This window comes from Herpailurus yagouaroundi, unplaced genomic scaffold (genome assembly GCF_014898765.1).
Source record: "Herpailurus yagouaroundi ecotype Mexico unplaced genomic scaffold, PumYag 159, whole genome shotgun sequence".
Classification (NCBI taxonomy): Eukaryota; Metazoa; Chordata; class Mammalia; order Carnivora; family Felidae; genus Herpailurus; species Herpailurus yagouaroundi.
In genome coordinates, this window is record NW_024412400.1 from 81702973 (window position 1) to 81774690 (window position 71718).

Below are 71718 nucleotides of genomic sequence, written 5' to 3' on the forward strand. Positions count from 1 at the left end.
ACAACATTTACGATACAGGACATTACTGAAACCTAATTTATTATCATTATTTTTTAAAGAGTGTAATTTTACAAATTGCAGATGGTCTCACTCTGGGCTAACTTTCTAATATTATGATGCATTTATTTATTCAAGTTAAAACAAACTTGTTGGATAGAAGCCTTTTGGAACTTTCTTATAACATAGTAAGTATGATGTGTAATCAAGTTCTCAATTTTCTGAATATAATTGTGTACCCGTAAAGTGATAGAATTTGGTAATTGAAGTGTTTTAAGTACTCCTCTCCATCTTGTTTGTACTGAAATTTGTCTTATCTCTGCAAAAAAATTTGCTGAATGAAGATTATAAAAATTTTTGCTCCTGAACAAACAGATCTAACATTTCAATTAAATTCAAACTTCACTCACTTTGCATGAAGGACTTCTAAATTTGATTCCCTCCCTCTACTTATTCAGTATTATTAACCATAAGTTCTTTCCACATACTCTTGAGCTCTGATGCGATATAAGTTCTTAGTAAATTCCAGCTGGATTAAATGAATAGATCCAGTGCAATTTTATTATAACCCTATATTTGATTCTAACCAGTGAAAGGGTAGAACCCTCCATTTTTTATAGGCTTCTTTCTCTAGATTATAATAAACTATATGTTCCCTTAAATGTATTGCTTCTTGAAAATCTTTTAAATATCAGCATTTGTCCAAGGACAAAGAGGATATAGTGATATTTTCTTTTTTAATTGAAAAAATTTCCCAGTTTTATTGACAAATAATTGATATATATCATTGTATATAAGGTGTACAATATGATGGTGTGATTTACATATATTGTGAAATTATTATGTTTTAAAAAACTCAAGTTAGTTAACATACAGTGTTGCCATGGCTTCAGGAGTACAACCCAGTGATTCATCACTTACATATAACTCCCAGTGCTCACCCCAACAAGTGCCCTCCTTCATGCCCATCACCCATTTAGTCCATCCCCCCCACCTCCCCTCCAGTAACCCTCAGTTTGTTCTCTATGTTTAAGAGTCTCTTACGATTTGCCTCCCTCTGTGCTTATATCTTATTTTTCCTTCCCTTCCCCTATGTTCCTCTGTTGTGTTTCTCAAATTCCACATATGAGTGGAATCACATATCTGCCTTTCTCTATCTGACTTATTTTGCTTAGCATAATACCCTCTAGTTCTATCCATGATGTTGCAAATGGCAAGATGTGTGTGTGTGTGTATATATATATATATATATATATAACATCTTTATCCACTCATCAGTCAATGGACATTTGGGCTCTTCATAATTTAGCTATTGTTGGTAGTGCTGCTATAAATATTGGGGTGCATGTGTCCTTTTGAATCAGTATTATTTGTATCCTTCGGATAAATACCTAGTAGTGCTATTGCTGGATTGTAGGGTAGCTCTATTTTCAACTTTTTGAGGAACATTCATATTGTTCTCCAGACTGGCTGCACCAGTTTGTATTCCCACCAACAGTGCAGAAATGTTCCCCTTTCTCTGTATCCTTGCCAACATATGTTGTTTCCTGAGTTGTTCATTTTAGCCCTTCTGACAGGTTTAGCCGTTGTTATGGTCTTGTTTTGTATTTCTCTGATGATGAATGATGTTGACCATCTTTTCATATGTCTGTTAGCTACGTGGATGTCTTCTTTGGAAAAGTGTCTTTTCATATCTTCTGCCCACTGGATCATTTGTTATTGGGTATTGAGTTGGTAAGTTCTTTATAGATTTATCCAATATGTGATTTGCAAATATCTTCTCCCATTCCGTTGGTTGCCTTTGAGTTTTTTTTTATTCTTTCCTTCACTGTGCAGAAGCTTTTTATCTTGATAAGGTCCCAATAGTTCATTTTTGCTTTTGTTTCTCTTGCCTCCTGAGGCATGTCAAGTAAGAAGTTGCTGCAGCTGAGGTCAAAGAGGTCACTGCCTGTTTTCTCCTGTAGGATTCTGATGGTTTCCTGTCTCACATTTAAGTTTTTCATCCATTTTGAATTTATTTTTGTGTATGGTGTAAGAAAGTGCTCCAGTTTCATTATAACCACAATAGGTTAAGCTAACATCTGTCTTCTCATATGGATAAAAAAAAAAAAAAAAAAAAGGAAAAAAAATGTTCTCCTTGCAATGAGAACTCTTAGGATTTATTCTCTTAACAATTTTCCTGTGTAATCAAAGAGCATTGTTAGCTGTAGTCATTATGTTGTATATTGTATCCTTAGTACTTGTTTATCTTATAACTGCAAGTCTGTACCTTTTAACCACCTTCCTCCAGCTCTCTCTTCCCCTGCCCTCTGCTTCCGTTAACCACAAGACTGACCCCTTTTTCTATGAGATTGTTTTGTTAGATTCCACATATAAATGAGATCATATAGTATTTATCTTTCTCTGACATATTTTATTTAGCATAATGCCTTCAAGGTTCATGCATGTTGTCACAAATGATAGGGTTTACTCATTTTTTGTGGCTGAATAACATTCCATTTTATATATATATATATATATATATATATATATATATATGGCATAACTTCTTTATCCACTCATCCATCAGTGAACACTTAGGTTGTTTCCATGTGTTATTTATTGTAAACAATGTTGCTATGAATATGAGGGTGAAGATACCTTTTAAAATTGATGTTTTTATTTTCTTTGGATGTATTCCTGGAAGTGGAATTGCTTTAGAATATAGTAGTTCTATTTTTAATTTTTTGAGGATCCTCCATACTGTTTTCCATGTTGGCTATACCCATTTACATTCACACCAACAGTATACAAGGGTTTCCTTTTCTCCACATCCATGCAAGAATTTGTTATCTCTTGTCTTTTTGGTGATGGCCATTCTAACAGGCATGAGGAGTTAACTTGTAATAATTTGCACTCCTCTAATGATTGGTCATGTTGAGCGACTTTTCATATATCTGTTGGCCTTTCATTGATCTCCTTTGGAGAAGTGTTTGTTCAAATCCTTCGCCCATTTTTTAGGTGGTCATTTGTTTTTTGCTACTGAGTTGTATGAGTTCCTTATATATTTTGAATATTAACCCCTTATCAGATATGTGACTTGCAGGTATTTTTTTCCCATTTTGTAGATTGTCTTTTCATTTTGTTGGTGGTTTTTTTTGTTGTTCAGAAGCTTTTTAGTTTGATGTTGTCCCACCTGGTTTATTTTATTTTATTTTATTTTATTTTATTTTATTTTATTTTATTTTATTTTGGTTGTGCTTTACATGTTATATCCAAAAAATCATTACCATGACCCATGTCAAAGGGCTTTATTCCTATGTTTTCTTCTAAGAGTTTCATGATTTCAGGTCTTATATTTAGGTCTTTAATCCATTTGGAGTTAATTTTGTTAGTGCTGTAAGATAAAGGTCCAGTTTCATTTTCTTACATGTGAATATCCAATTATTCCAGCACCATTTACTGAAGAGATTTTCTTTCTCCATTTAGTATTCATGACTTCCTTGTCAAACATTAGTTGACCATATGTGGCTGGGTTTATTTTTGATCTCTTGATTCTGTTTTATTGGTCCATCTGCCTGTTTTTATGCCAGTAACATGCTGTTTTGATGACTATGACTTTATAAGATAGCCTGAAATCAGTAATAGTGATACCTCCCACTTTGTTCTTTTTCAAGATTTCTTTGGCTATTCAGGGTCTTTGTGTTTCCATATAAAGTTTAGGAGTGTTTTTTCTACTTCTGTAAAAAGTGAAATTGAGTCTTTATAAGGATTGCATTGAATCTACAGATGACTGTCAAAAATGATTGACATTTTTAACAATATTAATTCTTCCAGTCCACGAACATGGAATGCCTTTCCATTTATTTGTGTCTTCTTCAATTTTTTTTTTCACCAATGTCTTCTAGTTTTCAAAGTAGAGATCTTTCACCTTCATGGTTAAATTTATTCCTGTGTTTTATTGTTATTCATGCTATTTTAAATGGGATTAATTTATTTATTTCTTTTTGAGAAAATTCATTGTTATAGTAAAGAAATGCTACTGATTGGTGTATGTTAATTTTGTATCTGGCAACTTTACTGAGTTCACTGATTAGATTTAGCAAACTTTTGGTTGGATCTTTAGGATTTTCTATATATAAAACCATATCACCTATACACAGAGACAATTTTACTTTTTTGTTTTCTTTTTATAATGTTTTTATATTTGAGAGAGAGAGTGTGTGAGTGAGAGAGGGGCAGAGAGAGATGGGAACAGAGGATCTGAAGCAGACTGTGCTGACAGCAATGAACCTGATGTGGGGCTCAAACTCATGAACCGCGAGATAATGACCTGAGCCAAAGTCAGATGCTCAACTGACTGAGTCACTCAGGTGACTGCATTTCTTTCTTATCAAAGTCTGATACTTTTTACATCTTTTTTCTTGTCTGATTGTTCTTGCTAGGACTTCTAGTACTATGCTGAATAAAAATGAGTGATAGAAGTGGGTACCTTTGTCTTATCTCCGATCTCAAAGTATAAGCTTTCAACCTTTCACCATTGACTACATTAGCTGTGGGCTTGTCATATCTGGTCTTCATTATGTTGAGCTATGTTTCTTCTGATTTATTAAGAGTTTTTATCAGAAATGGATGTTGAATTTTGTCAAATATTTCTCTGCATTTATTGAGATTACTATATGATTCTTTTCTTTCATTCTATTAATGCAATGTTATCACAACTACTGTTTGCATATATTGAACCATCCTTGCATCCCAAGATAAATCCCACTTGATCATGGTGAATTATTTTTTAGTGTGCTGCTGATTTCAGTTAGTTAATATTTTATTGACAATTTGTACACCTGTATTCAACAGGGATATTGGCCTTTAGTTTTCTTTTCTAGTATTATCCTTGGGTTTCGGTATCAGCATAATGCTAGCTTTGTTACACGAGTTTAGGCGTGCTCTCTTGCTGCTTTGCAACCCACAATCTTTGTTATTATTTCCTGGTTGTTTTGTAAATCTGCTGTTTTTTGTTTCTTATCCTGCTGTCTTTTTTGTGTGTATTTTGGTGTCTTTTGGTATCAGTATGCTTTTAATTCTTTACTGTACTCTTTTGTGTAATTACTATATGATTGTGCCTTGAGCTGCTGGGTCACAATGCTTCCAGGGGTTGTCTCCAGACTTTCTCATCAATTAGAGACAAAAGACACTTCACAACTGGTGATAAAACCATATGGGAAAAAATGCTAGTGGGGAATGGAACGTAGGTCAGATTTGTTAAACTATATCAAGGCCACCGTTGAGCACTGGTAGAATTTTACATATATACTGTTTACTGTTTAGGTATATACTGTTTAACACAGTATACTCATAAATATTTACTCATAAATATATACTCATACTTATTTGAGTATACTTATACAGTATACTCATAAATATTTAGAGAAAATTTATACAATCACTTAAACATAATAAATTACTATTGATAAGAATCACAAAATGTCTTACTCTAATACATTGTATTTTATTAACTCACTAATAAAGAATAGAGATATTTTACAGAGTTACAGTTTTTGAAGTGGAACAGACTCTCTCATAACCAGACATGCTGGATGTCAAATAATAGAAGATAACATCTTAAGAATATTACTTCATTCTCCACCAACCATTAAATGTCTCTCTACCCAGGAACCCTAACATTAATTTTTGCCTTTAAGAACCCTCACTTGTTATCCAATGGGGAGTTCAGGACTTTGAGCATTAGGTCCTCATTCTATATGGCACCACACCAATAACTAGCCTATTTTTATTCTTGGCAGAAGCTCAATGTCATTTTTTTTTCATTGGCTTACTGCACATTGGAGAATGTGCAATTAGCTTATTCTCTAAGGAGAATAAGGAAGGATTGCTAAAGCTACTCTCAATTTTCCAAAGAGCCTCTCTGGTTGGGAGGTGTGGGGAGCTACCCTCAGCTTTGGCTATAAATTGACACCCCTACCTGTGCATAGTTGGGAAACACTCCATGCCTGCTACTACTGGCTTTACTCTGGTGACAATCTACTTTTTGCCTGCTTGCCTTTCAGCTTAATCACTGCTGGGCTACACTGATTCCAGTGGTAGCTGATTTGTTGTGGGGCTATGATTCAACTCATTGCTTGGCTGTGGACAAGCAAACCAAACTCTAGGGCCAGCATAACACCTTGTTTGAGGATCCAAATCCGGCAGATCTGCACCTTGCTGAATTTCCTGGTCAGGTGTGCTCCTGACTTGGTTTTGCAAATAAGAGAAACCATTGGTTGGCATTACTTTGGCACTGCAGGTTTGAACTCAGTCTGCCAAGATCTGTGTGCTGGTTGTTGCAAACCCTCCCCACCTGCTCCATCACGGTCTGATTCCCACTGTTTGAGGTCTACAGATTCCCCTGTAGTTCCCCTGATATGAGATCAGAATAGGGGCTCCACTAAGCAACCCCAATGCTACAGCAAAGCTGGTTCTTCACTGAGAGCTCTTTCCTTCCTATTAAAACTAGGGAGACTTAGTGTTTTAGGGCAGGTGTGTGGAACTGACCTATATGAGGGGCAGTGCAACCAAAATGTAGCTACTTCTCTTACCCTTCTAATGCAGTCTGTCTTGATCTCTGAGGTACAGGGGGTGATTGAGCCTCAGACTCACGTTCTAGGATTCTCAGTGGTGTCTTTTTCTTAAATAGATTTTAGTTGTTCTACCTGTGAAGAGAAATAAAATCAGCAGTAACTATGCCACCATCTCAGTAAGACTACTTTCTTCCAATAATAAAATCTTGTTCTTCCCAGATTAACGGTTGGAGCAGGCAGACAGTATTTACAATTCAGTGTGATCTGTGTTGATTCAAAGTAGCGTGGGAACACTGAGAAAGAGGAGACAGGCTAATTCTGCTTGGGAAATATTTCTCCCAGTTTGTGTGAGATTTGGGCCAGATCTTAGAGGATAAGTAAGAGTTCTGAAAGCAGAAAAAAAAAATAGAGTATTTCAGAAAGAAAAATGGGAGTTCATAAAGACATAAACAAATGACAGAGAAAGGCATGTTCAGGAAATTCTGAAATTTGGAGGTAGCTGTAATCTAATATTTCTTAAATATATTTGGTCTTCATCCACAGTTCCTGGATCACAACTTCCAAAACCCCTGGAATTTTTGGAACTGTAGAAGCAATGGGGGCATCTTTTGTTATAATGTTTGGTTTTTTGTCCTCAGTTCCTGATGACCCTTCAGAGCCAAAATGTTGAAATGTTGAAATAATGACTTTCCTTCATAACAAGCTCCTTTCCACAACTATTGGGTTTATGTTAACAAGGTGACATCTGGAGAGCACCTCAGGATGGGGGCTGGTTGCCAGGGGAAACAATGTTGGGGTTGGAATTTACAATCCTACTCCCTGATTTCCAGAGTAGGAGAGGGGCTAGAGTTGAATCAATCTCCAATGCCAATGAATGAATCAATTAATTCATTGATGGCTACATCATGAAGCCTACATAAAAACCCAAAAGGAGTAGGGTCAGAAAGCTTCCAGGTTGGGGAACCAGAACACTTCCATGTGTTACCATTCTAAGCCCCAAAGCCGTGGAACAGAAGCTCCTTTGTTCAGGACCTCGCCCTATGTATCCCTTCATCTGGTTGTTGATTCATAGCCTTTAATATCCTGTGTGATAAATCAGGAATCTAGTGAGTCAACTGGTTTCTTGAGTTCCATGGGGACTTCTGGCAAATTAATAAAACCCAAAGAGGGAATTGTGGGAACTTCTGATTTACAGTCAGTTGGTCAGAAGGACCGGCAATAACCTGGGCTTATGATGGGCATCTATGGTAGAGGGCAGTCTTGTGAGACTGAACCTTTTACCTGTGGAATCTAGGTACGTAGATAGTATGAGAATTCAGTTGAATTGACACCTGCTGGTGTCTGAGAATTGCTTGCTGGTTTGGGGAAGCCTCCACACACACATTTTGGAATTGGGTCCAAGAACCAAAAGAAAACCATATGCTCAAGTTTTGACAGTGCAAAATGTTTGAATGCTCCTGCTGGCCCAGCCAGTGATTCTAACAAAGGCTGGGATTCTTAACTGGGTTGGGCTGGCCTGTGTTGGATTAAGCTGAGCTGGGATTGGGGCTTGGCTGACCTTTGGCCTGTAAATTGTCAAGCAAAGAAGAAACTGACTACAGTATTCAGGACAAAGTAAACAAGAAACAAAGAAATCTTGCAAAGCAAGTACAGATGCCTAAAGAACTAGAGCAGGGAGTCAGAAACCTAGTCCAAGGGAAAGGGTCTGCAAAATTCTTTAACATGGTGTAAGCTATTTCCAGGAGGAAAATAGGGACATTTCCTCAGGTTCCAATATTCAGCTTCAGGCCCTCTTTTATGATAAGAGATCTGTAACCTTACCGGTAGGCAAGAAAGGAACCAGTAAGGCAATAATAAGGATTGCTTGAGCTGAGTTATGCGATATGGTTTGATTTGGGTTTTACAAAGATTTAGCTAGTATTGGTGTGGCATGTGAGGAAATTGAAGCAGGAAGACCATTTAAGAAAGACTTCCCAATCATTAAAATGGAGATGATAAGAAACTGAACTGGTATAATAAGAAAGAGGAAGTGGGGAAGACAGGTAAGGTAAGAACAAGCTAGAATGTTTAGTCCATTTACTAAATTTAATGTAATTACTGATTTGGTTGGAATTCAGCCTACTACCTTGTTTGTTTTTTTTCTTGTTCCCATTCTGTTTTTCATTCCTTTGTTCCACATTGGCTGCTTTTTTTTAGATAAACTTATTTTTTTCCCTTAAAGTTGATTTTAATTTCCTCTATTGCCATTTTGATTATCTCTCCTTTGTTTTAATATTTACTTTTAGTGGTTACTCTAGAGATTAAAATATTCATTCTTAAATTATCATTGCCTATCTTTGAATGATATTATACTGCTTCACTAATAAAACAAGACCTTTACAAAAATATTTAGCCCTCCTCTTCTTTGCACTATTTTCAAGTAACACTGTTATTTTCTTGCTTTAAATAATCAAATGCTTTCTAAATGAATCATTTTAAAGAAATTAAGGAATTATGTTTAGTGTGGGTTTTCTGGGGGAAACTAATTCCCTCAATTTTGTTTATCTGAAATGCCTTTGTTTCACCTTATTATTTTTTTCTAAAGAGCAAACATCTATTATTATAATCACACAGATATGAAACATTTACTTATATGAGACTACTTCATTCTTTTATTCAGCCAATGTTTACTGAGTGCCTACTATGCACGGGTTACTTAATAAGCATGAGAGCTCACAGTCTTTATAGTATTTATGAAATACCTATTATTAATTGAGCACTTAAACATACATCATCTCATTTAGTCCTTATTTTAAGTTCAGTTTAAGTTCAGTTTTGAAGGATATTTTCATTGGATATAGAATTATAAATTGACTTTTTGTTTTGATTTGTTTTCCTTTGTTTTGAGTCTTTAAAGCTTTCTATTGTCTTCTAACTTGCCTTGTTTCTCATGAGAAATCAGCCATTCTCGTATTTCTTTTTTTTTTTTTTTAATTTTTTTTTTCAACGTTTTATTTATTTTTTTGGGACAGAGAGAGACAGAGCATGAACGGGGGAGGGGCAGAGAGAGAGGGAGACACAGAATCGGAAACAGGCTCCAGGCTCTGAGCCATCAGCCCAGAGCCTGACGCAGGGCTCGAACTCATGGACCGTGAGATCGTGACCTGGCTGAAGTCGGACGCTTAACCGACTGCGCCACCCAGGCGCCCCAGCCATTCTCGTATTTCTGATTCCCTATACATTATACATTGCTTTCTCTTTTTGTCTTTATTTTTTTCTTTGCCTCTAGCTTCTTTCAAGATTCCCCTCCCCCCCTTTTATTTTTGGCTTTCATCGAAAAAGTGTCTAAGTGTGCTTTTATTTGTATGTTTCCTGCCTGGATTTATTGAAATTTTTGCATTTGTACATTGAAAAATTAAACAAATTTTTTAAAAAATCAGCAATAATGTTTAAAATGCATTTTTCTCTCCTTTCTTTCTGAAACTTCAGTTACAACAATGTTACATCACTTGATATTAACCCACAGGTCACTAATCCTCACTCTCCAATCCTATTTCTCTCTCTGTTTCAGTTTAGATGCTTTCATTGGCTTATCTTCAGGTTCATTATTTTTCTCTTTTACTACCCAATTTGCTATTGACATCATCCAGTCAATACTGTAATTTCAGATATTGTATTTTTCTGTTATAAGCTTTCTATTTTTTTTCCTTTTAGAGTTTGTATTTCTCTCATTATATCTATCTTTACCTATAAATGCTTTCCCATGTTTATAATTATTATTTTAGAGTCTTTGCTCATTCCAATGATTAGGTCTGGGTCATTTGTGGGACTGCTTCCATAAACTGTGTCTCTTTTTGATTACTGGTTACAAGTATTACTTCACTGACTGTTTTATATTTTAAAATTATTTTTATTTATATTTCAGATGTGAATTAAAAAGACTGTGAAGACCAAAGTATAATCTTTTTGTTTTGTTTCTTTCCTGTCTGTTAATTAAAGTAAGGTGTTAATGAGTTAAATTTCTCTAAAAGTTGACTTGAGTTGGGGCTACATCTGCAAATAAGTTGTACTTACCGTCTGGTTTCAACACTTATTTGGTTGTTTATTGCTTGTTTAGTAGTGGATGCTCTTTGGTGGACATTAGCATGTGATCCAAAGATCACACTTTGTGCTGGCCCCATAGATACACCCATATGTCTCTCCCCTAGACCTCCTTTTCCCAAAGTGAATCTTTCTTCCAGTCTCCTGGCCAATTGTTTGCCTTGAGTTTCTGTATATTGTTGAGTTTTATGTATTCTTCCTAAGAGTTCTTGTTCTTATCACACACAGTGAATGATCAGTTGTACCACCTGAAGTTCTCACTGGTCAGAGGATTTCTCCATACTGCTGTTTTCAGTGTTGCCTTAAGTGAGGTTATATGGTCCATCTTTGGCTTTCACCACCCATTGAGCCAAACTATCTGTAAACCAAGTGTATCTTTTTTTGTTCCTCTTTCATCCAGCCAGATATAAAGAAGCACCCATGTGAACATAATCTTGGCTGATCTTACTAGGATTTAATCATACTTTTAGTAACATTAGGATTTACTTGTCATATGGCTCAGGTGGCAAGGCTTCCTGAGCTATAGCCTAGAATAGCTACAGAACACTTTATTGTTCTGGGACCACTCAAAGTTGGCAGCCTTGCATGTCACTTGGAAAATAAGTCAAAGTATTCTTAAATATGATATTTTAAATATGATGCTTTCAGTGAGGGCTGCCCAGTGTTTGTTTGTTTGTTTGTTTGTGAGGAGTATTAGTATATCACACACCACAGATTCCTTCAGAACCTCACTGATGCAACAGATCTCCAAATATTTTTTAGATTTTTTTCTCCTTTAACCCATGGGTTCTGGTCTTGGAAATTAAGACTTTTATTAGGACAGCTGCCTATCCCCCAGTTCTTCTTTATCCATCTTGGTTTGTTTTCATTGTGTAAATTAGGTAATACTCTTTTTGTCTGTCCATTTATCTTGTGCCTGAGAACACTATGATCTATTAACTATATCCATAGGTATGCACATCTCTCATATCCCTTAGCTGTCATTCAGATCTTCAGATCTTTAGAGCTATTACATGTCCTTGCTTCAGATGGTGAATTGCCATCTGAAACAATCCTTACTTTTTTTTTTTTTTTTTTTAATCTCCATTATTCTGTAACATTCTTTCCTGCCATCAGCTTTGGTCTACTGATAATAGCCATGACTTATCTTTCCAACCATACTGATATACTGATACCACATTCTCCAGTGCATTCTTTGTTGTACTGGTAAATGAAACATCTTTGGGGCTCTTCCATACCAAATAATTGGCTGGTGGGTTTCCAGCCCTAGGTGGTGTAGCCATTCTGACATGCTCACTTCTTCAAGTTTTTTAATACCTCCTGCTACCACCCTCCATGAGAGTTCTAGGATTTCCACTTCATCAAATATGAGCCATCTCTTTCCCTAAGTTCCTAAGAAGCTTATTAATCTTAGAAGCATGTTAATACTGTCTACCAGGATTAAATTATTGAGTATTAAATCTTTTTATCACAGAAGGGTGATCCCTTATCAATCAACTTTTCCTTACATAGATTTGAGTCCTGCCTACCCTCTTTCATTTAGCACTCTTAGGTCCTAGTCCTGTATATGCTCTCCCAGCTCATGCCACTGTATTTTGGCTAGGTCTAGCAATTTCTTAAACATAGTATTCATTTCTTCCTTATCAGGCCCAGTTTTTCCCAGCCAAGCTATATTGTGACTCAGCTCTAATTACTGATCTAGAAGACAAGTGTAGATATATTTAATGGTGGGGAGAATACATGTTACCTTGCAAGACAGGGGCTTCTACATAGTTCTTGAGTAGGGGGAAAGACTAGTCGTTAACTTGGAGGAGTGGGCTACTTTTACAGGCCCAGAGAATTTAGGTTTGGAGTTTGAGGTTTTCAAAGGCATCAACCTAGTTATTCTCATTGCAAGTCTAAGGATACTACTCCTTTCCAATCAGGGTTTTGACCTTGTCGGAACAGACTTTCCAGATAGCAATTCAACACTTTTTATAGAACTCTTGAGTCTTGGGACTGCTCTTATTGGCTCTCCAGCTATGGGGGATAAGAATCTTTTCATATGCTGCCATATCTTAAATTGGTAATTTAAACAGGTAGCTATCACCATAGGCCTCGCATTTTTCCCCCAATATATGACATATTGCACCATCAGAATATTCCATTCCAACATTATTATTTCCAAGTTAATCATCAGTGATTTTTTAAAATAATTTCACTAATAAAGCACACCAATAGCTATGAATACTCCACTGGCAAATTATCTGACTTCTAAAATGCCATTTTAAAATCTGTTTCTCAGGGCGTCTGGGTGGCTCAGTCGGTTAAGTGGCTGACTTTGGCTCAGGTCATGATCTCTCGGTCCGCGGGTTCGAGCCCCCTGTCAGGCTCTGTGCTGACAGCTCAGAACCTGGAGCCTGTTTCGGATTCTGTGTCTCCCTCTCTCTGACCCTCCCCCGTTCATGCTCTGTCTCTCTCTGTCTCAAAAATAAATAAACGTTAAAAAAAAATATGTTTCTCAGGCCCAACTTTGGATACCAAAGGTATTAAGTCAAGTTCCCTGGGAAAAAGACCCTGAGATGAAGACTGAGAAACAGATTTACTCAGAAGGGCTCATTGGAACACATCTGGAAGAGGGTGAAGGGACAAGATTGGACACAAAGAGAAGTTGCACTGTGATGTAGGGACAGCAATGATTTGACCAATCCCACATAGAGCTTTTGATTTAGGATGACCTTTCATAGTTGTCCCAAGTTGGGGAAGGAAGCCATAACTTTGTTTCTTTACATTCTGAGATATGAGTTCCCAGTAGGGGGTGTATGTTTGGATGGGAAGCTCCCTACAACTGAGAGCAATACTTTGAAGAGGGTCTCAGCTGTGATCCACCAGCATCCAACACTCCCAGATGCTTAAGGGAATGAATGACTTATGCTTCAGGGGGATTTGAACAACCTACCACAGCTTCCACTACCTTCAATATAGCGTAAACTGGAGCCTCCAAAAATGAGAATGTCTGAGGGTTGCCAAGGCCTTATAATTGTTCCAGGACAGGATGTGGAAGTGTTCAAGGAAAAAGATAAATAGAAACATTCAAAATTATCATTTGAACTCAAAACTTGAAAGCATGGGTTATTTTTTAAGCTCTTAACTTTAGTGAAGACTATCTTCCATATCTTGATTCCTTTTGAGTGGAAAGATTCATTTGCCATTCTGAAAGAATTTTTTTTTCCTTTTCCTTTTATGATAGAATAATACTTTCTGTCCTCATAACTACTAAAGTTTGTATTTGATGATGGATATAAAAGTGCATGGTGAAATCATAGAGTATGATAGAAAGCAAGATAATATATATCATTATTTCTCCCATAAAACAATATTTCTATCCTGTGACCTTTTGGAAAATTGATGATGCTTAAGACTTGAAATTAGAGTATACATTATCTTCTCTCAGAAATTTACCCACACAGCAGATGAAACCTATCAAAGAGGGAAATTTGACCAGTGAACCAGAGACTCAAATGTACTACTCCAGTGTGAATTTCTCCAGTGGGAACATTTAGTTCATGCTTGTCAACTAACCAAGGAGTCGACATTAGGATTAGAGGAGGATCAAGGTGAAAATGTTCTCCACATGTCCAATTAATATTGGCCGAAGTGTATTCCTCAGAAAACAGGACCTACAAAATGCTTTCTTTTGAAAGGATCTTATTATCCAAAAAGAAACCTGTTAGTTTTGTTTTGTTGCCTGAACTTTACTGGCCACAGAACCCACTTTATTGTGGAACATTTTATAATTCATTAGAATTAGTATTCTGTGGGAACACAACAGGATCTAATTTATGTCGGGTTCTCATATACTGCTCTTGGCTGCAAAGTCGTGAACAGGGCTATGGTAGGAAGCCTCCAAAATAGCCCTCAAAAATCTCTCTCCACCTGGCATTCACACCTTGTGGAGTCTCATCCCACATTTTACTGGCACTGGTCTGTGTGACCAACCGAATTTGGCAGAATTAATGGTATTTTTCAGATTAGGTTATTAAAGAGATTGCAGCTTTTTTTCTTGGAGGCACACACTCTGTCTCTGTGACCACTCAGCGTGTGGGAAGCCAGCTGCCATGTCATGAGGACACTCAGGCAGCTAATAATAATATAGGCCCCTAATATGAAGACAGGAAGTGATCAGCCAATAACCAGTGAGGAACGGGGGCCTGCCAACAACAGTAGAGTGGAAGCACATCCTTCCCAAGCTGTACTGTCACGAGACTTCACTCTGGCCAACATTTGACTTCATGAGAGATCCTGAATCAGAACCACTCAAGCTAAGCTGACCCTCTGTTCCTGACCCATAGAAATAAACATTTGTTGCTTGAAGCTATTAAGTTTTGTTACACAGTGGTAGATACCTAATGCAATAATTTAAACCAAGCCACTCACTGCATTTCACTCTTTTTGCCACAGGAATAGTAGTAGAGTGAGACATTTGACCTGAGTGAGTCCATTCAGAGTCGCTTCAGGATGTTATGGGGAATTTTAGTGTAACAACAGTCTTCTATCTCCTAGATGGTGAAATGTGTGTATGTGAATGTTGGAACCATTCTGTCAGGATGGGGAAAGTCAACTGGAAGACCAAACTACCATTCTTGAAGAGGGTAGAACATAAAGAATTGTGGAGACAGCACCAGAAAACTCTATACCTTTTCACTTATTCATGTCAACCAAACCCTTTTGTTGTTGAAAGTAGCTTGATTTGGGTTTTCTATCACTTGCTATAAAAAAAAAAATTACAGTTTATCTACAGGCAGAAATCATGCCTTTAAACCTTTAATAAGCATTTCAGCTTATATTGTATTATTAGAGCACAAAGAGCAATCTTATAAAATGTCCTTGAGGGGTACCTGGGTGGCTCAGTCTGTTAAGCATTGGACTTCAGCTCAGGTCATGATCTCACAGTGCATGAGTTTGAACCCCGCATCAGGCTGTGTTCTCAGTGCAGAGCCTGTTTTGGATCCTCTGTCTCCTGCCCCTCCCTCGCTAGCATGTTCTCTCTTTCTCTCAAAAATAAATAATAAAATATTATAATAAATAAATAAAAATAACAAATCCTTGATTCTCTAAATCTCAAGCACTTGGTCATAGATCCTGATAACCTGGTTAATTCTCCTTTCCCTTTCTCTGGCTAATACTGTTGTGAGTCTTGCTTCTTAACAGATGAACTCTCTTCTTTGTAACACTGTTGTCTTCATTTAGGTTGTCTCTACTGAATAGCAAATCCTGCTGGCATATGCCACTCATTAATTTAGATCCCCATCCCCAGAGAGTGATTGCCTTTGAAGAGCCAGTCCCCAAGTCAGGCCAATTCTACTGGCCCATTTTACCCAACTATACTTTTGCCTTTCTCTCTGGCGATTACCACTAAGGTCGCAGAGCCAGCATATCTTTCAACTGACTGATTCACGGAGCTATAAATGAGGCTCAAATGAAATTGTGTATAGGTCACAATGCTCAGTAAATGTATGTTGGATACATAAAATTGCTCTTTAACTATAGTTCTAAATGTTCATAAGGAAACAGGAAGCAAAAACTGCTATAATTTGATTATTCGGTCATTTTTATTATACAATGAATATTCATTGTAGAGAAGATAAGCAAACAACTCTCTACTAAAATAATCTAAAATACATTCCTCAGAGGAAACTCTTGACTATTTAAATTTTGATGTAAATTATCCTAGATTTTTTTCTCTAATAAAAACTATGTATATTTACTTTATAAAATAAATCTTTACTATTTATTCATTAGCTTTTTACCATTTAAAGATTTATCATGAATGTCTTCCCCTATTGATAAATATATTAATTTGTTTATCGAGTACTATGACCTAATAATCATTCTGTCATTTCTTTCTTTCTATCTTTAGGGAAAAAGGTGACTTGAGCTCATTATGATAAATAAAATCTTACAAAAGGATGGCTAGAAAAATGACTAAGGCAGCTTTGGCTTTGTTGAGACTTGTTTGCTGGAAGGAAAAGCTAAATGTTATTTTCCTTTGCTCAAATAAAAGTAGGTGTGGGTAGATGAAACTTGTAAAGGTCCTGTGAACTGAGTCAGAATTAGCACAAAGTTTCAAAGCAAATTTTACATTCTGAGAAAAGCAGAGGCTCACAGAGAACACCTCCTTTCACCCCACACAGGTGACATTCCTCTATAGGAAGGCAGGTCAGCGTAGAAGAGATAGACAGAGCTGTAAATGCGCCTTCCTGGAAACCCAGCTTCCAAATATAAGACTGTACTTGTATTTATGTAATTTTTGGAGGGTCTCTTTCCTTTTTAGAACTCTCTTAGAGATATTCTACCTCTGCTATTTTGAAAGTTTTTAAGATTAGATTGAAAGATGTGTGGGTTTTTTTAATGCTTATTTATTATGGAGAGTGAGAGAGCATGAGTAGAGGAGGGGCAGAGAAAGAGGGAGACACAGAAACTGAAGCAGGCTCCAGGCTCTGAGCTGTCAGCACAGAGCTGGATGCAGGGCTTGGACCCACCAATGTGGGATCATGACCTGAGCCAAAATCGGACGTTTAAACCGACTGAGTCCCTGAGGTGCCCCGATGTGTGTTTTTTTTCCTTAAACAAACAAACAAACAAACACCTAGAAAGTCATGTGGAAGTCTTGCATCCTCAGGGATTTTTATTTAATTCAAAAGTTCCTCCTTGAACTAGGAGAAAGAAGAACTGTGAAATTTTCTCAATTTATGCTATATCTTGAGCTCTTTACTTTTGAACATGCTCCTTAATTTAAATGGACTCATTTGACTTAGTTTTTTTGCAAACTAATATTAGTGACTGATTTTAGTGTCAAGTATCTTGGTTAACACCACTAGTCAGTTAATATCAATCGTTACACCCCTTGGTAAAAGGTTAGGGCTGCTAGATATTGCCATTCAAGTTGCACGCTACTATCTACAGGAATGGAATTCACAAAGAATATGGTCTGAATGGTAAACAAGATTTAGGTAATGTGCAGCATACATAATCTGCCTAAATGTCTGCTGTGACCATGCATATTCTCATAGAGACAATCAGATAGGTATGAATAAGCTAGATGTATGTGAGGGTTACATTTGTCCATGATAATTTCCTTAATATAGACTCTAATATCATTAGTGACTCCTCTGCTGTTATACACCTCCAAACTAGACATTTTGTAAGTTCAATGTCACTCCAGGGTTTGAGACCAAGTGTGTCTCCATTCAGCAGAAACCTTGTAAATCATAAACTAATAATTCAGGCAGAGAGAATTGAATCAGACTCTCTGAAGTTCTCAATTTGCCAACTAATATCTGTTCTTGAAATTATGTTCTTGCCTCATTCCTTGGTACCTGAATTACTAGCTGGTTTCCTTCTTCTAATAGAAAATAAGTTCTATGAAGGTAGGAATGTTTGTTTGTCTACTGTGGTCACTGCTATAACCCTAGGCCAGAACAAACCCTCAAATCTAGTAGGTGCAAAAGAAACACAGTAAAACCTTGCATTGCAGGTAACTTGGTCCGCGAGTATTCCATAAGACGAGCAAACATTTCTAGTAAGTTTTAACTTGAGAAACGAGCAATGTCTTGCAATATGAGTAGTACGTGACACTGAACGTCACATGATCAAAACTGAGTCAATGGCTCTTGCAATTTGCTTTAATATATGAGTGCTTTGGATTACAAGCATATTTCCAGAACAGATGATGCCGGCAAACCAAGATTTTACTGTAATTGTTGATTTGTTAATGAATGGATAGAGCACTGTGCTATTCTGTCCAGTTGATCTGGCAGCAGGGATTCTGTCTATTCCTAAACCCTGATTTCAAGTCAGGCACCCAGACGTTCAACCCTCTGCCATTCTCCTTGGTTCTCTAAGTTGCCAGCTTCCAGACTCTCTGACACTGGAGCCCACATGCCTGCTGCCCCAGATGGTTAAACATCCACCTGAATGGGCTGCTGCCTGCCTGTGGTCACCATCATCTTTTCTCTCTGTGTTCTACCTCCTGAGCTGTTTGCCCTAACACCTCAGAGAGCTTACTCTAGTTTTGAGCACTTGCTCTATTATGAAGTGCATCCATTTCATCTCTAGGCCCTAAGCCCTACATCTCAGCCCTCCTCAATTCCCACATAACTTACATCCTGACCATGCTTACTGTACTTGAAGCCTGGTTAATGAAAGATTTTTCTTTTGGACAGCATTCAGAGATTTTCTCCTTTTCAACCCAAAGAATCAAGAAACTGCAAAGAGTTAGAGGGCTCACTGTCAGCAAAAGGGCTCATCAGACCCTTTCAGGATGGACGCCATGCTCCTTCATGTCCCCTAAATCTAGAGCAAATTACTAACACTCTCTGAACCTCAGTTTCCCCAAAAGCAAAGTGGAATTAAAGAGCTAGCTTTTGAGAAGTGCACAATATGGCCCTTGGCACTTAACAATTATCAGCAAATTAGCTTTTCTCCATTACTTTCTTTAAAGAGAAACGTAAGAGCTGGGATTGGCAAAGTTCTCGCTTAGGTGTCAAAGTCTACCTAACGCTGGTAGATTATATCTGATCTGCTTGCCAGGGCCTGCTTCCTGCCTCCTGCTCCATCCTGCCAGATCCTACTTCCTGATTATTAGTTTTAGCCTTCTCACCTCTAGTATTTCTACCTGCATTTCAGATCTCACTGTGCATGTGGATATCTGCCTGAATCTCTAGATGCAACCCTTGGTTTGTTCTACCCTCTCATCCATGACATTACCATCCCAACTCTTTCTATTGCTCAGTGTCCTTTGTTTGACATGGGCAGGGTTTAGGAAATCCAATTTAGAATAAGACTTTTAAGAAGCTGAGAGCCCCGGGGGCACCTGGGTTGGCTAAGCATCTGACTCCTGATTTTGGCTCAGGTCATGATCTCACAGTTCATGGGTTTGAGCCTTGTCTCAGGCTCTGCTCTGGTGGCGGGGAGCCTGCTTGAAATTCTCTCTCTCTCTCTCTCTCTCTCTCTCTCTGCCCCTTCCCTGATCACATTCTCTCACTCTCTCTTTTTCTCTCTCAAAATAAATAAATAAACTTAAAAGAAGAAGAAGAAGAAGAAGAAGAAGCAGCAGCCAAGAGCTCCCTTCCTTTCCTCCTCAGGCTTTGAAGTTGAGACTAAAAGTAGTGAACGGGGCACCTGGGTGGTTCAGTCAGTTGAGCGTCCCACTTAGGCTCAGGTCATGATCTCATGGTTTGTGGGTTTGAGCCCCGCATCCAATTCTGTGCTGACAGGTCAGAGCCTGGACCCTGCTTCGGATTCTGTGTCTCCCTCTCTCTCTGCACCTTCCTTATTTGCGCTCTGTGTGTGTCTCTCTCTCTCTCTTTCAAAAAATAAACATTAAAAAAAAATTTTTAAAGACCAAAAGTAGTGAAATATTTTTTTCCTAAATTAATGACTATGTGTCTGAGTTGGGGCTAAAACTCGGGTCTTTGAGAGTCTTTATTCTTCTTGTTCCTCGTTCCTTGTTCCTCATCCATAATCTACCTCCATCTCCAGAATGTCACTGAGACTATCAGCTAGCAAATTCTTACTTCACACTTAGCAGTAATAGAAATATTTTATGAATGATTCCACAAAGCATCCAGGCTCAGAACATATTACATTTTTAGGAGTGACTTATTTAGGAACAAGAAATGTGGTCCCTGATTCCTAATCTGCTTGACCAGTTTAAGGAGAGAAAGGTTAACTTAATTATGTTTTTTTTTTTCAACGTTTATTTATTTTTGTGACAGAGAGAGACAGAGCATGAACGGGAGAGGGGCAGAGAGAGAGGGAGACACAGAATCGGAAACAGGCTCCAGGCTCTGAGCCATCAGCCCAGAGCCTGACGCGGGGCTCGAACTCCCGGACCGCGAGATCGTGACCTGGCTGAAGTCGGACGCTCAACCGACTGCGCCACCCAGGCGCCCCTTAATTATGTTTTTTAACATTAAGTTCTAAGGGACACTCTCCTTTCTGAACTTAAGCCTGAGTAGTAGACATGCCTTAAATATAGTTGTGATATGTGGCATTTAACTACTTTGCATTGCCCTAAAGCAATTGTGCTGTAGATAGATTGTGAACTCCTAGAGAAAAGACTCTTAGTTATCTTTGATTGTCCAATACCTAGTACAGTGCTCTGGCAACATGTTTTCTTTATGAATAAATTCTTCAGAACCAAGCAGTGATATAGGAAATATATTACTGGTTCTGTAGAACCAATCAGTGACATGGAAAACACATAACAGTCCAAAATGTACCCATACTTTAAACATATAAGACAAGCATAGTTTTTAATTGTCAATCTGGCAAAGGATCTGAGAGATCCTTATATATTTCCCCTGCAATTAGAACCTTACCTTACTTGTTAGGAAATACATGACTCCCCCTTTTCTTTTCTTTTTGTAAAAAGAAGCTTCTCAGGGGCTGTCTCAGATGCTTGTCTTCCCTTATGGGTGATAAAAGTAAGAGTAAGGATTTTAGGCAGCAGCATTACTGCTTGTGAGGGTATAGCTGATAGAATCCTATAATTCAGGCATAGAAAGGTTGTAGAGAGATAAAAAAGAAAGTAAAAAATTCCAGCTACCAAAAATCAAGTCCAGTCTACCATGTGAGGGGTGGGGCCATGAATCACTGGAAGCAGCCCTAGGAAGTTCTTTCTCTGTTTTTCCCTCCAACACTGAAAATAGATTTTTTTCTTTTTATTCTTTTTTGTTATTGTTGGTAGTTTCCACTTTGGCGGGGTTAGAGGTCTTTAATGCGTACAAGGCTAAATGTGTAAATTATCAATAAATCTTAGGAAGTGCTTTAGCTCAGAAAATGTTCACAGCTTATGGAGGATGCCATCTGAAGGAGTGGCAAGTCGACTGTTTACTTTCTTCTCCTCCTGACCTTTCTAACGCCCTCAAACACTCCATTCTTCATCACTCTGCAGGATGGGACTCGTTGTTGGCCATCTGTTTGGAAAACAATCCTCTTGTGGTTGAATCTAATACGTGTAGCACATGGAGTTCAGAATGTGAGATCTGTGAATTCACTCCCACATTCAGATACCAGCTCATCTAGCTAGATCCAGGCACATCGTTTTCAGTCGACACATGTTTTGAAAAATACCAGTTATTAATATAAACAGAAATGTGTCTTTTTTGGCTTAAAGGCAATACCTAAAAGAAAACAAACTTCATTTTACATATACTCTATGCTGAGTTCTACTACTATATTTGCTCTAATTTTAAGTATCATTAATAAGAATATAAGCAAAGATCAATTAGGTCTATCATTGTATTTGACATCTTTAAATTGAAGGTAGCAGGGTAGGGTATAGCTAAATAAATTTCAATGGCATTAGATTTACAGGTCTCTGGACTGTATGTTTGTTGGTTGTTTTTTTTTAATTGTTTTTAACGTTTATTTATTTTTGAGACAGAGAGAGACAGAGCATGAACAGGGGAGGGGCAGAGAGAGAGAGGGAGACACAGAATCCGAAACAGGCTCCAGGCTCTGAGCTGTCAACAAAGAGCCCAACGCGGGGCTCGAACTCACGGACCGCGAGACCATGACCTGAGCTGGAGTCGGACGCTTACCGACCAAGCCACCCAGGTGCCCCTGTATGTTTCTCTTTAAAGAGGTGCATATGCTTACAAAACTTTCAATAATACTTTGTGTGTTTATTGTGAAGTACAGTGTTTCTGTTTCTTTCCTTATCGCACCTGACTCCAGTCACTTTTATATATTCAGAAGGGATGTTCAAACTCTAGCGTGTGAGATGCACTTTAGGATAAATGATAAGCAGCCCTACCTTTTCCTTTCACATACAATTCCTGAAGGTCAAATAAATAGTATTTGCTTAATAACTTACTGACAGCATTTTTGCAAATGTTAACTGACCAAGGGGATTTACGCTGTTTTATTTTGTTTCATAGACTTGGCATTTCATTTTGCTCCAACTCCTGGGCTCTTTGGAATGTCAGAGCTATGAGTGTAGCCTCATTATAGATCAGAGTTGAGTCCTACTAGAAAAAGCTATTGCCCCTTGCAGGCCTCAGCTGAAAGGCCCACATGCCAGGAGTAAAAGGGAATGTTTTAGACATAAAAATATCTCATAAAGCAAAAAACAACAGTTTGTGTGTGAGAGAGAGAGAGAGAGAGAGAGAGCAAGCCCAGTTTTAGTTGAGAGAATTAGACATTTCTGCCCAAAGAGGATGGCAAAGTGTCGATAGAACACAGTATGATGACCTTTCTTGCAATTACGGACATAAACTGATCCGGATATCCTTTCATACATTTGTTCATTCATCATTTATCTATTTGTGCAACATTTACAGTTGATTCTGATTTATTTATTTCAAGAGTCTTCCCTCTACCCAGCAAAGTGTTTGTGGGTCAATCCAAAATGAGTACTCAGCATGTTGACAATTTTTAGATTTAGCTTTCTTAATTATCTTCCTCTGGTCACCAACCTTTTCTAATCCTTCTCGATTTCTTCACCCTTGCCCTGATTTAGCCCTTTCATTTTTTTTTTTTTTTTAAATCCCTGATTAGTTACCCAGCTCTAAATTTTTGTCTTTTTTCCCCCAATATCTGGATTTCAGATTATCACATTGGGAACAATAATTCCAGTAAACACCTCCTTCATTTTGCCAAACATCAGAGCCATTCTCAAGTACTGCTTTTACTGACAGATCCTACTGGAGAGAACTTGGAGCTAAAGGGACATTGGAGTTGAGTGACTGAGACACAATTTGCAAACTAATCTACATCACCGACTTCAGAATATATTTTTCTGAAACTGGTTACAGATTTATCTACTATGAAGAATATTGTGTCCTTGTACTAATTATGTCCTACTCCCACATTCTGAAACCTCATCCCTCTTCCTGTTGGATATATATGAGTGTGGTCCTAAATTTTTGCTTGAGAATCAAAAGCTTTTTTTATATGAGACAAACTCAAGTTAATTGGCTGTATTTCTGTGAAATGTTACACGTTATGTGGGCCTAAAGTGTTTGATTCTGGGAACCCCAGTGATATGAAAGATGAGGAAATTAAAGAAATATAAGTTTTATTTTAATTCAACAAATATGAATGTGGTATGTTCATGACTATTGAAAGAATCACAGAATTGGAAAAAAAAAAAAAAAAGACTTACTCTGACTTCAGAAGCTCAGAACTCAGTGGGAGAGATATCCAAATACATAAATACAAGTCAGACTGTAAAGTGTCGCAAAAGAAAAATAAAAATATCTACCAGGATAACTTACAGTATTATCAACTTTAACCAAGAGGATCTGAAAAGCTTATTAGAAAATGAAGTAAACAGAGGGAACAATTTGAGAAAAGAAGCTGGTGATCTGCCAACTTCATTTATTCACACAACCTTGCTTAATGACCTAATGCTGGCTGGTGTTAGAGAAATGAAAGGTGCGTCTCTGCCAATAAGGAGCGTCTCTGGTTGGGAGGAGAGACGCAATTACAGTCTGATAAGTGATATCATAGTGAAGGGTAGGTTCTGAGCAGTTATCTAAGGCAGTGATTTCCCAGAATCTCCCAAAGCTCTGTTAAGAAATTATGATGCCCGGAAACCACAATCTCTGTGGGTATCTGCTTTTTGATAACAACTCCTCAGATGATTTTGATGATCAAACAGTTTTAAAAGTCAATCACCTACTAAATAATGAAACTTGAGTCTATAAAGGGGCAGAGGAGTTAAGTGGTGAGGAGAGGGGAAGAGCAGAGATCTTCCAGATAGAGGAAAAGGCTTTGTCCAGATGCCAGAGAGCGTTACTGGTTCAAAGGAACTGTGTGCATGTTAAGGAGTCGTAACAGGTGAATCTAGGAAAGCAGATAAGGGTCAGATTGGGAAAGATCTTGCATGCCGAGCTAAATACTTTGTATTTTCTCCTGATAGCAATGGGAACCTTTAAAAGGGTAGTGCAAAGCCAATGTGGTAAAGGAGGTACTGAGGAATTGATGCTAATGCAGCTGACCACCCAGGAAAGTTTTTTTTTTTTTTTTCCACTGTTTGAATTTTTGTGGTTGGAAAATTGTGTTTAAATGGATGGTCACATGATTAGTTTCCTTCTACCATGAGAATTTTCATGCCTAAACCCCATTTTGGGGCTTTATCCCTTGTAGTTCGTTTCATCTCTGTAAATCAGTTTGGCTTAATAGAACTTAGTTGATCAATTTAATCGATCTCTGCCAAAAACAAAACAAAAAAGGTAAAAACAGTGTCTACCAATGTTTTGATTATCTGTTTAAAGTCTCCTTACATATGTAAGAACATTAGTTAGTAGCTTGCATTTGATGTATGTCATTAACAACCATGATATACTCTGATATCTCCACGTGTTCTAATTACTGACCATTGATTACAAAAAAATCCAGTAAAATTTAGTTTTTAAGCACTTTCTATAAGAAGGTGGCCATGCAGGTGATAAGAGGGTGAGGAGGTGCCCTCAATGCCCTGATGAATCTCACAGGCATTGTGGAAAGTGAAAAGTGGAGGGGCTTTGGTCCTATGTATCTCATTCACAGTTGTGTCAGTCACCTTGGATACAATGTTTTCATGGAGTCTCATTGTTTTTCTTCATCTGTAAAATGGGGTGGCTAAACAAGATTACCTCCAAGATAGCCTTCTGGTTTTAACCATGGGTTTCTAGTGATCTAGTAGGAAAAAGTGTGGTGCTAATATAAGGTAGAAGTCTACCTTGTATAGTGGCATTAGTACCATATTCTCTGGAGTCAGTCTGACCCAGGATCCCAACTCCATTATGTGCTACTTGTGAAAACTGGGATAGCATAAAATATCACTACAATCAGGCTCAATCAGTTAAGCATCTGACTCTTGATTTCAGCTCAGAGACAGGGCGACCTGTTGGGCTATGCCCTGACAGCACAGAGCCTGCTTGGGATTCATTCTCTCCCTTTCTTTCTGCCCCACCCCCACTCATCCATGCTCTATCTCTCTGTCTCAAAATAAATAAACATTAAAAAAATATCCATCACTCTAGGGGCACCTGGGTGGCTCAGTCAGTTAAGCGTCCAACTTCAGCTCAGGTCATGATCTCACGGTTTATAGGTTGGGCTCTGTGCTTACAGCTCAGAGCCTGCTTCAAATTCTGGGTCTCCGTCTCTTTCTGCCCCTCCCCAGCTCACACTCCGTCTCTCTCTCTCAAAAATAAATAAAAACTTTAAAAATGTTTTTAAATAATGAAAAAATATATATCACCTGTTTCCTCATCCATAAAATGTGTGTCCATAATAGCAATGACCTCTTCTGATTGTTGGGAGAATGAAAAGAGACGACATTTAAAAAAGAATTAGCTCAGTTTGTGTCATGTAATAAGCCTCAATAAATGTTTGCAACACTAATAATTATTCTTATGTGTAATATATATGTATGTATTATAAGCCAAGAGTTAAAATTAGTTCAAAGGAGAGATTACATACAAACGGGGGTGTCACACTATACTCATAAGAAGATAACATTTGAGAAGTTTCTTGAAGACGGAAGAGGATCCCAATAAGTAGGTTTGGGAGAGAGGGAAGAGGCCAGAATGCCAGAAGGTCTTTCTGATGGAGGGTAAAATTTTACAGTGTTTCTACACGGATATAAAACAGGATACAAAGTATAATAGAGCGCCTTCCACCTTTCCTGAGTGATGTCAATTTCACCGTCTCCCTGAGGGCAGGTTGGTTGAAACTATTTCACTGATAAATTTAGATGAGTGAAGTGACTTGCTTCATAGTTTCAGTACAAAGCTTTTGTAGGACCAAGATGACAATCCGAAGGTCACGAGTGCCAGGCCCTGATTCTATCTTGTTCGGTCTTACGTTGATCTTACACTTGAATCCTGCCTTAGGATCTTATGGAGTCAGGATTTTGGACAGCTACCAGGTAGAGTAGAAGCTTGTCCCTGAACACTTGCCAGGTGTGAGGAGGCCTTGATTTCAGAAGGACTTCCATTTCCCTGACTCATGTACGTTGGCTTTCATAGTTTCTACTGGACACCTGCCTGTGTTCCGCTTTGTCTTGCATCCAAACTCTGATTCTGCCACATTCTTGTTCTGTCACTTTGGTTAAGTCTTTTGACAAACGGTGCTCATTTTCTTCATCTAAAAAATGGTGATATGATGCTTTTCTAATTACGTCTTAAATACAAAATTAAGTAATATAAGTGAAAATGTTCATGAACTCCAGTTAAATATAGCTAACTTGATAAAGAGTTCTTTCCATTACTTCTTTGAAAACTCGTATATAGACCTTTTATTCATTTGAAGCATAGGTATAGAAATTTACTTGAAGTCTTGTTTTGAACCTCTGTTACATAAATTGACTATCTATAATGACCAAATTTACTGGACAATTGTTAAAGCTACTTAATTATCATAAAAGCTAAGAAAATCTAAAGTGTACCTGGGAGTGAACCAAGTATATGGAATTTCAGCTCAGTATTTTCTATTAAAACGTCCTGCCTCTCATACTCTGGTTTCTCTTCAGATCATATAAATCTTTCGCTTTTTACTAAAACATCCTGCCTCTTAAATGTAAAATGTATTTCAGATAAACTATACTATTACAGGACCACTGTAGAGGGACCTATGTCGAATGTGAAAGGTAAACTTATATCTTTATCTGAGAGATAGCAAATATCTATTAAGAGCCTAAATATTATTGAATGCCCTTTCCCCACTGGCATATTTTGTTCTTGATGAGTTTCCAGCATGACACCTAACAAATGGAAATGCAACTCATTTATTAATTTATACATTCACTCAACATATAGTTATTGAACCCTGGAATTCAGTTAAACTAGGCACAGTTTCTATTTCCAGGAAACTTATATTCTTAAACAAACAAATAACCCCAGCCTGTGAGATTCTACAATGATGTAATCACTGTACTTAGTACAGGCCAAATAAATAAATAAATAAATAAATAAATATCCCTGTTTCATTTGCCTAGAGGATGGCTATCACAAACTCATCCCTCAACAATGAGATTGACCCCTGGGCCTTTGTTCCTTTGCCAGCAATACTCTTTTTCCATCTTTTGTGTTCAGTGACGTCTAAGCATTTAAATATCAGATCAACCATCAGCTCCTCCATTAAGTCTTAGCAATAATTGCCTAGAGATATTAATCACTCCATCATTTATGCTCCTAAAACATTTTTCAGAAACACATATTTCAACACAAGATCTATCTATCTATCTATCTATCTATCTGTCTGTCTATCATGTATCTATCTATTTGACTGCAAACTTCTTAAATGGTGTTTTATTGATTTGGGGATAGTAAGCCCATCATATGCCTAACATACACTTTATACTGAAGATTTTTGTTTTGTTAAGCACTATCTGGAGACATCAGACTAACATATAGAAAACTTGAAATAATGACATGCTAAACTATGTGGCTGTGGATTACAAATCCAAACGACAGAGAGGAGAGTGAGCTAACAATATCAAATCAGGGTCCATGAAGTTAATGATGATGAGGATTATAATAAATGGCAAGAAAAATAAAAACCATCTCAGCCAGAAGAAAGAGCATCAACATATGTTCAGAGACAGAAGTTACCACAGATTAAGGGAAAAAATGCATAATAACTAGAATGGGAGCTACATTGAGAAGGACTGAGTAAGAAAGAGAGGGTAATATATCATTGTCTTATGAGAGGTATAGACAGGTTCTACAAAGAAACAGAACTAATAGGATGTGGGAGATATGTGTCTGTCTGTATATATCCTAGTTATCTATATATCTATATCTACATGTATCTATCACTCTACTGTGGTTATGGTGGTGGGCAAGTCAAGTCCCAAGACCTGCAAGATGAATGGTTAAGCTGGAGACCCAGAAGAATTGGTCCACAATCTGCAGGTCTGAGAACCAGGAGAGCCAATTATAGTTCCCATCTGAAGGCTGGCAGTCTGCAGACCAAGGAAGGGCAAATGTTTTAGTTCAAGTCTGAAGAGAAGAGAAAAACTAATGTCCCAGTTTGGAGGCAGTCTGATGGGAAGAATTCTCTCTTACTGGGAGGAAGTTTAGCCTTGTTCTATTCAGGCCTTCAGAGGACTGGATGAGACCCACCCACATTAAGAAGGACAATCTACTTTACTCAGTATACTGCTTTCAATATTAATCTCACCCAAACACCCTCACAGAAACACCCAGAGTACTGTTTGACCAAATATCAGGGTGCTCTGTGACCCACTCAAGTTGATAACATAGTTAGCCATCTCAAGATATACAGAGGAAATGACAGGAAAGATAAATGTTGTCTCATGTTATTAATAACAGGCTTTCTGAAGAAGGCATCTGGAAAGATATATTGGTTTGGGATAAGTGGGTTTGGAGTATTAGTGGAGATCACTCCTAAAGACAAAGCAATATGAACAAAGATATAAGTCAGGAAAGGTCAGAGTGTTTGGGGTTCCAGCAGTAGCTACTTACACGGAACACAGCGTAGGCTATGGAGTAGAAATAGCAAGATGTCCCCACCACACGTTCCTCCCCCCGAGCAGTCACGTCCTTTGCATTTCTGTTCCCTTTTGGCTCCCTACTGCTTTTCCAGCTCAAGACTGACTGTGAAAATAATGCTGGATGTGTAAAGTGTAGACAAGTTATGAAGGTTAAAAAAAATTAGGCTGATGAATTTGCTTCTAAATTAGTACATTTTAGGTCACGTGCCAAAGAACCAGAGGGTCAGTTAAGGACTGGAGTTGCTTCTCCTTGGTGGACAAAAGGAAACAGGTCTTCTTAAACGGACTGACACAAGGGGAGGTCCCAGGGACTAGAGGTGAGCAGGATGGGATGGATGTTAGTCAGACTGGCCAGGAGGGGGAGTACAAGCTGTGTCCTAGGAGCCACCAAAGGTAAAAACTAGACAGTCCAGTCCATTTACAAGTCCAAGTGGTCAGTACCAGGATTTCAATGACTGATAGACTCCAAAGACTCTGAATCCAGGAAGCTATTGGAAGACAGGACACTGGCATGGGGTGATTTGGGGCAAAGAGCAAGGGAACGAGTGAAGGTAATTTCCTAAAGTATAATTCATTGATCAGGCCTTGTTTATATTTGCTTCCCCATACCTGGTTGGTGGAGCTCACTCTGGTTTAAAGGCTAAGGATTAGGACAGAGAGGAATTAAGTTCACAGGGGGCAGAAGAAAAGGATGCTGTCTGGTCCCTCTGCTACTTCATCACTCGTGCTTTCTTGTTGAAAACGTTCATTGATTCACAACAAATATCAAGTTAATCCATGCTCCTCAATCTGGAATTGAAGATCTTCTACAATGTGACCATAACTTGCCACTCCAACTTCATTTTTCTCTACTGTCCCAAAAATATGCTAAACTATGGATACAGCAGAGTACTCACTCTTTCCTCCCAGCTCTAGGCCCTTGCTAACATGATTTTATCACTGATGTCATTTAGCACAAGTGTAGTAAGTGAAATTGGAAGTTAGTAATCCACTGTCTTGATGGGAACTTTCTTTGTGCTATTTTTATCCCAGAGAGCTGAGGTAAGAATACATTAATTGATCTCACTGGATTATAAAGGTGGGCACAGAGGGGCAGTGATAAGGACACAGCCTGAAAGTTTGTGAGAGCATGTCCTACAATCCCCTGATAGTCTTACCCAATATGGATGAAGGATACACTGAACATTCACCATTCACAGAGTCTTTGGGATTTGTTTTTAATGCTTATTATTTATTTTGAGAGAGAGAGAGAAAGAGAGAGAGAGAGAGAGGCAGAGACAGAGACTGAGACAGAATCCAGAGCAGCTTCAGGCTCTGAGCTGTTAGCACAGAGTCCAATGCAGGGCTTGAACTCATGACCTTTGAGATCACGACCTGAGCCAAAGTCAGATGCTTAACTGACTGAGCCACCCAGGTGCCCCAAAGTCTTTGTGATGTAAACAGAAGAGCTGAAACTAACTCCATAAGTGAATGCTTACATATGAGGAGAGAAAATAAGAATGAAGAGCAAAATGATGAGAAAAACTTAGTAATGGCAAATTGAATGTGCATGAATCATTTGAAAAAAGAGTTTCACGTGTGAGAAGCCTGATTCTGACAGACTCACTTAATACCAATTTAATACTGAACATAAGGATGTTGGTAGAGGGGTGTAGGCCATTCAAGAGAAAAGTTTCATGTTAGGATGGCTTTATGAGTTACGTGTTAACTCAAAGGGAGTAAAATGCTAACCTTTGATACCAGGTTTATTCTAGCATATTCACCCAAAGCACCCTTGAAGGCTGAATGGTACCGTAACATGATGAAAGTCTTGTTTTTCCAGGTGAAATAAGTTACAGAATGAGTAATGCTGTAAGCATTGCTGCTGAATTGAGGTGTGATTTTTGATGAATGATTCACTGAGTCATCTCTGAGATTTGGCTTAAGTAGGACTCAAATTCTATGTAAAGTAAGACATAAATTAACAGCATAAAATTTCCAGGACCTCATGCTCTCCCATGTGTTTTCAAATTGGAGAGTCCAAGTATCCCATCATGAACTGATTCATGAACGCTCTACCAGTGGTAAGCCTTCCTCTATGTGAATATCTTCAATGTCAAGAAACCCACCAGACCAGACTGGAAATTGTTGGAAATTTCTCCCTTAACTGAGTACAATTCTGTTTTCCTATGCTCTCAAATATTTTTTTAGTCACATTCACCAAAGCCTCCCAGAAAGATCATCATTTCTTTCCTACATGGCAATTCTCCTATTATTTAAAACCCACTATCATGTTTGTCTCCTTTATTTAGATTCAAATACCCTCTCGATCCCAACTTTCCCAGCCATACCTAATATGAGATGGCTGCCAATCTCCTCATTAACTTCACTACCTGGAAGCTTCTCCTCTAGATGGGTTCCATTTTCATTAACTGGTGGTACTCAGAACTAAGCACAACTAATCTAAGCATGGTCTAGCCAGGATGAACACTAGAGTTCCAGTCTAACATCACATAAGTCTCTGTAATACGTTTTTCATTTGGAAGCATTTAGTCCCAGTTTCAACTGAAGTCACTAGACAAAAAATATCACATTCCACAATGGGATGAGAGACCCCAGGCAGAAATTGCAAAAGAGGTGTCTTAGAACCTGTTTTGCAACTCTTAGTGGCCAGCTATCTCAGCCCTGCACCACCCAGCATCCCGCCCCCATCGCCATATACTGTGAACTGCAACAAAGAAGATAAATATTAGAAGATTTTTTTGGAGACAACTGGTAGTATGTGTTGAGTCTCACTTCCTTGTCATCATGGAGAAAGGAGAGAGTTCTCAAATCTCACTGTAAGTCTAGGGAAAGGGGTTCCAACTCATCTACTCTGAAATCGTAATTCATTGTTTATTATTTTCCAGGCACTGTATTAAGGCTTTTGAAAATGTTACTTACCTTTCATAGCCATCTTAGACAGATTTCATAATTCTCATTTTATTGAGCAAGCAATTAAGTGACCGGCCCAGGAGAGCACATGTGTTAAATGGCTTAGCCTGAACTCAGGTTTGCCTGACTCTGAGGTCCAGGCTTTTAACCACAGATTTATTTTGCTATTAGTTATAGTCAGTATGGGCTCTGACAACAGCAACTGATTTTGTCATGTAAGTTTTTCCAATGAGCACTGGGCAATTAAAAATGAGTGAGAAGAGCATTCATGAGTTGTGGTATAAATCAGCTATTCCTTCTAAGGACGTGTATTCTTATAAAGAATATAGATAGAAGGGACAGTGTGTGACACTAAGAGAAACAACAGTTAACACACACAAAAAAACACCTTACTGTTTTTCTGAAACGAAAGTGCTGAGCTGCTTCCACCTACAGGCCAAAGGGGTAACTGCAGTCTTTCCAGTTGTTCAATGAGCTCCTTCCACAGACCAAGAGCTCAGCTGCCAGGCTGAGGGAGCCACTCACTTCATCACCAGGTGGCTTTAAGGCTTCATCCAGGCCCAGTGTGTGCCCAGGGGAACACAGTGAATATGAATGGACCGAAATTTCTTAGCGACTGTGCAGAACAGAGAGCTCTGGAGCTGCAAAGATGGTAGTGCCACTTCTGCCAGCCTGGGATTGATCCTGGGGGAGCCGGGATGGCTCAGAAAGAGCAAGTGTAACCTTACTTCCTTTTCTATAAAATGTGGGAGCTGTGAGGATTCAATTAAATGCAGCATATATTTGGTAAGACCTACCTCATGCCAGGCGGAATTTTAAGCACTTGGGGTGCACTGAACAAAAAACAAAGCTGTCTTTATGACACTTACATGAGATAATGCATTTGAAAATATTTTGTAAACACTGCTGAGCCACATGCATGGTGACAATTGTCCTTTGTGTTTCTATTACATTGGGAAACTCTGCTTCTTTCTAACTAATATGCCTGGACATTATTCTGGGGAGTGGAACTATAACTTAAGGTTGTATTCAGAGTTACCTAAGTGGAGTTCTTCATTTCACACCATGAGCCTGGCTCTGGGTCATTGACTATAACTTCTCCAAGACAGGGACCACGTCTTCCATCTTCTATTTTTTCTGTGTCCCCAGAACCTCGCATAAAACTGGAGTCAGAGTAGGCTGCCCATAAATGTGGACATGGAACAGAACTAAACTGTGAATGAGTTGATAAAGCTAGTTACCAGAGTCGACAGCACGGGCAGAAAGCAAAAGTGATTGTCTGTATGGACTTGTGAGTGATTTGTTCTCCTTCTACACTCTCCATCTTCACAGCTGCCTACACATTTCAATCTTCCTTAGAAATGCACACACATTCCATCATGAAGTCCTTCCTCCTCTGTTAGTTGGTATGGCTCTCCTTTCCTGGGTCCCCTTTCATATTATGGACTCACCCACAGAAATGAACATTTAAATCTGATTGCCTCGTGTTGTTCTCTAAAAGCACTAAACTTTTGATTCAGGAACAGTTCTATGGTTATAGGAATAGTACCTTCACCTTCAAAGATATGCAATGTTTAGTACCACTTGAGGAATGAAAGTAATTTATAGTCTATACTTTTCTTATAGAAGAATCTCTGATTTCCCAAGATACACGTGTACATGTTTGTGTTTGCATATAGAATGCATTCATGTGCTCAGCGTTTTCTCTTTCTTGATCTTCTCTGTTAAGCTCTTATATCTGGATCTGGGACCTGCTATTGGTTATCAATAGGGAAGTGTTTGTACCAAAGATGCAATTCTGACATCTCCCCTCCTATGGCTTTGCGGTCTATAATATATGACTATGAAAAATAGTATGCTGGTTTTAATTCTGATTTTCTCCTCTTCTTCTCAGTCTCTCAGTGTGGTCATCTGTTTCAGAATCAGAATTTTAAACAAGACATTTGTAAAATCTGAACACGTGCCCTCCACTCCCAATTTCCTGAATTCAAATCTTTGAGGGTGGAGCTCCCACTTCTGCATTTGTAACAAGTGGCTTTGGAAATTCCAGTGTGCACTGAAGTTTTAGAACCATTGCCCTGGGTGCACTGTTAGCGGGAATAGTTCATTGTGAAAGGTCCCTAGGTGGAAAGCTAGCTGCTAAGTCCGGGATTTTTCCTGTAACGGGTTGTGTGCTTTTGGAATGGGTTTCCTCTCCCAGACCAATAGAGCGTGAATGTTTTAGATTTTAGGGCACAGGGAAAGATTCAATTGTGACTCAGCAAAATAGTATGTATGCATTGTGGCTGCCTTACACCATAGATAATTCCATTCTTGAATGAACACTTCAAACAATAAGCATTATTTTTCCCAATTGTTAAGTAAAGTAAGTCAGTAAAATTAGTAAAATTGAAAGCATCTCGAGTGCAACTTACAAACTAACAGTAACTACCTCTAACATATGTATCGTTTATGGTGACAGTTAAGTTTATCTTCCACATATGGTTTTACATAAGCTTATGCATTTACTCTTAACTTGAAATTTACATTTTTATATATTTGAACACAAATGAATTAAAATGAGAAAATAACAAGTTTCAGTTATAAAAAGTTATTATTTTAATATATCCTTGAAGGATAGTGTATCAATACTGATTTTAGCCTTTTACCCTAAATAGTATAACCCAATCATTTTTAAGTTGGAAAAAAAGTAATCCTTCCTTGAGCCATTCCTAAAATAACTTAGTAGCTGAGTCTTCCCAAAGTAATGGCCTATTTGTAATTCTTTTCCTGTTCCTCACCACCCTCTTCTTTTTCCATCTCACGCCTTTTGTATTCTCTCTCTTGGATTAAGAACCACGTAATGTAGTTTTTATTATTACACTTAAGTGTTGTGTTTTAGTGTAGAGAAGTCTATCTGATTATGATAAAATGGGTGTGTATATGCTCTTCTAGGTATTTTAAAAAGACTACTGGTTATGGAATATTTTTACCCAATAAAACTACCCATTCAGATAAAAGTAAAGCTCCAGTTGTATATGCTATATCAAAAACCTTTTAAAAATGTTTTTCCCTGGGGCGCCTGGGTGGCGCAGTCGGTTAAGCGTCCGACTTCAGCCAGGTCACGATCTCGCGGTCCATGAGTTCGAGCCCCGCGTCGGGCTCTGGGCTGATGGCTCAGAGCCTGGAGCCTGTTTCTGATTCTGTGTCTCCCTCTCTCTCTGCCCCTCCCCCGTTCATGCTCTGTCTCTCTCTGTCCCAAAAATAAATAAACGTTGAAAAAAAAATTAAAAAAAAAATAAAAAATAAAAAATAAAAAAATAAAAAAAATGTTTTTCCCTAACATAAACAGATGTTTTTGTTCGTTCGTTTGCTTGTTTTTTGACATGCATTCAGTCAGGAATATATGGGAGAAAAGTAATCATATAAGGACTTCTTGGTCATGTTAATATTTGCCACTTAACTACTTTTGTTGGATACTGTCCTAAATGATATACAGACACAATATCAGACAATTCTGACAAATGTCTCATGAAGACGGTATTAGTACCTCCAGTTTTCCAGAACCCACAGCCCAAGTGCCCTCCGCCTATAAGCTTCAGAGCAAGGATTTACACACAGAACTGACGATGAAACTGCGCACACCTTCCCACTCTGTGGTGCCAGAAGGTTAGGAACTGTGACTCCACCTGGGGCGAGGGTGCTGGAAACCCTTCAAGGAGCTGTTCTGCCCAACACTGTGGAATGCAAACTCCCTTGAGCAAACACTTGTTTAGCATAGTTTCACCAGTGGCCTGTCTGTCCAAGGTAGTCAACGAATATTAAAATAGTCCTCATAATAAAAGAGCACTCAGTCAACCGTGTAGCCTCCTTACTGAGGGGGAGGAGAATAGCTCACTTTCCCTGGAGGGCCTGAGAAAGATCGGTTTACAGGCGTCAGCATGGGGTGTGACCCTTCTTCTCTCCATCTTGGCGCTGGCACGTGCCTCGGGTGACCATCACCTCACATTAGCCCACAGTCTGGCCCGAAAATGTTACCACAGTGCCTTTTCTCCCCCACCCAAAACACACTCAGCCCTTTCACTGACCTGGCTTCTGATTGGAGGCTGGTTGCTTTGGATAATGACCTCCAGGACCCCTCTGTGGGTTACAGCCTGTTCGCGTTACTCTTACCACAACTTAAGACGTCTGCGGTGGGGTGTGAGGAAAAGTAAAAGACCGGTATTTTCACATCCCCAGGTACCAGAAGCTCAGAAGACTGACAACGTTCCAGCCACCTGAGTGGGCTCAGGGCTCGCAGCTGCCCATGTGTCCCTTCCAGACAGGCTGCTTGCTAAAATGAGGGATCTTCTTCAGTACGCCGCCTGCTTCTTTGCCTTTTTCTCTACTGGGTTCTTGGTTGTGGCCACCTGGACAGACTGTTGGATGGTGAATGCTGACGATTCCCTGGAGGTAAGAAGTCAGCACCTTCTTTTTCTGACCCAAGCCCGTCCAAATTTTCTCTCAGCCCCGCTGTCTCAGGATGCTTACTGGGGATAGAAATAATAGCCAACGTGGATGGACTTACTCCTTACTTACTACTTACTGAGTCTTATGTTAGCTCATTTAATCCTCACAGCTGATCTATGAGGTAGGCATTGTTATTATCCCATTATATAGATGAGGTAACTGGATAATCCCTCTTTTTTCTTAAGGATAAATTCGCATAAGTGTAATTACAAAATCCCTGCCACTGAGTCTTCTAGAAACTCACCTCTTCCACTGCTGCTTATACTAAATTAGAATAACATTCCAGTGACAGCCTTTCTCATAACCATTTTCTAATTTGGATGACAGCATTATGACTGGCCTCTCTTAAAGAGTGATAATCTAAGAAGTTGAGTAATCAAGCTCAAGGTGTATAAAAACCTACCCATTTCCTACATAAGAGGAATTGTTATTTTAAGGTGTTTCCAAGTAGGAGCGAGAGGAAGAACAAATCTTTCCAGTGGGTCCCAAAGTACGGGGGACAGATATGGATTTAAGAAACTCTCAAAAATAAGTTGCTCTTGGAAGCCAACTGTTAACACAAATGAGTGAGTGGTTCACATTTGCAGATTTTATTTTTCTTACTGGAGAAGCTCAGAAAGAAACCATTTTGAAATTTACAGTAATTTCCTGCGGCTATAGGAATGTGAGGAAGGTAGAACTGATTAAAAATCAAATCTTCAAAATCAGCTACTGTTCATTAGTGAGGTTTCAGAAAAAGTAGGTAAGAAAAGAAACAATATATCAGGAACTCAATGACTATGCAACAACTCTCTTACTTATATCCTGAGGGGAACAATTTGTTCTAACAAATGCCATAATATCACCTCTGTGAAGTTTAGGAAAGGTACCCAAGAGCTAGTTTATATATTTTTTTCTCCTAATTTTATTTATTAGACTCTCATGTTACAGTTAGAAACAGAAAGTAATGACCTTTCTATTCTGCTGTGTATTATTTTGGCTTGCTTTATTTATTTATTTATTTATTTATTTATTTATATTTAGCTTTTAATTTTCCTCTGACTTCTACATGGCATTTCAAAACCAACAGAGTTATAAATACTTCTTTAGAGCTAGAAAATTATGTGCCTGAAAATTGCGATAGAATTGAAATACTGCAAAGGATGTGTGCTATATGTGAGTCCAGTGATGTATTTTATCTGGCCTCGCATGTAAGTGGTGAATGAAAAAAAGAATGCCTTTTGAACAGTGCTCAGAGAAAAGTGCAGATAAAAATGTCTGCTGCCATTAGCTCCCCAGAATCCAGACTGCCAGTAGTAGGAGATTAATTTAGAAATATATTGGACTCTAGTACACACAAAATTATTTTTGAAAAATATGCAAAATCTCATCTAAAAGCACTGTTAAAATATTTTCTGAAACAATTTGAAAATCTTTCTGCTTAAGCCGACAGAAATACTAACTTCACTTGGCAAGAATGGAAGTTTAGGAAGGGTCAGACCTTGCTGAGGGAGATGGAGAGTCCCGGCATTTAAAGCATTTTCTTGCTTGTATTTCAGTACATCCAACCAATTTGCCATCTGCTCTGTGCAAGAACACTTCTAGTTAAAATGAATGGTATGAGCAGTCCAGGTTATTCACCTCAAGTAAATCCTTGCTAACTTTGGACAAGAGTTAGTATTTCTTAGCTTCTTTCTTAGTTCCCATACTTGAAACATACTATGCAAACATTCTCCAAGACGCTTCCACATTAAAGAAAAACTGTAACAAATGAGGCTTCTGCTCTCCAACAATCTCTATTGGTCAGTATTTTCAATGCGACAGGGACCTCTTGTAATAATTGCTCCTTCAGTTGGCCAATATATGAAGGCATACAATTATCCACAGATTTCAGTGTTCGGATACCCACTGACTCAAGTCTGTTACTCTCGCTCCTTGCTTCCTTCCTTATGTATGTATCATTTTTGGTCCACATGAGCAGCTCACTTTAAACAACTATTGGACAAAAGTTAACACAGTAAAAGTGCTTTAAAAAAACCCACCTGTGCAGTATTTAAGCAAAAAGGAGTATTATGAATTTTTAGCTTTGTTAGCTTTGTTAATCTTCTAGAGTGATGGAGATGGAAAATGGAAAATGGATTCAACAGTTCAATTCAACGTAACAAACATGGAATGTATGACATATAAAAAGTACTGGGCTAATCTTCCTAGGGGAGGCAAAGATAAAGCGGGAATGGGTCATGCCTTCTAGGAGTGGACATTTAGTAGAGAAAAAAGATACACATGGAACTATAATGAAAGGCATAGGCCAGTTCATATTTGAGAAAGAAATGAACAATATACCATTGAAGCAAAGAATATAGAATGATTATTTCCTGTTGAGGACATTGAAGCTGGCCTCAGGGAGGAAAAGGCATTTGAGCAAAGCCTCCAAAAGGGCTTCAAAAGGTAGAAATGGCAGCAGGGGCCTTCTAGACGAGAGGATACATGGCAAAAGTACAGAATGAGTAAAAACTCAAGGCTTGTTAGAGGATTAAGATGAATAACCGGGAGCACAAGGCAGAAAGAGCTCAAATACTCTTTTGTCTTACTGCAGCATACTCAAAATAGTATAAAACATTATTTTGCCTTACTCATGCCTCCCTTGAAGAAAGTTCTTTGCATTAAGTAAAAATGTTAGGAGAAAAGAAATGGCACACGGATGGCACAGTGCACAGCTCCAAACCAGGGACCGGGGGCCCTGCTCCTCCATTACTGATTCCTGTGTCTCTGGGAGGACTGATGCGGTGGAAAGATCTAGGGCTTCGAGATTATTCCAGCCTGTGTTCGCATCTTACCTGTCTTCCATTGAGCAAGCCCCCGCTCTGTCTTCAATTAGCTCAGTTTCTTCAATTAGAAGATGAAGTAAACTCCATAGTTTTAAGATCCTTCCTCAGTCTTCATGTTGTTTAACACAAGGACTCCTTGACTATGACTGTCTGTGATCCCAAAGTCATGGCCACTCACTGAAGGACCCATGGTGTCTACAGTCTCCCCAGAAACTTCCATTTGGAATCTAATGCAAACCCTCTCTGTTTCTCTGTTACTTCCTATGTTCTTCCTTCCATATTACTCCATTCCTCATTACTTATTTCTTCTTGTCCTTCCCTCCACCCTCTTTTTCTCACTACCTCCATTCTCCTTTATTCCCTGTCTCCTTTCTTCCCTCTTCTACCCCTTATGCTCTTCCTCTCCTTACTTATTCTTTTTCCTTCCCATAATTTCCCCCTCATCTCTGTTTCCTTCCCTCTCTCTCTCTCCTTTTATTATTTTCTTTCTATCTTCTTTCATTCCACAAATACTATCTGATACCTCTGTCCCCCTGGGGTTGCAGTGGGTAGAGGTTTGGAAGGAATATGTGACCTGGATCTACCTTGGGTTGTCCCAACATTACTGGGAGTTATGGGCAAGTGAACTGAAAGTTACCATACGGTGTGACAAGTGCCATGATAACAAATAACTCTGAGTGACTGGCTCACCCAGTCTTAGAGAATGAGTAAAGGCAACCCAGAAGAAACACCTAGCGTAGGACCTAAGGACAGGTGAGTAAGGAAGAAGTAGAGAGTATTGCAAGCACAGGAAATAGTATGGGCAGCGATCCAGGTATGAGAGCAATATATGTGGCTTTGGACTATGTCAACATGGTAAGAATTTCCAATGTAGGGAGGAGACAATAGGAGCTTGGTCATCAAAGGCTTTGTGTTCAAGTAAAATATAGATCTTACACTGTAGTGAAAGGTGTTTCACTGTAAACAAATATGCACACGTGTTTTACAAATATCAATTGTTGTGGCTACTTATGGGGAAAGGTTAGAATGAATAGAAAGAAATGTAGGAGACTAGTTGGGAGGTCTTTGCCGTAGAACAGGAGAGAAACATTGATGGCTTGAACTAGTGAGGCAGCAAGCATAGAGAGACATGAAGATATGGGAAGCTCTAAAGAACTTGAATAGATAGGATTAATAAGTGCATGTGGAGAAAGGAGCTGATTCAAGGGACAAACCAAGGTTGAAATCCACTTTACTGTTTTTAAGCAATTAGAGGAATGGTGGAGTCACTCACCAAGAGCTCAAATGGAGGAAAACGAGTCTCTGTACAGAAGTCATTAAGCAGCAATGTCCCTGGACCATCCCACTATTTTTTCCTCACTGAGAATATTATACAGCACCTCGAGGGGGCCAGGAGTACAATGCTTTCTAGTGGGAAAGTTCACAGGTTGGACTTGATGTGAGAGGACCCTAGATTAAATCCCACACTCCGAGGCAATACCTGTATGCTTTTAAATAGCAGACATTTAAATTGCTATAAAGCACATTTTTTCTTCTGTAAAGGGAGGATAATAATGTAATAAGTGCCTTGTGAGGATTCAATGAGTTTGTGTACCTAAAGCATTTACCACAGTCCCGGGCAAATACAAATCAGTCAATAAACGAGAGATATATTATTGTCTATTTGCAGTTTATTGTTTTGTTTTTGTTCTGGAGGAGGAGATGACATTTTGTATAATGTTCACTGAAGGTAGAGATATGAGATTTAAGTTCTATCCCTGTGTTAGCTATTGATTCTCTTGGAGAAATTTTGTTCACTTCTCTGAGCTGTGGTTTGCCCATTTTTATACTTATGACTGTTTCTTTTTTATCTAACCAGGGAATAAGAGCAAACAATATAGACAAAGTAGCATGAGTTACCTATTAAATGCATCTTTTTTTTTCTTTTTTTTTCAACGTTTATTTATTTTTGGGACAGAGAGAGACAGAGCATGAACGGGGGAGGGGCAACGAGAGAGGGAGACACAGAATCGGAAACAGGCTCCAGGCTCTGAGCCATCAGCCCAGAGCCTGACGCGGGGCTCGAACTCACGGACGGCGAGATGGTGACCTGGCTGAAGTCGGATGCTTAACCGACTGTGCCACCCCGGCGCCCCTAAATGCATCTTAGAAAGAAAAATAAACTGAATTATTATTATTAGTTTGTTAACTATATTAGAAAATATGAAATTCTTCATATACCACACTTAAATTAAAAAAAAGTAGTTTCTTGGCAAAGTTCTTTCAATTATCAGAGGGAAAGAATGTTTTCACAAGATTAATCCGTTTTCAGTTAATCTTGCATTAATTATTTACTGAGAATTTGCTATACACCAAGCACTATTATGATTAAAATTTTATTACCTCAAATGAAGGTTTCTCACATTTGGATTTATTTTATCCCCATGATCAGGTTCTTCCCTGGGATTTCTAATTACATTAATGATGCCGCAGTTGTTTTGGATATAAAATAAATGTTAAAATTATCATACCTGCATGTACTCTGATTATATATATATATGTACTGGTTTTACTTTCCCGACTCATTGCAAACTCATTCAGCAGACATTGGCGGCTACAAATATTCTCTTGTTCATCTCATGATCTCCTCCTCTTCACACCAATTTCCACATCATGGAAACTCATGATTCACATGAACTGACAGGGCGCATCTATTAAGATACTTGGCATGTTTATGAAAAGAATGAATATCATGCGATGTGATCTTTGGAAATCACACATTGAGCCATAAATGAAAAGTATCTCTGTGGGGAGACCACCACCATTTTGTAGGCAAGGCTTTTTAATCTTAGTACAATTTAAAATTGTTGAAGATATGGATTTCGCCCCTTTTTTTTAAAAAGGCAGGAATAAAAATCTAATTCCCTGGGATGTACAATAAGGTTGGTGAAGAGTGCATTCTGGTCCAGAGAATATAGTTTTTTCTGCCTGGTGCTTTAAATAAAGACAGAAATGAAGAAACTAAGAAAGGAAAAAGTAAACTAATATTTTATTACCATTCACTCAGCAAACACTGATCTGTCACAACTGATGCAATAGTCATTGCAAAGTTAGGATGCCATGCTTTCAGAAACATTCTAAGATGATTAAACGTGTGATTTAAATAAACAATAAATGTTAAAACTGATATATTTAGGGGTGCCTGGATGCTTCAGTCGGGTAAGTGTCTGGCTCTTGTTTTCGGCTGGGGTCATGATCTCATGATTCGTGAATCTGAGCCCCACATCAGTCTCTGAGCTGACAGAGCAGAGCCTACTTGGGATTCTCTCTCCCTCTCTCTCTGCCCCCTCTCACTCGTGTACTCTGTCTCTCTCTCAAAATAAATAAATAAACTTAAAAAAATAGAAATGTTTAGTTCAAATATGTAAATTAGGTAATATAACCATGAAGACCATTTCACCTACTAAGTAAGTACTATCTCGTTCTTGCCATTTTTACTTTTAGCCAGCCTCCCACAAATAAACAGGCAGAACTAAACCAAATGTATTTCAGCAAATAACTCGTGGCACATAAATGGAGAGGAAAGGAAAGGTAACATCTATTATGCTTACTTTAATCTTGCTTCTTTATCTTTATAAATGACTGTTTTGAGTTCTTTTAGACCTTGGGATAGTAATATATATATATATATATATATATATATATATATATATTTGAGAGAGAGAGAGAATGAGTGGGGAAGAGGGGCAGAGGGAGAGATAGAAAGGGAGAGAGAATCTTAAGCAGGCTCCATGCTCAGCATTTATCCCTACATAGAACTTGATCCCAGGACCCTGGAATCATGACCTAAGCCAAAATCAGGAGTCATACACTCAAGTGACTGAGCCACCCAGGTGTCCCAATAATATAAAATATTAAAATGAAAAGTTCAGAATCCTGGTATAAAAAAAACTCAAATGCATTTCATGTTAAAATTGAAATTGTCTCAAGTATTAGTAGTAAAGTATGTTATTTACTATGGAATTATTAAGGTTTTGCATCTTAATGAATATATTTAAGTAAATACTGGTAACAGCTAAGTTGTATCTTCTGTATTAAAGAACATTGACACAAGAATGGTAAAGTGGTGTGAAAAGCATAAATTCCTATAATATATGTGTGCAAGGTGGTTTTTAAAATAGTACATCTTCATGGCTTCTTCTACTTTTCTTTTGTTTTATGCATACTTCTCTCTCTGTATTATATTTACACACACATCTCAGTGCATATGCACTTATAACTTAATGCGCATTGACAAAGAAAAATCTTATTTTATAGTGGCCAGCCAACGATACATATTTATTAAAACTATTGAGTATATAAATATATTTTTCCCCACACAGCTGGAAGAAAAATAAATGCCGATTAATTAAAGTATTTTTAAGTTTCTCTAATTCCCAAAAGATATATAAAATACATGGAGGCAAGACAAACACATCCAGTACTACAGGAAACAAGACAAGGCAGGCAAAATTGTATGTTGCTGTCTGTAAATATTTCCAGAGTGACAAGGAAAAAAAATGGCAAAGACAAGGGTAGAGAAGCCTTAATGGGAAGTTGCTAAAGAGATGGGAATAGGAAATCCCAGGATTAAGGAACTAATTTAGGATACTATAAATTCAACAGGGAAGATACGTGGTCAGTATGGTGTCCTAAAGAATTTTCTGAGTGGTATCCTGCTCATCCCGAGTCCTGTGGTAAACACTTACTTCCCAGAGCTGGTTGAGTAGATAGGGTCCAGCGTGACAATAAATCAGTATTAACTCTATAGTCTAAATCATAATTCTTTGACTCCTAGATTCAGCTGTTTTATCCATTCAGTCAAGTCAGAAGCATATATTAAGCACCAGTTGTGCATAGAGTGTATCAGTAACCATTATCTAAAGACAGATAGTTAATGTGAATTTTAAAAAGTGACCAGGACGCCTGGGTGGCTCAGTCGGTTGGGCTTCTGACTTTGGCTCAGGTCATGAACTTGCTTTCGTGATTTGGAGCCTGCATCAGGCTGTGTGCTGACAGCTCAGAGCCTGGAACCTGCTTCGAATTCTCTCTGCCCCTCCCCTGCTCGCACTCTGTCTCTGTCTCTGTCTCTCTCTCAAAGGAAATAAAGATTCAAAAAAAAAAAAAAAAAAAAAGAAAAAGTGACCAATTTTTTTTTCTTAATAAACATCTTTTGAGCATCCATTATGTTCCAAGCAGGAGGGTCTGTAAGCTCCTTGAAGCGAGGTGCCATACCTTTCTTGGGCTTTGCTTTATCCCCAGCATTTTGTTAGTCTGTTGACTGGCACATGGCAGATCTTCAATGAATATAGTTTGAAAGAGGACAACAGACAGACTTGGGAGACAGATGTCTGCAAATGCACAGAAGAATAGTAATGCAATATTGTAAATACTATAGAAAATATGCACAGATTATGGTATGATCTAGGAATAAATTAACCCTAGCTGGAGAAACTGGGAGAACTTCTTGGAAGAAGGAGTATCTTTGAAGTGCCATTTGAAGGATAGGTAGAAATTTGACAAATTGAAGGCAAAGGGAGTCATTCCCATTATTATACACGAGGAGTGAGAAAGTTAAATGCTGTTAGGAACCAGGTAACCAACATCCTTGAGAGAGGCAGATTGGGGGAGGAGGGAGGGGGAGGAAAACTGTGAGTACAAGCCCCATCTAAAGGAAGCAGCCAGTCCCTTGGCGCTAATCATTGTTATGTGGGACTGAGGAGTCCAGGTGGCCAGCATGACTAAGTTGCCAAAGGAAAGCAGAAATATGGACTGCTCTATAAGATCTCTGTTTTACTATTGTAATTAAATAATATTAAGAGATTTATGCCAGCCTCATGTTTGTGACTTGTGCTTTTATTGTTACATCTTGGATAAACTGAGTTCTCCCCATTTAGGAGATAATCTCCTCACGTCAGGACAGATATGCATTGAAATAATATAGAAATCCCTCTAGTATCATATTCCTCTAGTATAAATTGCATGTTAGAAGAGTAAGCTTAAAATTGCAATCTTCTATTTTGAATGACCCTGCAAGATAAGAATTATTAGTTAACATTTTGCATTTTTGCCCTTTAAGAAAGGTTAATCATAATAGTTGAAGCATCAGTCTCCTTTTTAAACAGAGCCTTGTCTTAAAACTTTTAAGAATTTAGATTTACTTGCCTTTGAGAGAGTTCTTAATAAGCCTCTGTATAACACAGGAATAAGTAAGTGAAGATTATATATTATAGCCAAGGAGGGCTTCCCTAAATATGATAAATACCATAAAAAATTTTAACCTTGTCTTTGTGCACAAAGGCACCTTTAAGGGTGTCTCCAGTAAGTGCTATATTAACACAGAAGTTTAGTTAATTACAGCCACTATTCTCACGTACCTTAACCGAGTATGAATACCAAGCAATCTAATAGTGTGCCCCTGAGCATTAATACCTAATGAAATTAGATTCCTGTTTCCTCTAATGAGCTCATTGCTTTTCTAAATATGGTCATTGCAGGTAAATGATCAATAGCCTTGAAAATGACACCACTGCTGGATTATTTTGCCAAGAGACTCTTTTTTAGTGTAAAATGAGTATTCCTACATATATCTCTCAGGTTCCTTTCTAAATAACCTCATATATAAAAAGAAATACCACAGTAGGAGTGTTTGTTTGTTTGTTTGTTTTAATGGGGCTATGTTAGACAGCAGGAATTATGGACAGTCACTGTCTAATTATGGAACAGTGACTTCAAATCCATATAACCTAGCTCTAGTTGGTGTAAACTGGATCCAGTATGTTCTTGTTAATTGAGGGACTGAACAGGAATAAGCTATGAGAAGTCCTGTTTTCTATTTCAGTATAACAGCTCTGTACCATACCAATCATATCTACTGTATTTGTCTCCTAGGGCTGCCATAACAAATTACCACAATTTGGTGGCTTAACTCAAGAGAAATTTATTCTCTTGCAGTTCTGGAGGTTACAAGTTTGAAATCAAGGTGTTGACAAGGCTGTGCCCCCTCTGAAGGCTCTAGGGGAGAATCTGTTCCTCTCCTCTTCTGGCTTCTGGTCACTACTCCATTCCTTGATTTACAGCCACATCACTTCAATCTCTGCCTCTGTGGTTATATTACCTTCTTCTCTATGTGTCTCTCATTAAAGCACTTGTCATTAAATTTGGGGCCCACCCGGGTAATCCAAGATGATCTCATTACCTCAAGATCCTTAACTTCACTACATATGCAAAGTCCCTTTTTCCTTTTTTTTAAATATGAAATTTATTGTCAAATTGGTTTCCATAAAACACCCAGTGCTCATCCCAATAGGTGCCCTCCTCAATACCCATCACCCACTTTCCCCTCCCTCCCAACCCCCATCAACCCTCAGTTTGCTCTCAGTTTTTAAGAATCTGTTATGTTTTGGCTCCCTCCCTCTCTAACCTCTTTTTTTTTTTCCTTCCCCTCCCCTATGGTCTTCTGTCAAGTTTCTCAGGATCCACATAGGAGTGACAACATATGGTATCTGTCTTTCTCTGTATGGCTTATTTCACTTAGCATAACACTCTCCAGTTCCATCCACGTTGCTACAAAGGGTCATATTTCATTCTTTCTTATTGCCACGTAGTATTCCATTGTGTATATAAACCACAATTTCTCTATCCATGCATCAATTGATGGACATTTAGGCTCTTTCCATAATTTGGCTATTGTTGAGAGTGCTGCTATAAACATTGAGGTACAAGTGCCCCTATGCATCAGCACTCCTGTATTCCTTAGGTAAACTCCTAGCAGTGCTATTGCTGGGTCAAAGGGTAGATCTATTTTTAATTTTTTGAGGAACCTCCACACTGTTTTCCAGAGCATCTGCACCATTTTGCATTCCCACCAACAGTGCAAGAGGGTTCCTGTTTCTCCACATCTTCGCCAGCATCTATAGTCCCCTGATTTGTTCATTTTAGCCACTCTGACTGGCGTGAGGTGGTATCTGAGTGTGGTTTTGATTTGTATTTCCCTGATAAGGAGCGGCGCTGAACATCTTTTCATGTGCCTGTTGGCCATCTGGATGTCTTCTTTAGAGAAGTGTCTGTTCATGTTTTCTGCCCATTTGTTCACTGGATTATTTGTTTTTTGGGTGTGGAGTTTGGTGAGTTGTTTACAGATTTTGGATACTAGGCCTTATCTGATATGTCATTTGCAAATATCATTTCCCATTCCATTGGTTGCCTTTTAGTTGGTATTTCCCATTCCGTTGGTTTTGTTGATTGTTTCCTTTGCAGTGCAGAAGCTTTTTATCTTCATGAGGTCCCAATAGTTCACTTTTGTTTTTAATTCCTTTGCCTTTGGGGATACGTCAGGTAAGAAATTGCTGCGGCTGAGGTCAGAGAGGTTTTTTCCTGCTTTCTCCTCTAGGGTTTTGATGGTTTCCTGTCTCACACTCAGGTCCTTTATCCATTTTTAGTTTGTTTTTGTGAATGGTGTAAGAAAGTGGTCTAGTTTCATTCTGCATGTTTCTGTCCAGTTCTCCTAGCACCATTTGTTAAAGAGACTGTCTTTTTTCCATTGGATATTCTTTCCTGCTTTGTCAAAGATTAGTTGGCCATATGCAAAGTCCCTTTTTCCAAAAAAGATAACATCCAAAAATCCATAGGTTCTGGGGATTAGGACTTAGACAAATCTTTGGTGGGAGAAGTGAGGGAGGGGGCATGATTCAACCCATCATACCTACCCTTCTTCACTTTGATTGTGGTTAGTTAGCAATGTTGAACACTGTCACTACTCAGGTTGTTACGATGTTTAAGTACTTTACTAAGATCACTTATGAGCAAATCATTTATATTGTGTGTTTGTAATTTTTTAATTCTTATAACTATCCTAGCACTATCTCCTTTACGCAGATAAGAAGATTGAGGCTCAAAAAAAGGTAAGATCTTGCCCAAAGATACAACACGTTTAAAAAGTGTCAACTTAGATTTAAAGTCTATACTTTTTTAGTGGCAGCTTAAATTGCATGCATATCTAACTTGAGATGCTCACATCCATCATTAAAAAATTGGTATGTTAACTTTCACAAGGTAGATCTGTGTTAAATTTTTGGTTACTGCAGTTCCTGAGGCAGATAATATCCCCAAAGCATCCCTTCAGTTTTAACCTTAGGAAGAGCAAGCCAAAGTGAAGGTTTGTAGAATAATAGCCATAGGACAAGATTAAAGTTAGGGTTTATAACCCTTCACCCCAAGCTATCTTCTCATTTTCAGTGCTGGAGTACTCTAGCCTGAAACGGATTTGGAATTTCTTAAAATGGTTTTAAGTATACTGCGGTGCTTAAGAGCAAGCACACAGATTGCCATATTTGTGAACTATGCTTGCTTGGGGTTATCACTTACCTTTTCTATTCCTCATTCTCCTTATTTGTAAAATAGCTGATAGTAATTGATGTCTCACAGGAGCAGTTAAGGAATAAATGGGATAATAATATACTTAAATAGTAACTGCTTCACAGTATGGACTCAATATAGATTTATTATTACTGATTATGTGTATTTTACCTATAAAAGGGCAATAGAAGTACAACATTGACATTTGTAGTGGAAGAACAAGCAGTAAAGTTTTATTTGGCACACAATACACCTGCAAGATAGAACACCAAGCAAAGCTTCAAAGCACAAATATTCCCTGATACGGTTTCCTTTTGCAGATCAAAGGGTTTTATGTCCCTTCCTTTCTTCTTCACACCAATTTTAATCTCCCCGCTTTGGCATTTCTCTTCCTACATTGTTATTTAGTCTTTCTTTAAGGAAAAAAAAATAAGTTTTTATTTTCCAAGATAATTCTTGGTTAAATTTTACTAAACTATTCCCAGAATCCCAAGGTAATGTGAATCTGTAATTGAATCAGGACAAACAATCATATTAGCTCTGTTCCATATGCATGAGCTGTGTCAAGAATATTTGAAACTATTTCCCATTGGCATGTTTACAATTTTAGGAAATCTTTTGTGACGTGCAGCTTACAGATAAAACATGGAATGGCTCTGGGCACTGGTGTCTTTTAGCTCTAGGTGGACACTTAGAATCATCTGCACTATGATTCTAAGCAAAAGTGGTGTCCAGCTGTCAGGTTCTATGACATTACTGCTCAGTTCGTTCACATTCATATCATAGCTGGAACATTTGTAATGTGTCAGTGGAGCAAAACGGAAGAAGCTGTGGGTCTTTATATTTCATCTGTTGCTGTCCTGAGGTATGGCATTCTTTGGCAATTATTGTAAAATTGTGAACTTCATATACAATAATACCTTTCTTCATGGGACTCAGTGTTTATCAGGGTGAAAAATTAATGTACATTCTTAATAGACTCAGGACGTCAAGAGTTAGCATTTATTGTTATATTTATTTATTTATTTATTTATTTATTTATTTATTTATGATGAAAAATGTCAGCAGAGGAAAAGTGACATAAATTGTCTCCGTGTGAAACCATGACTCCATGATCAAACCAGCCATAGACATTTGCATATATGTAATGAAGACTTTATCTAGTTAGGTACCACTGTCCCCCCTCCCCACCCCATCAGGAAGTGAATTCATTTCCTGGTGGAGAAAGCCTTTAGTTGTTAGTGCTTAAGGGAAAATACTGTAAAACACATTGTGTTTGTTGTAAATGAAATTCTGATCACGCTTGCAACCAATGTACTTTACTATCAAACGCACAACAGCCAAGGTCTTCCTTTGATCGAGGGGAACTAGAGTGTGCCTGCATGAGTTGTTTCACACAGTGTCTTCTCCCAACATCTAGGTGAGCACCAAATGCCGAGGCCTCTGGTGGGAGTGTGTCACGAACGTTTTTGATGGGATTCGCACCTGTGACGAGTATGATTCTATCCTTGCCGAACACCCCTGTATGTATGCCTTAGACAACCCCCTTGCCAGGGAGGGATCCCAAACAGGTTTTCATTGTGTGTGTGTGTGTGTGTGTGTGTGTGTGTGTGTGTGTTTCTACAGAACTATGGTAAAGTTCTGTCTCATTTTAAATGTTTCCATAAAAAGTTCAGAAACGTGAATTGAAACATGTTGGGCATATTTTATCTTTTTCCATGTTGTACACATTCTTTTAAGGTAAAAATATTAACTTCTTCATCTCTGCCCCCCTCCCCCCAAATACCTGGCAGAGTGTCTTACACACAGACTTAAAGTAAACCCTTTTCAAATTGAGATGAATTCTTCAGGGTGTGGTTACTGGAGGATTACAATTGACACATTAGAGGAAAACCATTTCAGAGATGTCTTTTAGCTGTGATGTAAGTCAAATAGGAAGTGGACAGTAATTCATTGAGAGAGTTGCTGAGAAAGACAGAAGGTGGAAACAGAGGGGGCAGAGACAAAGAGAAAAACAGACATGGAGATAGGCAAAAAAAAAAAAACACAGATTAGAGGATCAGGGAATGAAAAGAATCAATACATATGACACACAATTAACAGAAATAGTAAAGCCAGCTCCTTCTTCTTCCTAACCTTTAGCTTTAAATTTTAATTAGGTGTTAACAAGGTCCATATTTCTATGAATAAAGAGATTTCATAGATGAAAAAATGTTATCATTGATTCTCTCAGTATTTCTCCACAGCAGGTATTTATTTATTTAGAACATTGAATCATGCCAAGAAATACTGGTGCTGTTGTTAAAGCTAATTGGTTTTGGTCTCCTTCAAAGCAGACGGGGTATGGTAGAGCATGGCAACTTCTTTCCTGAAGATAAATGAAAAGCAAATGCTTGGAATGTGACTTTTCCCCTGGACAGCTATTTCAGTCCAGGGATAAGCACTTAAAAGGAGCAGTGCTCTAAAATATCCTCTGCTATTTAGGATTTGAGTGTTTTTTTTTTTTTTTAACCTAATTCATAAAGCCTATATTTCATTTTTTTTTGAAACTTCTTAATTCTTTCTCTTTTTCCCTCCTTGTGGTAACCTACTTCTATCCACGAAAAAGCATGATTTGGTCAATAAAAATGTAAGTTCATGTGGACACTAGGCTATTCCAGAAATGTGGTGCTGTGGTGGGAACGGAGAAAAAAGAATAAAGATAAAATATTTCAAACTTGTAAATGTTGTTATGTACATTTATACAAGAATAACAGAAAATCACTCATAAGCTTACTGCACAGAGAAAACTGCTGATTGTATTTTTAAATATTTCTTTTTTTAATCTTTTGCCTGCACTAGCTCACATTTTAAAATATGTTCTTACCTATTAATTTCAAATAATATCTTAAAAAGTAATTACTTTTGATTAAGAAATTCCATCATATGCTTAGAGACTACAGATACAAACATGTATTCTAAGAAAATAACAACTATACCCTCTAAGTTAGGATATTACCTATAAAATTTTATTTTTAGTCTTTGATATCTTTTATAGAATCACAATTAGATACCTTTTCCCACTGTCCTATGGACCTAGGATATACAGACCCAGACAAAATTTTTTTTCAGGGCTCTTGTTGATATAGTTAATTTGAGTTCCCTTTTCTCCAGTCAGAATATTTAACATTATTCTAGCAGCCAGTTCTCAGACAACACCTGGGGAAAACAATCCCTGGTTCGTTAGCATTAGCAGTCTGCCTGCAGAACTGCCCTCTTAGAACTGGACAGGCCATAAGGCTGGCTGGATAATACCATAGACATGAGTCCTGGAGTTCTACAGAGCATCAGAAATCATGCTATATGTAGGATCAAGGCTTGGAGAGGGGAAAACCAGGGTCACAATTTCAAGGTGTCCCATTCAAAGGCAATCCTGGCCCTATTGGTCCCAGGTCCAAAAGAGACTTAATATTTAAGGAAAGCACTCCAAAGTGTGGGACTGCTTGGCTTGGGGTGCTGAGTAGGAAACCCGCTTCTATATATATAGCCTAATTAGGCACATATTTTTCTCTTTCTTTTCTTTTTTTTTTTTTTTAATTTTTTTTTCAACGTTTTTATTTTATTTTTGGGACAGAGAGAGACAGAGCATGAACAGGGGAGGGGCAGAGAGAGAGGGAGACACAGAATCGGAAACAGGCTCCAGGCTCTGAGCCATCAGCCCAGAGCCCGACGCGGGGCTCGAACTCACGGACCGCGAGATCGTGACCTGGCTGAAGTCGGACGCTTAACCGACTGCGCCACCCAGGCGCCCCTCTTTCTTGAAATTTGAGAAAAATAAGCCTTAGATTTGGCCTAAATTAGAAATATAAATCTAAATTTTTTGAAATAATGCCATATATTAAGATCTTAATTATTCACCTATTAATCAGGTAAAAGCTGATTTTATGCATTGATTTCCTCTTAGATGGATTATAAAGGTATTTTTTTATTTTAAATACATTGGCCACATTTTACAAGCAATCTATTACTAAATCAGCCCTAAATTTATCTCACCACTGCAGAAGAATTATTTAAAATACAAGGAAGCCCCCATCACTATGAAAATAAAACATAATTACAATACCCTCAAAAAGAATAAATTGTATTCCTCTTTTTTTCCATTAGCGAGCTAAAATAGTAGTAGTTTTGACATCAGGTAATTAACCCTCCATTTCTGACAAAATTTCCCATTTTTAAGTTAGCATAACCGAGACTCACAGTTCAAGAGGTTTTCACATTTGAAGATGCTTCCACTGCAGAAGATGATTGCTACTATTCCACTTCTACTTACCTAATACCGTCTTCCCTGGACCTTCTACCACATATTCTCATTGGCCATAGTTGAAATTTGCTCAGTTGACAGTGCAAGATTAAAGGGTTAAGATGGAATGTTGGCCAAGAAGGGTCACCCCTGGAAGCGATGAAAAAGAATATGATCTGGCCTTTAGAAGTAGTCTTCGACTAAATAACAGAAGCTCTGTAGCTCCTCCTCCTTCTAAAGAGATGGCTTTAGAAGAGATGGCTCCCATTAGCCTGAACAGGCAAGAGACATCTTGAATCATTTTATCCTGCTCCCCTGTACCAAATTTTAACCAGTTATTTTAAGTATATTTTTCAATGGAACTTCAAACAACTGTAGTGATTGTTTATTTCTTAAATATTCATTGGGCAACTCTGCAGAATAGATACTCTACTTTCAATTGAGTAGTCAGCTATAATACTTGTGAACAAGTCTCATTCCAGAACAAGAAACAAACAAGGAAAAAGGTATTTAGTGTACACGATAGGCCAAGCATTTTGCTAGGGGGCCGACAAGTCTAAGTAATAATCAGTGCTTAAACAAATAATAATACCGATAATCTCATGATATTTTTGCATTTTATGAAAAAAAAATCCAAGTTCATGCAAATTTAAATTCTAATTCAATGGGCATTTGTTAATGTATGTAATTATCTGTTTTTTGGCACACCTCGACATTAACGTGTTTCCTTCCTCTGACCATGATTTAACCACATGCCCTGATCTTCCAGTGAAGCTGGTGGTAACTCGAGCGTTGATGATTACTGCAGATATTTTAGCTGGATTTGGATTTATCACCCTGCTTCTTGGTCTCCACTGTGTGAAATTCCTCCCTGATGAGCCATACATCAAAGTCCGCATCTGTTTTGTTGCTGGAACCATATTACTAATAGCAGGTACTCTCTGCACTAGGGATGGGGGTAGAGGTGCTCATCTACAGTCTTGAGATGAAGGAGGATGCTGTTGTGAAGCAGTTCATTTTTTTTAAGTTTATTTATTATTAAGTTTTGTTCCAGAGAGAGAGGAAGAGCACACGTGCACATGTGCAAATGAACAGGGGAGGGGCAGAGAGAAGGGCAGAGAGAGAATCCCAAGCAGGCTCCACAGTATCAGCGCAGAGACCAATGTGGGGCTCTATCTCATGACCCTGAGATCATGACCTAAGCCAAAATCAAGAGTCAGTCACTGAACCGACTAAGCTATACAGGTGCCCCGTGAAGCTGTTCATTTTCACATCATATGTGACTTGCTTTTCTACATTGAAGGAATAAGGAGCACATCAGCCCTTCTTTCTTCAGCTGTGAAATCAGACAATTAATTTTTGGTACGATGTTAGATCAAAGTTTATTGAAGTCCTCAAACTATTTTTAACCATTTAAAAAGTTATATAATGGTTTAAAGTTTTCAAATAATTTATTTTTTATTATTCTTGAAGTTAAATCCTAAAGTCCCAAGGTCCCATCTCCTTACCTGTACCCACTGTAGGAGTAGGCAATTCTTTAGCAATTCTTTAGCAACTAAGTTGTGCCAAGTCCTATGTCAGGTTTTCTTATGTGCCAACCCATCTGAATGTAAATGTAACAATAAGCAGATTATATCTCCACTTAAGAGGCAGATGAATAAATGGAATTCTGAAGGATAATAAATCAAGCATGACTTATAAACAAGTCAAGAAGCACTTTACATGGTGTTTATTGATGAAAAAGCATCATTAAATTCTGTCATTAAATTCACTTTAGTCTTCCTCTGTCACAATATGATGTCTTCTTAAGACCTTAATGCAAGTTGGGAGAAAATACACGGTCCAAGAGACCAAAGTGCAGGAAGATTGAAAACTAATGGGCACACCCCCAGAGAGGAAACTATCTTTTTTTTTTTTTTTTTTAATGGTAGTAGTGAAAATTTAGCAAAGCAAATATAAGTGATAACTTCACCAGGAAGTATAAAATGAATGGATAGGGATTTTGGAATTAAAAATACTTGCAGAAGTGTCTGGCTGGCTCAGTCAGTAGACTATGCAATCTTGATCTCAGAGTTGGGAACTCGAGTTCCACGTTGGGGGTAGAGTTTACTTAAAAAAAATTTGTTTTAGGGGCACCTGGGTGGCTCAGTCGGTTAAGCGTCCAACTTTAGCTCAGGTCATGATCTTGCTGTTCCCGAGTTTGAGCCCCACATCGGGCTCTGAGATGACAGCTCAGAGCCTGGAGCCTGCTTCAGATTATGTGTTTCCCTCTCTCTCTCTCTCTCTGACCCTCCCCCACACATGTCTGTCTTTCTGTCTCAGAAATAAACATTAATTTTTTTTTTATTTTTTTTAATACTTGGAGATATATATATGTGATTTTTGACCTTAGGCCAGTTTCTTAACTGGTCTTCTTTACTTGATCTGCAAAATAAGGCCACATCCCAGCAATAAAATCTATTCTGAATTGCTGTTGTAAAGATCCAGTGTGGACAGAGTGAGCCCATAGCAGAGAGCCTAACCCATCACACAGTCAAAACTGGGGCCTCCTTGAATTTTTTCACACAAGCATTGAGTCAAGGCCTGATGATCCTTAGGTTGTATTAAAAAACCATAAGAACTTAGTAAGTTTTCCTTTTTAAGACATTTATTCTCATGTCTAGGTTGGCCTAGTGATAACATAGAGCTTTTGTATGTAACCATGTGTTTTATTTAACAAATTTAAACACCATTTAATGCATACAGTTTTGTTCCAGAATACTTTCTGAGATACCATTATATATGCCCCTTTTTATTTAAAAAAATAAAAATCAGCTAAATATTAAAATATGAGTTGATTGGGGCGCCTGGGTGGCTCAGTCGGTTAAGTGGCCGACTTCGGCTCAGGTCATGATCTCGTGGTCCGTGAGTTCAAGCCCCGTGTCGGGCTCTGGGCTGATGGCTCAGAGCCTGGAGCCTGTTTCAGATTCTGTGTCTCCCTCTCTCTGACCCTCCCCCGTTCATGCTCTGTCTCTGTCTCAAAAATAAATGTTAAAAAAAAAATTAAAAAAAAAAAGAGTTGATGAAAAATTCCCTATAGGAATGGATGAAGAAATGATGAAATTAAATTTCCAGATATTGCCAAAGGCTTGAAACCATCATTTGAAATTACTATGCCAAATGTACCTGGGTGGCTCAGTCAGTTAAGCCTCTGCCTCTTGATTTTGGTTCAGGTTATAATCTCCTGGTTCATGAGTTTGAGCCCCACATTGGGCTCCGTGCTGGTCGTGCAGAGCCTGCTTGGACTTCTCTCTCTTTCTCCCTCTCTCCATGCCCTACCCCCCCCCACCCGACTCTGTCTTTCAAAATAAATAAACCTAAAAAGAGAAGAAATTAGATATATATTATATAATTATATTATATTACATATAATAAATATATATAATACATAAAATTCTAACACCATACATATATATAAATATATATGACATGCTATTTTCATATGGTATAAAATGAAATATATGCATATTTCATATATATATGTATCTATGTGTGTTATATGTATATATAATTTTACATAATCTGTTTCTAAGTTTTAAAAAAGGAATTTCCATCTTAAACCCATAGATTAGAAGTATTGTAGAAAATAGGTGGTAATTTATACCCTGTTATCTAAAGGTTATGTGTTCATTATCTGTCCTTAAACTTCTTGCGTTAAACAACTGGGAAAATAATGCAATGAAATGGTGACTTAAATACATATCACAGACCCCCTAGAAAAGAATGTGAAACACCATTTTCACATAGCATTTTGTCCTATAGCTCCTCACCTTTTTTTTCCCTGCACCTTAGCACTGATGTGCAATTTATACCTTTAAAACAAGCAGACTCTACTGGCATCATTCCAAGCCAGTCAAATTGTCAGATAGACTAATTTGGGGGGTTAAATTTTGTTTAAAAGGAACAAAATTTCTTAGTTTGTTCTCTCATGGTGTGTGGGTGGTAGGTAAGAATTTATTTTAAAATAAAGACAATTTTTACCCCAGTTATTTGTTTTTAAGCCCAACAGACTAAAATTATTGACTTCAAAAAACATAGTTTCCATATGGGTCCTGATTATGTAGCTGACACAGCTTTAATTGTGGGTCCAGGGGGTGGGGCAGAGAAGAATAGAATATTCTTAAAGATATATACTTTTAATTAAAAAAATCAATAGAGTGAACGTATGCTGTGTATTATTTGTCTTCAATTTTGTGTTCTTTCTTTTTTTCTGTTGTTTTTCATATTTCCTTTTACACAGCATTCAAAATAACATGTGAGAGAGGAAAATTAAAGAAAACCACAATGATCATTTTAAGTTTACACAAACAGATGAACACTGCATTTTAAAATTTTTGTATTTCTCTTTATGTATAAACTGATACATAATTTGGAAGAAACACAAAATAGATAGCAATTATTATTGCCCCTCCAAATGATTATTATCCCTCTCTAAATGATGCCACCCATTTTGGGTAGCAGTCCATGAACTTACATTTGGAAAGCCTGTATTATTTTAGCAACTTTTCTTTCTTTCAGGTGCCCCAGGAATCATTGGTTCAGTGTGGTATGCTGTTGATGTTTATGTAGAACGTTCTTCTCTGGTTTTGCACAATATATTTCTTGGCATCCAATACAAATTTGGTTGGTCTTGCTGGCTTGGAATGGCTGGGTCTCTGGGTTGCTTTTTGGCTGGTGCTGTCCTGACATGCTGCTTATACCTCTTCAAAGGTAAGAACAAAATAAAATAGCACACTTACTTGCCTCCATTATCAATCTTTCCAATCTGGTAGAAACAGTTCTCACCAGTGCAAAATAATGTTGCTTACTTGATCCCTACCTCTTATAAAAAATGACACTTGAGAAGTTTCTGTTGTTCAAAGAAAACTGATTTGCAATATTCAAGCCTCATACCTCATAAGTGGTATATTGGGTGAAAAAACCACATCTATAACTGTGTCCAATATCTAAATATATAATGATGATTTCAATGTGTTCATAATCTTATATTTCTAACTTCATCTAATCTACTAAATTTATATCTAGAGTTAAACAGAGAAGTAGACTGAGAGCCAAGTCAAATATTTGTTGTTAAAAAATATAATGTATTACTATTGGGTTTCTAAAAATATTGTTAAAAAGCAAGAAAGTCCATCTCCTCATCAGGAAAGAAGGAAGGAGGGAAGGAAGGAAGGAAGGACAGAAGAGAGGGAGGAGAGAAAAAGAAGGAAAGTACCTAAGCTTTTAATCTAAAAATAACTTTCCAGATGAAAATCTTAGATTTTATTCTAGGGTTCTTCTTAGATGATTCCTTCTTAAAGTATTTATATTTTTGTCTCTTTATGAGAAGAATGTGTAAAATGACATTTTTCCCCAAAGTTCACTGAATCATAATTATTTCTATACAACTACATTTATCTCTTTCCAACAGATGTTGGACCTGAAAGGAACTATCCGTATTCCATGAGGAAAGCCTACTCAAATGCAGCTATTTCCATGGCCAAGTCATACGTAGCCCCTCGGACAGAGACCGCCAAAATGTATGCCATGGACACGAGAGTGTAAAGTGCCACACATCAGTCTGTGTATATATGTTCCTGAAATGATCAATCAATATGTTTAGGTTAATACAATAGCAGGTTGATCTAGGAGCACTTACTTAGTCCTCATGTTCAACTAAGTTAATTGCTCAGCTTAATCAAGAAGTTTGATTCTGCTATCACTGCTCCTTTTCTGTTATTCCCATATTCTCCCTCCTTTCTACCCTCCTCTTGCACATGCTCACATACACTTGCCCTGTATTTGCAGATAAGGTTGCTAGGATATACAAATGTTTGTTTGTGATTTCATATTGCTATTAGAGATTGTGACATGGTGATATTCAAGTAAAATGATACTTTAAGACTAGAAAGCAACCTTTAAAAGAGGCCAGAGATTCTAATCTTTGAAGGTATTGACAGCCTCTTAGCTCCTTCTCTGGCTTTTGGTTCATTCTTTGTGTTCTCAACTGAGTGAGTTATTTGATAACTTTGAAGATGATTTTCCACATTTAAACTAGTATATCAAACACTACTGTTACTCTGACTCTGTTAAAATAGAAAAAAGAAATTAACAGCTTCATCTACCAGCTGCTGGTGGAACTGAAAGATAAGAAGTGTCCCCTCCATACTTGGAATGTCAAAAGCAAATGTCAGATTAATACCAGAGCAGTGGTCACTGTCTTCCTCGTAAACAACATAAGAGATCTGTGTATTATTTTATTGCGACTGTAAGTTTGCCTATATATTGCCAAATTATTAGACCACAGCTGCAACAGCTAAACTGGAGAGTTCAGTCATTTATATATTGGACATCCAAAAATGTTTCAGAAATGCACCATATTAAAATTCACTGATTCAGGTGTTCTCCCACCAACTGGATCCTTAGCACCCAGGAAAATATCTGACAAATGATAAAATTTAACAAATATTTGTTGATTGGAAGAAATAAATTCTCACAACTCTCCACTGAAATAAAGATCAGTTTTTCTCACAAAATGTCTATTTGTCGAGAAAAAAAAAAGGAATTATATATTTAATAATACACGTAAAGAAATCAGTGAATGATTGCTAATAGCATCTTGTTCATATTCACACTGTGGTCATACATTTTTTTTAAATGGTAGGGTTTGTTTTTAAAGTTATATAATTTAACTCAGGTTTTCTGATTTCTTGTAAATCACATGAATTGCTTAATGCTTTTGCAGTACCTTAACAGGCTACCCACTGAACTAGATAGTAGTTCTCTGGAAGATGGAAATTTAGCTGTGAATTTCTGAAGACCCCCAAAAGAAGTATTTTAAGTTAATAAAGCTAAAAACAATGTGAAAATAAGATGATGAAAGCCTAGAACATATATTTACATTGAGCGTGGTGTTCATGACTTCACATGGTATCTCTTTACTAGTATTCTCAGGAGAAATTCTAATCTAACTTTAGGGTTAAGGATAACTGATTGACTTTTATTTCATGGATATTATTAACCATGTAATTGACACTTAAAAAATTATTCGTAGATCACGTTTACCTGTTATATTGGTGTCATTCTATGCAGTTTAAAACTGATTTCGTGTTGTTCTTTCTCAGCCTTGGTTTTTAAAATTTTTATTCCCATCCTTATTTTATGATACATTGTCTGTCATGTTTTACATATTCTAACAAGTCTCTTGAAATTCTTCTTGGGAAAGGCAGGGTAAAATTAATTAAATAACTCATTAGATTTTAGAGAGATAAATTTTTCCTTCCTCAAAGACTTCATTTGTATAAGAAAATATTTCAGAGGATTCAGAATATTGACATTCATGAATGTTTTAAAATTTTTCTCAATAAAAATGTTTCGTATATCCTCGGAGAAATATTCATTTTTTTTTTATTCCTTTGGGAATGTTTATTACTAATTCACTATAATTTAATGAATCTTCCCAAAATAAAGCATAACAAAGAATACAGTGACAACAAAACAAATATTAAATAGTGAAGAAGTAATAATTGACATGGTAGCAACTCAACATGCCCAGAAAGAAAAATTAAGATAAGCCCAAAATATACAAACAGTATCTGATACTAAAATTCAGTCGTATCTTATTACTTGGAACAAGAAAAAATAAAATTTATAAAATTGGACAATTTTATTTACCTACCTCTCCATTAAATCCTATTTTCTAATATCACACTTTTAATGGAAATTAACCTTTTGTTATTATACACGTTGTATGTGTGCATTACAGAAAGTTGGAGAACAGGGGCACCTGGGTGACTCAGTCAGTTAAGTGTCCAATTTCAGCTTAGGTCATGATGTCACGGTTCGTGGGTTCAAGCCCTGTGTCCAGCTCTGTGCTGACAGCTTGGAGCCTGGAGCCTGCTTCAGATTCTGTGTCTCCCTCTCTCCCTGCCCCTCCCCTGCTCCTGCTCTGTCTTTGTCTCTCTCTCTCTCTCTCTCTCAAAAATAAACATTCAACTTTTTAAAATAAATAAAACAGAGGAATTAACTGAGAATTAGGTAGTAAAAGAATTATTGGAGCAGGCTCTGCAGCTTTTGAGCTCAGAAATAATTATTCCCAAGTAAATAATGTTGGCCCCTGATGTGCAGTAATTAATTGAAAACAACATAATGCACAATGCGATATTGGTTACCCTATGTTTCCGTTCAAAAACGCTGGTGATTTGTCACTTAAAATTTTTATTGAGATAATCTTATTATCTCAATAAAAGATAAGGAAGAAAACAAACAAACGAACAAACAAACAAAAACACTAATTATTCCAGCACTTAGAGAATCTATTGAAACAGAGAAAATTATATATGCTTAAGATTTTTCAAAAATTAACAATACAGAACTGTGAATATTAACATCTCTCTTACCAGCATCCATGGACTTCCCTTACAGTCTCTCTCCCAAGAGTTGTACCTCTTACATATTTCTTGTATCCTTTCAAACAAAAAAAAATAAAATTTATGGCATATATAGATCCTTGGAAAATGTATTCACCATGCTGCTACTCAGTATCATTTTTAAAATAAAATCAATAATTAAATATATTTATTGGCATTTTTCCATAACACCTCATTCTTTTTAATGGCTGCATAGTTCATTGTTTATATAAACTGTTATTTATCTCATCTGTCCCTTTAAATACCTTCATTTTTGCAATTATAGGCTATGTGGCAATGGATATTTTTTTAAAAACACCTTTGTCTTCATGCAGGATTATAACTATAGCGTTACTCTCCCTGTCTAAGAGTGGAAATGCTGAATCTATGTGAATATATTAACACTTTTGATATCTATAGTCAAATTGCACCCCCCAAAAAATGTACTGATTTACACTTTCACCGGTAACATATAAAAGGGCTTATTTCCCTACAGTGCCATCAACAGAAGATGTTAACAATCTTTAATATTGCTATCAGTATCATGGGTAAAAAAGAATATTATATTGTTGCTTTGATCTGCATTTATTGAAATAAATTGAGCACCATTGATCAACTTTTTTTAAAATTGTTTTAATTTGCATCCAAGTTATTTACCATTATAGCGCAACAATGATTTCAGGAGTAGATACCTTAACGCCCCTTACCCATTTAGCCCCCCCCCCCCCACAACCCCTCCAGTAACCCTCCGTGTGTTCTCCATACAGTTGATCAACTTTTTAAATAATCACTAATTGTTTGAACATTTCTGCGGATAGCAATTATAGATTTTCATGTTTTTGGTCCCATGTTATGGTGCTTCCCAAATTTCAAAGCTTATATTGTTGAGCTTCTCAAAGTGTGTTAAACTAACGATGCTATTTGACATGTTTTTAGGTGGTATGTTAAATATTTATGTTTTATAGCCATCTATTTATTTGTATACGGATTTGAAAAAGCACATTTTCCACTTACAATACAATTTAAAGTTTCCATTAAACTTTTTTTTTCCATTAAAATCCATTTAAGTTTGAAACTGAGTTGAAATATAAAAATAAGTAAAAACACTTTTCAGGTAATCAAAAATGAGATAGTCCATATGTGAAGGACTGGATTTTGGTATACAATGGTTTAACTAATTCTATTTTATTCTTAAAATAGAATATACTGTAAGCAAAAGGTACAATAGCTTATTAAATGTCTTTGCTCATACCAAGTTCATTGCTCATACAAAGTAAAGGCACAAGCTAGGATTAGAGTTAGCAAATTAAAAATGGACATACACTGTGTTAAATAACAAAATTCAACCAAGTAAATGTGAAGATCTAATCGGTTGTCTTGAACACTTCATGAATCAAGCAGCACCCCAATCCAGCAGCAAGCAGAGAGCTGCTCTGAGGAGCTGTACAAAACTGCAAGGTTTTCATGGATGAAGGTGGGGGCAAGAAAATTATTAGCAAAAGGAAAAGACTGTTCCAGAGGATGCTGTTTGCAAAGTGTCTTAACATGCTGATGACCTCATCTTTCTTTGGGGGATGAAGAGGACCCAGGTGGCAGACTTATTGGTGTTGATGGAGAAAACAATTCCTGACTGACCTGTTAAGGTCACATTTCTGGAGAGGCTCAACTGCAGTTAGACTGGGTATTAAGCCCCAGTTTGGGAACTCAGTTCAAGGGACACCATTTGGAGCCTGCAGTTTTCTATTTTTTAACCACTCAAATTCACTATATATGTTTCCAGAGCCAAAAAAAATAAGAAAATGATGTTTGCTCATTTATATATATGGTTACTTAAAACACATCCCAGAAATCATATTTTCCCACTCATAAATACTTCATTATGTAATAAAGACCTTTTTGATAATATAAGCACAATACCATTAATGATCGGTCAACAACATTAACAATTAAAGACTCCTTAATATCAGTTTTTCCAATATCTGATTTGTGGCTACTATCTGCAATATATGTTTTAAATGGATCCAAAATTCCAAATCCAAAATTGTCCACACTTTGCTGTTGATATGACTCAAATCATATACTATGATTTTAATTTCTATAGTCTATATTTGAATCCAGGTTTAGGAGACTTTGGCGAAATGTAAAATACTATGACATTTCCTTTGCAAAAACTTGACTCCTTCCACAAAACTGACAGCTTTAACATTTCTTGATAGTACTTGGGGGGCGGGGGAGAGAAAAACCAGAGTTGAAAAGGAAATTGAAAGTTTGAAAGAAGGAAAGGGGATGATTTTGTGATGTAGCTTTCATACAGATAAAGGGACACGAAGCCAATAGACTTCGGTCTTGAATTGTTTTCCTGAATTTGCTGGAGGAGGGGCTGGATGTCAGTGGAAAACTGGGGAGGGTTGTTGAAATCATTAAACTTCTCTGCTGTTTTTTTAAATTATGATATTGTAAGCCAAGCTAAGCCCAGAGAACTTGGGGAAGGAATTGAGATATATTCTAGTTGCAAACCATAGTTTCTCCTTTACTAAATTAAAACACGCATTACACTATGCCTTTCTTTTCTAAAGCTATTGAGTGGGAAGTATTGATTGGAAAAGGATATCAGGGGATATCTATTTAATAGAGATGGGAAAGGCTTTGAGGTTAGTAAATAAAAACAAAATAAGCTAATTTGGTTAATACAGCAGAAACTGAAGCACTTAGCAAACCTTTTCAAAACAAAGATGAGGGAAACAGAAAAATATTCATTATTGGAGAATAAAAATCGGGAGCTAGAAACATAATGGAGACTTCATCATGTGCAGTTAGTGTCCCATTAATGGCTGTTCTGAGTATATGTCAAATCTTGTTGCTTTCTCAATGGAATTCTTGACTTATGCTAATAAAATTACAGTAAAAGAAGATATTTTTTAAAAATATTGTATTTATTTTTGAGAGAGAGAGAAAGAATGAGCAGGGGAAGGGCAGAGAGAGAGGGAGACACAGAATCTGAATCAGGCTCCAGGCTCTGAGCTGTCGGCACAGAGCCTGACTTGGGATTCGAACAGGGGAACCATGAGATCATGACTTGAGCTGAAGTCAGAAGCTTAACTGAGTCACCCAGGTGCTACAGAAAATGTATTTTTAAACAAACTCTCTTTTAAAACCTTACAAAGTTTAGCTCTGTAATGAAAAAAACATGTATACCTCAAACAGCGAAGCAAAAGCCCTGTGGTTCCTCACTCTTTTGCTTTCTCTTATATTTAACAGCTTATCAAAACATTCCCCAGTAATGTTTTAACATCTTTTTTTTTTTTTTAATGTTTATTTATTTTTGAGACAGAGAGAGACAGAGCATGAACGGGGGAGGGTCAGAGAGAGGGAGACACAGAATCTGAAACAGGCTCCAGGCTCCAAGCTGTCAGCACAGAGCCCGACGCGGGGCTCGAACTCACAGACCGCGAGATCATGACCTGAGCCGAAGTCGGCCACTTAGGCGCCCCTGTTTTAACATCTTTAAGAGATTGGTATCCCATCCCTTCATACCAACTCTCCTCATATAGCGTTGAATTTTTTTTTTTTTTTTGCCATATCTCAGGTGACAAATATTCCACACAATATCAGGTTAAATTGCAATCATTCACTGATTATATAAAATATGTCCATAGGCTTTCTTATTTTGTGTCTCTCAATATTCTCCAAGCAAAAATAATAACTAAATCTAGAAGGCAATTAATTGGTGGTAACTAAGACTGTTTAAGTTTATAAATTTACCCAAATTTAGATACATAAAGGAGAGAATAATCTGAATTGACACTTCAGTTTTCATATGCAATGTAAAAAAGAAAAACTATTAAATATAAAGACAGACATAATTATATTAATTGCTAGAGAAAAAAATTTCTCTTAGTTTTGCTTGTTGGATCCCATAAACAGATGTTTCCAAAAAAGAAGTCTTTCCCCAACATCCATAATAATAAAAATAAGAAACCTGTATTTATTGATAATTTCAGCCTGCATTCATTGATAGTTTTAGTGCTTTTGAGCAGTACCATTTTTCATTTTATTAATGTAAAAATCTGCCATCTTGATTGGTATACATTATTTGTTTCATGAGTTAGGTATAGACTGACATAATTTTAGAAGGAAAGAATAACTTTTCTAAATGCACAAATTTACATTTTTAAGTTTATTTGTTTTGAGAGAGAGAGAGAGAGCGAGCACCGGGGAGGGGCAGAGAGAGGAGAGAGAGAATCCCAAGCAGGCTCCACCTTATTAGTATGGAACCCAACATGGGGCCCAATCTCATGAACCATGAGATCATGACCTGAGCTGAAAACCAAGAGTCAGATGTTCCACCAACTGAACCATCCAGGCACCCCCACAAATTTAAATTACATTTTGTTTATCACTAAATGATTCCATTTTGTAAAGGGATGTCACTTTTACTTCATTTTCCTAGAAATACATTTAGTAAAATAACAACACGAATTATACTCTTTTCCAGGATCCAGTATTAAATAGGAAAGGCAAAACAAAACAAAACAAAACAAAACAAAAAAACAGCCTGTATAGAGTTATTTTGCACAAAATCACAAAGCAAAATGAATTTAAAAGCAAATGATCCCTTTGGAATGTATATTTTCTTTTTTTTTTCTGTTGGTCTGATTTAAAAAAAATCATTCTCTATCAAAAGTGGGGTCTCATTGCCAGCACATTTTCATTGTCTCATTTTCTCTTATACCATCCTGAAGTATTTCACATTTTGCCTTAGATATAATATTGTGCTGGAGTTTCATTTCATTGTTCACATGAATGCTGTTCAGCTCTATCCCAATTCTATTTCATTTCCGTGAAAGATATTGAATTTTGAAGTTGTCTTTTATAAAAGTTGTGTTCCTCACACAAATGAAACAAGTCTGGAACTACAAAACCGGAAATGAAAGGGGAACTTGTGGTCAGGTAAAAAAGAAATAGGCTGGAACTGTAGGATCGGTGCTGTAGACGCTACATGTCACATAAACATCGTGTGCATAAGTTAGCCCGCCTTTGTGGGCAATGCTAACTCAGAGGTCCCATCCTCATAAGTAAGGGTACATTTCAGATTTTCTACACCTGGCCCGTGTCTTATCTGATGCTCAGCTTCACTGTGAGCAATATGAGCTAATAGATTCCTCCTTGAAAATTTGAATGTCATGATTATTCCATTAGGCTTGGGTCTGGCAAAAATCTGATGTCAACAGTAACCCAGCTTCATGATTTCATCTAGCCGTTAAATCAAATCTAACACTGGGCTAGAATCATAGGTAGGCTTTCATGCCCTCTGCTGGATGTTCAAAGAAAAAGCTACACCCTTTAGCAGTAAGAAAAGCTTTGTTTAAAAAAAAAGGAATGGTCTTTAACAGAAGACGGAAACACTCTAGTCCTATTAGAATTAAAATCTGAGACAACAGGTTAAAAGAATTTTAAAATGGGCACTGAGGAGGACACTTGGGATGAGCACTGGGTGTTGTATGTAAGCGGTGAATCCTGGGAATCGACCCTCAAAACCAAGAGCACACTGTATACACTGTATGTTAGCCAACTTGACAATAAATTATATTTTAAAAATATGCAAATAAAATAAATAGAATTTTAAAAATTTATTGGTGAACTAAGATGCAAGTAAAGATTTTCAGAAATGAGATGACAAAAAAACACAGGTTTATCATTTTAAATTTCTTTTTTAAATTTTTTTTCAACATTTATTTATTTTTGGGACAGAGAGAGACAGAGCATGAATGGGGGAGGGGCAGAGAGAGAGGGAGACACAGAATCGGAAACAGGCTCCAGGCTCTGAGCCATCAGCCCAGAGCCTGACGCCGGGCTCGAACTCACGGACCGCGAGATCGTGACCTGGTTGAAGTCGGACGCTTAACCGACTGCGCCACCCAGGCGCCCCTTAAATTTCTTTTTAAAAGTTTATGATAATCATATAATCCAAATTAGTTTTATTACTTTCAGTTGTTTTCAGTGGACCATAAAGAGCATCTGCTAGAACTTCTAAGTCTCTGTCTAGAGATCAGAGCAAAATAGTGGAAACTCTAATATCATTAAAAATCATACTAACTTTGGTAGAAAAAATACATCCAGAACCTCGTACAATAATTAACATGTAATAGTTGTTTAGTATGTGGTTTTTTAGAATTAAGTAAAAAACGTAGTCTGGGATCTCTGATGAGGTCTTTGCCAAAAAAGTTTTTATGGAAAGAAACTCTTTTTCTACCAGCCTTACTCGCCTGCCCACACCCTATCCCCATTCTTTCTTCCCTACCCCCCTAAATTAACCAGCCTACCACATGCCAAGCATACGTGTTGGTTAGGCTTGTCCTGACACATAAATTCAAGTCACAAAAATAAATTCCGATCACTTCAACCATATTGTCACTAATGTCTTTGGGAATCTCCAGATGCTCAATCATTAGCCCTGTTTCCAGATGTGCTTATACTTTTCTAGGATCAATGTAGCCACTGCCTGGGATGAATTTTAACATATGAAGCTCATCGGATATGAACAAAAACTCCCTAGCATTACTTATTTGAGATAAACTTAACTGTAACCCATTTTCTCTGATGTTTATTTTTGTAGCCACTTATGAAGTTAGAGGATCATTGTGGAAAAAAACCTGGAATAGGAATTGAAAGATCAAAATGCCTAGTCTGTAATATAGTCTCCCATGCTAATGACTTGCTACACGTCTTGGGCAAGTCAATTACCCTTCCACAACCCACATTTTCTAATCTGTTAAATGAAGGCAGTGATATATTTTTATATTTATATTTACATATATAGAGAGAATTAAAGTAACACACATATTTAGTTTTAAAAGTCAAATAGTACTGTAGACTCATGATAAAAGCCAGCCCTTCTCCAAGTCCTATTTCTTGAGGCAATAATTTTCAACTCATTTAGTGTTTTGCTTCAGATACTTATGACCTAATTTCCAAATGATGTACTTTACCATTGTTGTTTTCTTTTACTTTTAGATATTATTCACTGACTTCCCACCATCTGACTACGATTTAGTTTTCTTATTAAATCCTACCACCTTTCGGGGCACCTGGGTGGCGCAGTCGGTTAAGCATCCGACTTCAGCCAGGTCACGATCTGGCGGTCCGTGAGTTCGAGCCCCGCGTCGGGCTCTGGGCTGATGGCTCAGAGCCTGGAGCTTGTTTCCGATTCTGTGTCTCCCTCTCTCTCTGCCCCTCCCCCGTTCATGCTCTGTCTCTCTCTGTCCCAAAAATAAATAAAAACGTTGAAAAAAAAAAATCCCACCACCTTTCCTCAATCACACTTCCCCCTCTGCCTAGCTTGTCGAGATGACTAATGTTCAATGTAAAACTCAATATTAATTATTTACATTATTCATAGCGTAACCATTTCGGGGGCTGAAGGGTTAATCCAACCTCTGTTTTTCATAGATTTATAATTGCCTTGTCTTTTCAGTTCCTTCACTTTCCATTTACCAATCATTAATTTATCACCACATTTTCATTTATATCTTTTCCTTTATCATCCCTCTTATCATCCTACGCCATTTGCTGTCATGTTCTGACTGGAACTGGCTCTTCTATGGGTTGCTTAATACTATCTTCCTGTAGATCATGTTTATGATAATTTCCAGAATTCCCTTCACCTCTCTTACCTCTTATTCTTGGGCCCTTCTACATTGTTACAGCATGAATTTGCTTCATTCTTCTCAGTTTCTCCCCTGGAGACACTTAGCAAAGTGGATAAACTTGAAACCCAAATGAATTATGATTTCTCCCTCTATACACATCTGAGACATTTTCCAGGTACTAAAATCTTGTTGTGCATCCTCTTTGTCATCTTCTTGCCACTCTCTTTGTTCTTGTGAATTAAAAATATTTTTACTTTTTTACTGTAATCTTAGTGGATTTCAGAAGGGAGTGGATATGTTCAATTTCCCATGGATACCCTGAAGTTAGGAATAGCTTGGTCACAAAATTATGACAATAAAATCTGAAAGCAGTGTGTGCATCTTAAACCCTGCATGCCTACCTGGGATTATTAAAGTACATTAACACAAGTTTCTCTGGTCTTCTTTCAACAGTAGATACTAATGAGGTTATTTTAGCAGCACTAAGCCAGCTGTCCCTGGCTCTTACCCACATTCACTGTCATAAAGCCTTGTCCCCATCAAATCTCATCCTGTTATTTTTGGGACTTTCCAGAACTAGGTAACATTGCTTAAAAAATGTGTTTGAATACATGCTAAGTAACAGACTCTTTTATACCCTTGGATATAAATTATTGAATAATGCAAAAGTCCCTCCCACATAGGTTTGCATTCTATCAAGGGAAGATGAATACAGATTTTAAATAGAATTCAAATATGTAGTAGAGTAGATGAAAAATTCTTTGGAAAAAGTATATCTGAGAGAAAGAATTGAAAGTATCAGGTCTGGGAAAGGTTGCAATTTAGAATAATCAGGGGCACCTGGGTGGCTAAGTTGGTTAAATATCTGACTCTTGACTTTGACTCAGATCATGAGTTTGTGGTTACTGGGTTCAAGCCCCACATCGGGCTCTGTGCTGACAGAGTGGATCCTGCTTCAGATTCTCTCTCTCTCTCCCTCTTCCCCCTCTCTGCGCTCTCTCTCTCTCTCTCTCTCTCTCTCTCTCTCTCTCTCAAAATAAATAAATAAAGTCAAGAAAAACCTTAAATTATGAAAAAAAGTAGAATAATCAGGGTGGGTTTCATGAAAAGGTGACATTGGGACAAAGACTTAGAGGAAGTAAAAGGGTGAAATAATATCGATATCTGGGGGAAAAGTATTGCAGGCAAAAGAAACAGTGAGTACCAGAGTCCCTAACAGAAAGATGCAGAGAGGTTAACACCTGATAGATCTGATAACAGTGTTCCTGGGGCAAATGAGGAAGGATATGACTCAAAGGAAAGAAGACTGAACAGGGAATTGATCCTACAGGGCCATGGGTCAAGGACTTCGGCATTCTCTCTCAGTGAGGTGGAATGTCATTGGAGTTTAGTTAAAGGACATGATCCTCTTTACATTTTGAAAAAATGACTCCGGCTACTGTGTTGGAAACAGAATACAGAAAGGCAGGCTAGAAGCAAAAGGACAAGTTGAGATGCTATTACAACCATCCAGGCAAGAACTGGTAGTGACTGGCTCACAGCAGAGATGCAGTAGAAACTGTATAGAGTGTAGGCTTATTTTGAAGTTAAAGCCAAGCCAGTCCATTTTCTTGTTTTGTTTGTTATTTTTTTAAATATTAATTTTTTATCAATTTATTTATTTATTTTGAGAGAGAGAGAGAGAGAGAGTGAGCATGAGTGCGATGGGGCAGAGAGAGGAGAGAGGATTCCAAGCAGGCTCTAACATGGGGCTCCAACTCATGAACCATGAGATCGTGACATAAGCCGAGGTCAAGAGTCGGACGCTTAAATGACTGAGCCACCCAGGTGCCCAAGAGCCAAGCCATTTTCTGACAACACGGATATAGGAAATGACACAAAGGGAAGACTCAAAAATGACTCCAAGTTCTTTGGTCTGAGCAAATGGATATTTGCTGTTACCATCAATTGAGATGAAGGAGGTTTGGATAAACACATCTGGGAAAAGATCAGGAGATAAATTTGGTCAAGTTAAATTTAAGAGGTATATTAGATGAATAAGTGGAGATACAGGTTGTTTTGTTCGACAAATTTGTCAGCCGATGACAGCCGGTCATGTGCCACGGATTTCTTTTTCTGCCCCCCTTGCTCATGGCCACCGCAAAAATGCCAGTTGAAAATGTCCCATTGCTACTTCTGTACTCAGGGTTCTCAGTGAGAACATTGATATCTATGCCAAAGGGTCTTATCATAGTTCCCCAAGAAATGCCAAATCTTCAGACACAGAGAAAGGCTGAGGGCTCCAGAGTCCATATCTACTCATACAAAATGAGAGCTTTCTTTTTCTCCACACTGTGCTATTACATATGGTCCACAGCTTAGGTAGAGTTCTTCAGCTTCTATCTACACTTTCTCTCTCCTCAGGCTGAGACAGGCAACTGTTTGAACTGGGCTCTTAATCTTCCTCTTCATTCATCCTTCACCCTTCAATTCTGAGTGTCCCTTGTTCCCTAGTGTCACCTTTTACCTTAATTCAAATATTCTCTTTCTGGTCTGGGTCTGGCACCATGCTCGGGTCATTGTGAAATTATGATAATTCTTATTAATTCCATACTGGGGGGGGGGGGGGGAGGTCAGATTAAAAGAGAGATAATAAGGCCAGGAAAGCTGTGATG

The 71718-nt window shown here is 37.7% G+C and overlaps 1 protein-coding gene and 1 long non-coding RNA gene across 2 annotated transcripts; one reads left to right on the forward strand and one right to left on the reverse strand.

The window, feature by feature from the left end:
• The first annotated feature begins 35942 nt into the window (after window positions 1–35942).
• CLDN16 (claudin 16) lies at window positions 35943–60671 on the forward strand. Its single transcript, XM_040481092.1, is given in 7 exon segments — window positions 35943–36282; window positions 36285–36335; window positions 36337–36471; window positions 50131–50233; window positions 53759–53923; window positions 57547–57738; window positions 58439–60671. Coding segments are annotated over 7 exon segments (921 nt in total). The 5' UTR covers window positions 35943–36141; the 3' UTR covers window positions 58573–60671.
• A 7245-nt stretch (window positions 60672–67916) lies between these two features.
• LOC121034152 (uncharacterized) lies at window positions 67917–69989 on the reverse strand. The gene is made up of 2 exons (XR_005792319.1): window positions 68722–69989; window positions 67917–68491 (listed from the first exon to the last, which is right to left on the reverse strand). It is a non-coding gene; the product is annotated as an uncharacterized LOC121034152 (long non-coding RNA).
• Between the last annotated feature and the right edge of the window lie 1729 nt (window positions 69990–71718).